Here is a 70973-nt window from a genome sequence, read left to right on the forward strand (position 1 = left end):
TTCCCGCAGCAACATCTTTGGACGTACGTTTTCGTCCCCCACCTGGATTCCAGATTTCCTCAGCTATGGGACAGAGGCAACAGAAAAAAAGGCTTTATGTGCAAGGGATTGGAACAATACAATTACATGAGACAGACACACAAATTAGAGCGTAACCTACCTAAACTGACATTAGTCTCTGTGTGCAGAGTCTCTCCATACTTGTTGCCAGGTGGATCCTGGCTTTGCAACTCTATAGAATCATCAGGCTCCTGGATCCTTTCTCTGGCATCTTTTGTGGACTTGACTATGGTCTGACCACCAGTCTCTTTTCCAGGTGGCTCCTGGCTTTGCAACTCTACAGAATAATCAGGCTCCTGGATCCTTTCTCTGGCATCTTTTGTGGACTTGACTCTGGTCTGACCACCAGTCTCTTTTCCAGGTGGCTCCTGGCTTTGCAACTCTACAGAATAATCAGGCTCCTGGATCCTTTCTCTGGCATCTTTTGTGGACTTTACTCTGGTCTGACCACCAGTCTCTTTTCCAGGTGGCTCCTGGCTTTGCAACTCTACAGAATCATCAGGCTCCTGGATCCTTTCTCTGGCATCTTTTGTGGACTTGACTCTGGTCGGACCACCATGCTCTTTTCCAGGTGGCTCCTGGCTTTGCAGCGCTACAGCATAGTCAGGCTCCTGGATGAATTCTCTGTCCTTGACCGGTCTGTCTTTGCCAGCTTTTGATTTTGGACCCCTCTTTTTCATTTCCAAGAACTCTTTTCCATTAGTGGTACGGTCTTTAGGTTGTTCCTCTGCTGCCGTGCGCTCTTTAGAAGGGATCTTGCGGTCTGTGCCTGCTTCGCCAGACACTTGTCGTTTTTCTGCCTCCTCTGGTTGAGTCTCTTTTGAAAACTTGTCTGCTGATCCTTTGACTTCGGCATTTGAGGTTGTCCCCTGCTTTGGCCTACTCTGTTTTATTCTGGATAGCTGAATAAGAGGGGGGGGCTCCATTATCCAAAACTCGTCTTCCTCAAGAGGAGGTGTTGGAGCCCTTATTGGCAAACATACCTTCATTGGGCTGTGAAGACAAATAAGCAGATTAGGCCACCAAGTGGCGCGTTACGAGCTTGTAGGTCTGCTATTTTTGAAAAATCGTGAAAATGCGGCACAAATCTTTGAATATATATTCTTTCAGAAGACTTTTTTTTCCCTTTTTTTACGTCATGCCTAAATGAGTTTAACTCTCAACTATCAATGTTGATAATTTTCTGAAATTCAGGTGCCTTCTGAAATGTACATAAAACTACAATAGGCGCTTGGCTCGTGTACGGCCCCTGGTACGGCCATTTCAACTCACGGTGCAGGTTTAGACTGTCGAGCCTCTTTAAGCTTCTGCAGGACGGTATGAATGTTTGCTTCCCCACAGGAGCTCTTCTCTACCGGTGGATCTTGAGTCTTCTGTCTTGGACCAGTTTCTTTACTGCAGAGGGACCGTCAACACAAAAATGAGCACCAATATTAATTCCTGAGAAGCAGTACATTTGCTGTACAATTTAGGTATTTGTTACATTACTGGAGTGCTTCCAATGTAGTACTTTTACTTCCACTTTAATACATTGTCAAATATTGTGCTTTTACCCCATTACAATTATTTGAACATTTTAAGTTGCTAGTTACTTTGTGGATTTTCATTATTAATTCCAATTAATAATAAAAAAACATCCTGCAACCAGTTCTGCCTTAACATATACCTCGGCTATTCAGGGGGAAAATCTGTTCTACGAGCCCACAACACATTGTGAGCTTGTAGATCTGCTATTTTCAAAAAAGATTTTCATGCATTTTGAAAACTTCTGTGAAAACAGTGTGAAATGGGACATTCTGCAGTGAGTAATTTTATTACTTTAAGTACAGTTTGATGCCACTACTTTTGTACTTTTAGTCAAGTACATTTTTAATACGGAACTTTTACTTGTAAAAAAAAACTGTATTTTTTACATTGTGGTATAGACTCAGGGTATGCACGTGACATCATAACAGGAAGTTATGCGGGAACGCCTACTGAGTGGCCTATCTGTTTGCGTTAAACTCACTTCGCCACTGACTTTATGCATGCTCTATTACTTTTCCTTAAGTAATAAATGTGAATACTTCATCCACCACTGACGTGTCTGATGACTTAGACTTACTCTGATGCTGCCACATTCTTCGAGGTGGCAGGAGTTTCTTTTAACTTCTCCTGAGCAGTGTTTTGTGGCTTCTCAAGTCTTCCTGCCATTACTGGTGGGTGTCCATTCTCCTGCCTACAATCAAACGTGGACATTACAATTAAGTTAATGACCGTCAATTACAACATTCAGTCTTAAAAACAAATTGACCATTGACCGTACTTCAGTTTAAGGTTGCATTCACACCAGGATGCTTTACTGCGATTAAAACTAATCCTGCTGCGTATTGTCGGAAAGTGCGCTTCCTTTGGCAGGTGTGAAGGCTCATTCGAATCTTGCTGCGAATTAAAAAAGCCGATTCTAGTTCGCCAAAAATAAACTGGGGTTTTGCATCGCTTCCAATCGCATGATCTATAAACTGTATAGCTAACATGGCATATGCATAATAATGTTATATCGGCTCATCAATGGGGCAGATCCACACACACACACACACACACACACACACACACACAACTTCTCCGGCCAATCGCATCAAGTCTACCGAGGTGAATGAGACCTAAAAAAAAAAACATACTGTGGTGCTGCCACTTTCTTCGAGAGGGTAGGAATTTTAGATGAATTCTCTTGAGCAGGGGGTTGAGGCTCCCGACTTGGTGCCGACACTAGTTTGTCTCCATTCTTCTGCCTACAAGCAAACAAGGATAGAATTAGTTCGCATTCAGAATTATTCAAGTAACTAGGCACTTTTTTTTTACAATTTTACAAAAAATGCCACAAATCATGGGAGGGGTCTATATTAGTCTACATTATTAAAAGATAGCAAGGAGGTCTCACTTTGGCTTTTCTCTTCGGATTTCCGCAGGCATTTTGGATTCTTTGAGTGTTTTTGATGCACCTGGACCAGTCTCTTCACTGAAAAGGGATCATCAAAATAAAACTATTCATTCCTGAAAGCAGTTTAGAAAACATGACACAGAAAACGTACAATACACCAACTGCCTTTTAAGGCAGTTGGATTTATTTTCTTGAACAATATTATTTGGCTCCCAAGATACTGCTGACACTACTGGTACGAGTCCATTCCCCTTCCTACAATAATAAAATTGCTATAATTGGAGAGGCCAAGACTTTTTTGTCAGGGGATGGCCAGTGTCAACAACAATATCCCCCAGTGGTCTGGCCACTGGATAGGCTACCTTCCCTATCTTGAATGAACTTACATAATGTATAATACAATTTTTTGCATAATTATTTTAGACCCATATCAAAATAATGGTCAAAATTTAGCAGTTAATTCAATAGACTTTCTGTAACCTTTTCTGACCCGGTTGTGATTGGCTGAAAAGTATCTTATTCTGCGCTGTGATTGGCTGAAAAGTGTGTCATTCTGTGCTGTGATTGGCTGAGCATTGCATAACGGTTGAGAGGGGAGAGAGCAGACCAATACAATATTATGTCGGAACTAAAGCCTGTACCCAGAGAGCGACATTACTAGATGAGGGCTGTGTAGCGGCCTGAGCCTCTAGTTAAGTCAATGACCGTTAATAATCTTCATTCCTGAAAACAAATTGACCATTGCCCACACTCGGGTTTATGTGCTGCCACCTTCGATGGCATACACAAACTTCTTTCTACGTTCTGTGTAGTACATAAGATTTCTATTGCTTATCTAAAGCGATCCACATGCACTGGTCCACTGTCAGCAGTAAGAGTGGTTTGGAGGATCCCATCTTACTGATGACACTGGACCAGACCCTTTGCTGCAGAGGGACCATTGTTAAACAGTAAGATGGGGGGTGCAGACGTTTATCCGACATACCAAAAGTCAAGATATGCGCAAAATCCGCAAATCACCCGTTGCTCCCGACATGCGTTGCGTCCGTGTGCGGTTAGGTTAGTGTTTGGGTAGGGAGTCGGACTCTTGTATTTCGGAACAAATGCCTGCACCCATTAAGATGGCGACAACACATTATTCATTCCTGAAATCAATGACCATATGACATTTGATTTTTTATTTTTTTTTAAACTTACTTTGGTTTTACCAACTTCTTAGAAGGGGCAGGCTTTTCTTTTAAGCCATTAGATTTCTTCTCTGGAACTTTCTTTTGAGGCTCCAGACTTACTACTGACACTGCTGGTACGTGTCCATTCCCTTTCCTACAATCAAACAATTGAATAGTTCCATAGCATGGTTAACAAGTCAACTTTGTTTTCCTTTTAATCATTAACTTATTAAAACATTGTATTAATTGAACATGTTGGCAACAATATGTAATTATGATATAACAGCAAGTGAGAAACAGAAACACTTAATTGTAGGACAGTCAACACAAAACTCAGTGCAACAACTATAGATGAATACACAGCCCTGCAGCCTTGCACTCAATGCCCTCGTACCTTTTTAGAGATATTGTTTTTGCCTTTATTGATAGACTAACAGTAGTTTGACAGGGAGAGAGATGGGAAGACACAGCAAAGGTCGTTGGGATCGGAACTCGAATCTGCGACACATCGTCAGGCTGGATGGGTGCCTGGACCGCTTGGCCGGCCCAGGCCAGTGCCCACATACCTGACTACCTCAAAAAAGTGAGCGACACCCACAGCCACAACACTAGAGGGAGTTTAAAAAGACTTACTGTGGTGGTGCTACCTTCATCAAGGGGGCAAGATTTTTCTTAAAAGCGATCATGTCTGGAGAGGGCTCCACCTCAAATGTATGCATCCTATAAGAAACAAAGGCACTTAAGAAAAACATGGCACAGAAAAAAGGTACACAGACTTCTGTCTACATTCTATGTAGTGCATTTTCCATTAGAATTCGGCTGCTTATCCAAAACAAGTCATCTTCGTGGTGTTAACACAGAACCCTACATACATTAAAAGTTCTTTAAATTCTACAATATCCACAATAATCCTAAAATAAATTACTTAATATTCCTTACAAGTCTGTGGGCTTCTGTAGCACCTGCTCTTCCTCCTCTTCAACGTTAAATGGAATTGGAGAAATTCTTCCCATGTCAAGTTGCACATCGCTCCCAGTATCATCATTATCTATGGGACTCGAGGTCTTAAATGATGCAAGGTTTTTAAATGGGCTGTTTAACACTACATTGAGAGAAGGGGGATAAAAAAAAATAAACACTTAAACAAAATAGAAAAAAGGGACAACAAGCAATTTTCCAAAACAGAATATTTCATAATGACAAAGGCAGTCATGCAATTTGTGATTTTCATACCAATATTCTGATCTGGGATGTTTGATGTTGCTGCTGATTGTAGGACTTTTCCTCTGGGCCGCTAAACAAAGGATTTAAAAAAAATACTTTACAGTTACAGTTGATCCAAGAGAGCCATTCTATTCTATCGATTGCATTCACACCTGCACCGAATCGTAAATCAAGTGCGATTGGAAGCGAAGCGAAACACACGTTTTTTGGTCGGAGTAGAATGCGGTTCTTTGATGCGCATTAGGATTCGAATGATGCTTTACACCTGCCAAACGAAGCGCACTTTCTGACAATGTGCAGCAGGATTTCGTTTTAATCGCAGTAAAGCTTTCTGGTGTGAATGTCACCTAAATCAGCTGCGGGGGATGTCATGTGGCTCACTCTTACTCATCAAGCTAATTCAACTGAGGAGAATACTGTCCGTCTTGACTTTTTAGCCTTTATGAAACAGCATATCTGTTACTGTATGCATAAGTTGTACTTTGTTCAAATAAGTGTTCTTGGCTCTATATTCTGATAAAAATCTGTTAAAAAATCACCAGGGGTCTCCTTGGTACAGTACCTGTGCAGCCCTTGTCTTTTCCGTCTCTTCTACCGGAGAGGGGGGAATTAGGTCTTCATCATCATACGAGGAGTCTGAGTTTTAAATAAAAGCATAAGTCAATGATATCATGGAAAACTTAAAGTATGATAAAAAAAAAGTAACACAATTCTAGTGAATAGTGATACAAATTCATCTCACTTACCAAAGATTTCATCAAGATCTTCCATACTAAGCTTTGCTGCCCTTTGTATATATGGGCTGAGAAGAAAAAGGCATGTCATTTGACTCATTTCTCAATAAGTCAAGTGGCTGAAAGGCAACTTTAATGTACAGAATGCTTTGGGAACGACTATGCGTGTGTTAGCTGTGAGCGACAGACAGAGCAAGTAGGGGAGGGGCTGCACGCAGGGATTCTGAGGGCAGCGCTGCTCCTGTGTACGTTTTGAAATATCTTTGCACCACCGCACGAATATATATTTTGGGGGTCGGGAAAATACAAGACATGTCCTCTGGGTCCTCAATGGTGGCTACTGGCCTGGCTGAAGCCATACGTCTGGTTAGTCTGCTGAGGCTCACATATTCAAATTGAATAGTACTCCCTAGGTCTGCAACAGTTAGACAAATCAATATAAACTATCATTTAAAATAATAAAATATGAAATGAATGAATCCCTATTTTCAATCAATCAATGGGTGAAAATTTGCAAACAAGAAGAATTCACACTTCACAGTAGTGACAATTATAGGCAATCTACAAGCACAAAACACATATTTTGTACACTTGTAGAATGGCCATTTTCTCTCATAAAATAGTGGTTAATCAATGTATTAAAAGGGAAAATGCACTTCTCGGTTCATGGAAAAGGTTAATAGATAGAAAATACAAGCCATAGTATTCCGCAAGTAATGTTGCCATTTTTCTAGCATACCTTTTCTTGTGAAAGACGTAATGGCGGTTCTGAGGCCTCTTCTGCAAATAAACAATAGACATTGGACAGTTAGTACTACAGAACACGTTTTAATGAGTTAATTTGTTTTGGGGAATAATTAGTTAAACAAAAAAACATCATGACTTAAATCCTGATTTAGAAAAGCAGGAGTATTACCAAAGCAGAGTGCATTGCTATAGACCGATTCACAGGGGTGCGGCCATTACTGAGGTGTACCATTAAGTGCAGCAGCACTGATTAGCTACACCTGGTCTACAGAGCACCTGCTCCATGTATTACACCTCAGTAATGGCCGCGCACAGGGCACCCCTCTGTGAATAGGTCTACAGCCAAAGAGAAGGAAAATATAGCTGCAAGCAGCGATAAGGCGGGACCAAGAAAGAAGACAATAAGCAATAAGAACAATATGCACAAACAAGATTTCAAACTTATTTAGCCTAGTGTTTTTGTGCAAAACTAATGCTTGGAATGGAATCAGAATCATGAAAACCCCCTAGTTTGACATGTCACATGCTATTTAAAGCATAATGAAATTTGGAAAATGTAAATGTTGCCATATATATGTCGTCTATGGTGTGGTTAGTGCCGGTATACAAAAATGGTCATAACTTTTTTTTAGCGATGTTTCTGGCAGAGCAGGCCTCTTAAGCGTTATTCATAGTCTAATATTTTCAGTGGTGGGGTTACCATTGAACTAGGAGCCGCGGTGAAGAGCAAACCACCGCTCTCCCCAGCCCTTCCCTCTGTTTTTACTCACCACCACTCAGCGTTATTACAGCTCCGGTGGTCACCTCACCACTGGAGTGGTGGTCACCTCACCACCGAAAATCCAGACTATGAATAGGCCTTTATTCTGTGGACCCTAATGACCCAATGAGTGTCCTCGTCTCCCCAAATGAGTGCAAATGGCTGCGCAACCCTGGCCGCCAGGGGCGCAGTTGCAATGGAGGACAGATCAAGATGGATCACAGATTCCAAGACAGTGGTTTAAAACACTTTTTTATTGACTACAGAAGTCTGGGTTATAAACGCATTGCGGAACGTAATCTGACAGGTGGGGCAGTCAGGTAAGCACCTTCGATTTAGCATTTGTACATGTTCAGAGTATCTACGGAGGCAGGCGATTTCAGGCTCAAAATCATGGGCAATGAGTCTTTAGACTCTCGTAGATTGAAAATGTCAGAATCGATAAATACATCTACGACCATCTACATTACAACATCTACCCATAGCCCTCCTATGAGACACAGACTGAGTAGAAAAAATGGTTCGTAACGTATATTATCATGAAAATTAGTGAGACCAATTATATGAAGATATTGAAAAGTGGTGAAGTGGTCCTTTAACGCTATGGCCAGAGCTAATTAAAACATGGCAACAGTTGAAGACATCAAATGAATATCGGTTGGGTTGCCAATTGCCATTAACACAAGCAAACAATAATTGCCGATTAGCTCCAGCTGTGAAACAATGTCACTGATCAGTTCTAGCCCAAAATGTAGAATCTGGTAGATGTATTACTATTTATTTATAGATTGACATTTTATTGAAAATGTCAGAATCGATAAATACATCTACGAGAGTCTAAATTGTGGGCTAGGTCAGTTCTGTAGTTTCTGTGATTGAAAACAAAAGACAAAATCGAAGTGCCCCCGCCCTAAACGCTGTTATTTATATTTGTAAATTGTAGGCCATTAAATGTTCCTAATAATTGAATATGAAGGATAGGACCCGGTTTTAATTAAATCCTCTTATTGTATTGAACTTGAACTGTTCTTTTCCCACTGCAAAGTATTCAAGTTTCGCTCCCCTTGGCTTTAATTCAACCCAGGTGGTCTTCATTACTCAATTCACACACGATGAAACAATAAACATACACGGCAAACTATGGCGGCTAGTCAAACTGTTGCTGCTTTTATTCGTGTAGGAAAATAATGTGCATGTACTCACGGCAAAAATATTTTTATAATATTATTTTAAATTAACGAAATTAACGCCCCCATTGTGCAAGGAACCTTACCAGAGTAGGGGTAGAGGGACATTTCTGCGGCTCAATTGTCCCTTTATTCGGCAGTTTCATGTTTTCCTCCAAGCTACAAGTAGTACCTTCTTAAAACAAACGCGATTCGTTCATTTACGGTTCTGGCGACGAATCCGACGAGTCAACTAAAAAAGCAACTGCAGGCCAGGCAACTACACACTTCAGCAACTCGTTAAGAATCTGAACATGATGTAAAAAGCACCAAGAAACCAAATAGCTAGAAGCTAGCGATAGTAAACAAACCGTTTGTGTACTAAATCTGAAGAGCCCGCCGCCGACAGGACGGAACCCCGGAACCAGAGCTTTTAAATAGCATAATGGCTTGACTTCTCAACCTTACCGCCACCTACTGGATGACCCCTGCCTAACTCCCTGGTCCAAGTACAGTATCTGTTTGAAGGGAAAATGATATCAAAACAGTTTTGTTAGAATCTAAAACGTATTCTTTATTTAAAATACATTATGTAAAGACAAGGAAAAACATTTTTACATTGTTCATTTGCAAATTAAATAAACCTAGCATTGAAAAAAGTTGAGATTTTAGAATCAAGAATCAAGAGAATCAAGAAAGTTGTACACAAGTGTGGCAAAATGAATAACAGAATAGGCTATGCCTGAATAAATACAAACACTGACATGGTACTTGATAAAAATGTATAGTGATCTAATGGGTAATTCTTCCAATACGCCACACGCTTAGTTGTGTTGTAAGTTGTAACAGTGCTTTACACTTATCTATGCCTTGAGTTGAGGGTTGTTGTTAGATATTGAATATGCTGGGAAACAGCCATAAAATGTTCACAGGTTTAAAAGTATGTTGCTGTCTGATTAGATGATAAGAACCCTCACGTGATTGAAAGTGTCAAAGAAATTCCTTAGTGTAATCAACAAAACAGTTTCAAACAATTGCATAAGAATATATATATATTTATTTATTTTGTTTTGTTTTAATGATCATGATATATTAGGCTAAATAAACATGAGGTAGGCTATTTGTATTGCTATTATGTCTATTAAAAATAGACATATTTAGCGAAATATCTTTTTCTGCTTCTCGGCTATCTCCATCGGTGACATGGATTCGGGGCTGACGTCCTCGTACAGTGGCTGTTTGACGTGCCTCCAAATGACCAATACGATCCTTATGGCAAACAGGAGGCAGGCAAAAGCCAACAACACAACTAGGAGAGAGAAAAATACACCAACCAATACTTTTATAAGGTCTACTCTGTGGACATAAAGATTGACACTGAAATTACAGTAGTTTGGTGGTCCTACAGTATGCCTATAACTACATCAGTGGCTCTCAAAGTGGTGTCTGGGACCCCCAGGGGTCCAGTGCAGGGGTTCCAGGGAGTCCCCACCAAAATCAGCTAATATAGCATCAAAATCTGTTTTAACCACTTTAACCCTACTTTATACTTTGGCTATTCAAATAGCTGATATACAAGCTCCTAACGTGTCACAATGTGAGCTTGTAGATCTGCTATTTTTGGATTAATCAGAAGTATCAGAAATATTCTCTGTATAGTATCCCTGGCATAAAATCTTTTCAAATGGGGATCCACAGCCAAATACGTTTGGTGGTCCATGATATGAAACTGTTTAAGAAACACTGATCTAGGAAGGTACTTCAGAGGTGTAAAATGCTCAATTTAGTTTATCAAATAAAAAAATGTTTCTCAGTGTCTTACCAATGAAAATAGCTGAGCGACTGGGTGATGTAGCATCATAGTTTTTGACCACGTTCCCAGTCAGTGCCCAGATCACCACAGGGTAGATTGTGAGAATGTACCGTACATGTTTTTCAATAACAAAGTTCTCCAGGATAAACCTGCGAGACATTGAACACAGAGAGACAGAGTGTTCTGCTAGACTTTGCAAACATTTTTCCCGTAGAAAAGACTGCTGCATATTTAGTGATTCGTACCGAGCTGAATATCGAACCCCATTTTCGTTTTGTCCCAACCCAACCCTTTGGTGTGGTTTGGGCTTTAGATGAGGTGTAGTCACTCTACTGGCATGGTGGGTTGTGTGTCGTTTTGCCAAGTCGGAGATTGGGGTTCGATTGCCACGTGGTGCGAATCACTACACAAGTACACATACTTACCACACAAGCAACACTACAGACAAAACAGAGAGTGTGATGGTGGCAGCATCCGTCGGAGGCATTTCTACCTCATAGATCAGTACAATGGCAATGTTAATATGGGTTGCAATTGTTGTCCATGTTGTGTACAAAGCCACACCATTCTGAACCTTCAGATATAAGAATATGAAAATGAAATACACTCATATGAACATAATACTGTTGGCAGATAAGGGTTAGATTGTTTACCTTGAAATCGTCTTAACCAAATCATGTGGATGTTTCATTGATCACACACTAACCATGACAGATCAACTAAAATTTACTTGGACAGTACATAAACTAGTTTTACTGTCAGTAAATGTCAATATAAGTGTCATACTAACCAACACACGTATGATCCAGAGTTCAGCTTTGTGGTATTTGTTGAGCCATGCTCCATACACATGCAGCCCATGGCATGAGAAGCCTATCACAGCATAGTTTGAGCAAATGACCAGAAAAAGAAAAACCATTGCGGCAATCTGCACCCTTTAGATGTGACAAAAGAAAAGGACATTTCATTATTTTTGTTGAAAAGATTTTCAGGTTGTATAAACCTGTCACAAATTATGCAATTGTTGACAATACATTTCTAGAAACACAGAGAGCCCCATGTCAGAAATAGAATTTAATTAAATTAATATTACATGTAATAAAAGTGATCCAAGTAAGTCCCTTACCCTCTGTCCCAAACAAACAGCCAGCCACAGTTAAAACACATATTTATGCTCCAGCTCACAAATAATCCATAAGGCAACACTGCGGGACTGCAGTAAACATAACCATTGCCATTCCTAAAGAAAGGAAAAACGATTTATAACATTTAGTGACAGGTGTCCTTTGCTATGCCACATTATAAAAGTTGAGCCTGGAAGTTTAGACAACCATGGGGAAATAAAAATATTTTCCCAATTTCTGCAATTGACACTTTCTGAATTTACCTAACCTTAAGTAGTATTACCCCAAGGAAGTTAGAACAAACGCAACTATTTTGTATAGCATTCTTTTAGTGACCCTTGCAAACATTTACTTTTCTTGACCAAAAAATGATAGTTTTAGTATCTTATATATCAAACGGTAAAAGGTCCTTACTTTCTGCAAATGGTAGAAAGGATGTAGCCATGCATCACAATAAGCCAGGTGTAAATGAGTGCCCAGATTTGAAATGTCCATCCTATAGGAGTGATTGGGGTGTCAAACATAGCGGACACATTGGCTGTGTCGGTCGTAAATATTGGAGCTAGGGGAGAAAACAAAGTATTCAACTACAAAATATGAAGTACATTTTCAAAAACGTACTGAAATTGTCTGAAATGTGAAAAATGCAGATCTACAAACTCACATCGTGACCGTTGTGAGCTTGTAGATAAGCTATGTTCATTATACTATTCCTATATTGCACTGATCAGAGCATGGTCACCACGTTATGGCCATTTGAAATGTTGGACATAGTTGGCTGTAATACTGCTGTAGTGCCACATAGGATTTGAAATAGGACTCAAGTGGTTTGATCATTAGGCTATATATTTGTGTATAATTAGGTAGGTCTATATATGGTGTATTTACAATAATCAATCAAAATACCCAGAAACAAAATAATCCAACTTTTTCAATGTTTAGTATTCAAGGGTAAATTTGAGTTTATAGGTAAAATACAATTTACGACACTTCAAATAAAGAAATAAACTTACAAATTCCAGGTACAGCTAGCGCGTTGATTCCTATGCTAAGGAGGAAGAGAAAAACTGCAACTAGTATAACAGCCAGACGTCCACCATCATGTTTCCCCATTCTGGTGAACTATGGAAAAAAAGGATATAGGACAATGTATTAAATTAATACCTTATTGATTATTACAATATTGAAATATATATTTTGAATGGAAAGAGAGGACACTTCTGGATCTATTACACATGCTTTTGCATTATCTCCCATTCCCAAACATAACATTTAAGTAATGTTGTCTTGGAAGTGTGAAGGTGTTTTTATTTGTGAATGTGAACACTCTGCAGACTGCATGACAATGGTAAGACCATTCCATTCATCCCGAAGCAGAAGTTATAACATAATGTCTTCAGATTTTAGAGTAGAGTATAGAGTAGACCTAATGAATTTCTAAGCTGAAAGAAACTGACAAAGTCAAACAATAACTGTTCCACATCCATACATTAACTCACGCACATGTTAGAGTATGCTTGTTGTCAGAGTATGCTTTCTAGTAATTAAGTGTTCCAAGAAAATATCAGACATACCTTTTTTTTTTACACTTCCTTGGTGTGCGTATAGTGGACAGCAGAGTGAGACCGAATGTATGGGGGGGGGGAGTTACCTATTTTATAGATTATAGTTAGAATAAGTTGTGCAAGAGGAAGGTTTATGGCGTGGTCAACATATCACATGGACCTCTTATCTGGCATGTGTTTCTATCGGGGCATATGTAACTATGGTATAAACGTTTCTCTTGTCAACAGGTTATGAAATATATTTTTATTAGACTATTATAATTATTATTATAAACATTTATTTATTGAAAAACCCGATTGTACAGCCAACTTGCTGTACACCACAATTTAAACGCACAGACCATAAAACTATGTTGAGACCTCAGTCAAGATGAGCAGAGTATAGCCTTCGCTTTCCAGGAGAAACAGGACTCCATTCACAATGTAAACGCACAGACCATAAAACTCTGTTGAGACCTCCCTCAGTCAATATGAGCAGCGTATAGCCTTCGCTTTCCAGGGAAAAACAGGACTGTCAAGTCTTTCTTGAACTATGAATATGCTCCCATATGTCTTACTTTCTCTTCTTATTTAATCTTAATGATATAATACGGTATAACCTAGGAACATAATAAATAGCACATACACCTTTAAAAATCACACCCGTGTGAAGTGAGTGGTGCAACTCTGTGTGGGGGTCCCTGGTGGGGGGGGGGGTAACAGAGTTTCCGTGTGGGGGTCCCTCTACTGTACCCTCTACTGTACTGTCACTGTACTGTTACACCCGAAATCACCATATACAGTTAATATGTGCGTGTGTGTTTGTGTGTGTGTTAGGTTGCGCACATGTGGTGAAAAACAACCCATGCTGCCACCCACCCACACACATAGCTCCGTAAGGGAGTGGTTGCACCACTCAAAAAATACTGTGAGTCTTAGCCCAAATCAGTATAAGCTAGCCGCTACTGCATAGGCATTAATTTTAGCATAGTCGTTTTAATAATAGCCGTATATTATTACCACTATGCTCAAATCATGGCTTTGATAAGTTAAAAATAATCTATCTAAATACTGCTAGCTGGATCAAAAATTTCACTCAGACCTCTGAAGATTTTTCATGTTAATGTCCAGTTGTGTCTCTTGCAGCCTATGTGTGTGTGTGTGTGTGTGTGTGTGTGTGTGTGTGCGTGTGCGTGTGTGTTTTTTGGCAAGAAAGAAATAACATTACAGTGTTTATAGTGTATGACAAATAACAATGTAAACAAAGCAAGCAGTGGAGAAACTGCTTGAAAAAAAAATATCAGTACACAATATGCATTCATATACAGTATATTACACATAATATACATTATGATTACACAGACATTGTCCCAGATGCAGTGAGTTGCCTAGTAACAAACATACACTCAAAAGGCATTTGACTGTAAATGTACAAATTAATGTTGTTGGCGTATGGGTTACTAAAAACACAAGAAGGGAGTTCACAACTCACTTTAACCCCTTTTGGTGTTAGCTATTGAAAAATAGCAGATCTACAAGCTCATAGCGCGCCACGAGCTTGTAGGTCTGCTATTTTTGAAAAAGCGAAGAACGACTGACATAGAAACATAGCTTTTTCAGAAAACTGTAAGGATGTAGAAGACATTTTTAGAATCTGATCTGCAACTTTATTCACAGCAGCAACAGAATGATGTTTCGACCTTAGTTGCAGTACGTTTCAAGTTGGTCGAAATTCATGATTCTGGTGTTTGGCTCAGCCAGAGGATGAGTGTTATTTTTTTTGGCTGAGTGTATTACACTCGTATACATGTAGCCTACAGTTGCAGCGATCGCTGAAAGTAGAAAGTAAAGTAACATCTGAATTTTGACACATCCTTTTTGCTATACTTCATTCTTCCTTCATCAAGATTCATACATTTACCGGTATGTGGGTTATGTGTCCACTGCCATCCAGATTCATCAAATAGATCAAATGATGAATTCCTGTTCTGTTCTTTAACTATATAGAAGTATCTATTTGTACGTTTTGATGAATTGAACATGGTGGACCCTCTTGTAAACAAGTGTAATGCTTAATTGGGTCGTCCACTCACAGTTAACAGTCTTTGTATTGAGCTGTGAGAAATGTACTGTAATTCTGCAAACTGTTAATAAATATTTCAATCAATCAATGCCATACATTCATTTAGAAATATATAATTAATTAGCATGTTAGATCAATGTGGAGAATTTAGTGAAGTTGGAACGTCTGTTCAAAGGGAAAGGGAAAGGGAAGCCAACAATTAAGCATCTCCTCCACTGAAAATATGATCACTAAACTAATAACCTACATCACCCAGTCTTATCTGATAACAACTCCTCCCCCCGCTCATCTGTCACCAGTCTATCTTCCATCATATAATAACTCCAACCTCGCTCACCTAGTTACCTAATCACCTTGATAACTATAGCCACCCAATTTCTCCTGCCCCCCTCTTGGTCAGTGAAGTGTATTTATGCTTTGCCATGTCTACCTGTCAAATTTGTATCCTGCTACACCTCTAGTAAAAGATATGTTTCTGTTTCTTAGCGATCTCCATCGGTAACATGGCCTCAGGACAGGCATCTTTGTACAGTGGTTGCTTGATGTGCTTCGAAATAGATAAGATAATCTTTGAGACAAACAGGATACAAACTGAAGTCAACAGCCCCACTAAAAGAGAGAGAAAGAAAAGTAAATAAAGTATTACAGTACATATCAGTAGACATCCTAATATTCTGTATGTATGTCATTTGATGTCCAAAGGTAGAATGTAGAATATATTTCATGATCTTCTCCTCGTATATCATCACAATGAATTACTGGTGAGGGTCAAGTCTGTAAATACATCTGTATTTGTTTTCACTTCCTCACCTGTGAAGATCTTATTGCGGTTGAGATCTGCAACATCATTTTTCGCGGTCATTATCCCACCGAGTGTCCAGATCGCCACAGGGTAAATGGTGAAGATATACCGCACATGTTTATCAAGGACACTGTTATCCAGCACAAACCTGTAACAAATCAAACCTGATTGATCTAACAGTTATCAATTTGTCAAAAAAGCCATTTGGAGATAGGACTTTTTCTGCTGTTGCACTGCTGTATATTATTGTTATTATTGTTTCTGTACTGCTCTCTCGATCTACCTCATTGTATTGTATTGTATACTTTATTCTACCTCAGCTTCCGTTTATTCTACCTCATTGGTTACATGTTGTTATACTGCGTGTATATGTTGGTGAACGTACAGTATAGATCAAGGGGGGTAGAGTACAGATTCAGAAGTGGCATTCTATTCTTTACCATACTCACCACAACAACAATATTCCGGCCAAAATAGAGAATGAGGTGGTGGCAGCATCCTCCGGAAGCATTTTTGCATCATAGGTCAGTACAACGGTTAGGTTAACCAAAGTTGCAATTGTCGTCCATGTTGTGTACACAGCCAAGCCATTTTGAACCTGTCATTAAGAAGAATGTGCTCAGGTACACAACCACACATCAAAGTACATTTACTACAATTATGAAGGAAGACACAAGATTTACTCACAAACACGCGAAAGAGCCATAGGTCGACATTGTGGTATTCGTTGAGCCACGCTCCATAAGTATGGAGCCCATGACAGGAGAATGCTATCATGATGTAGTTTGTGCAGGCGATCATCAGAAGGAAACACACAGCAGGGATCATTAACCTTTGATTAAAAATATTAAATAAAACACACACATAATTAATTATGTTTTTCTTTGCAATTATAACAGCAAAGAAATGCAATCCAAAACACTATTATCCAAAAAGTAATGAATACACTCAGACCTTTACCCCAGTTCCAATAGCAAATCACACAAAATATTATGTTACATTATTGTCATTATTACAAACTGCTATTGTCATAAACGCACCTCACACTTGATGTTGATGGATGTCAAGTTGATTACATCCTATTGCTTACCAACACAACCAAGATACTATAGAACATTTATATTTAGAATAGATATACATTATAATACATGCCAAAGAAATCATATACAGTATCCAGTGGTTCCCAAACCTTAGCTCATGACCTAAAAGAGAAATTAGACGTTTGCCTGGAACCAAAACTACTGAAAATATCTACAAGCTCCCAGTGTGTCAATTTGTGGCTGCTTTGTGAGCTTGTAGATCTTCTATTTTCACTACTTCAACTTTTTATTTATTTATTTATGAAATACTTTTGAAAAAGTTGGAATCATTTTTAATTGATTAACTTTTGTGATGTTTTTGTTTAGACTTTATAAATGATATATATGTGTGTGTGTGTGTGTGTGTGTGTGTGTGTGTGTGTGTGTGTGTGTGTGTGTGTGTGTGTATTTTAGGAAAGTTTTTTTTTAATATATATATTTACTAGTCGTGACCGATACAAATTGGTCCGCAACGTTTGGGAAACAGTGCAGTACACAGAACAGTGGAAAAGCACCCTCTGTCGAAGAGAAACAGCCATCCTACATTGAAGCCCATGTTCAAACACCAGGTAATAAAGAATCCATGTGACAGAACTGGAGGACTGCAGTAAACATAACCATATGCATTCCTGGAGACAAATAGAGAATAGAGAATATCAGTATATAATATTGCCTCACCACACCATATAAGACAAAAATATATACATTTGTAATTATCAAGGCATGAATAGGGCTGGGCAAATACTGTATATCGAAACTTATATACTGTTTTTATTTCTTATATAATCAATGAATCAACACTATTTTATTTTATAATATACTAAATCTAACCACTTGATCCTATACTATACTTCATTGTACAGTGACGAAAAAAATGGTGAAAATAGCAGATCTACACGTGTATATCTGCTATTTTCACTGAAAGCTTTAAATTCTCTATGTTCTCACTGTGGGGCACCCACTGGCCAAGTGGTCCAGGAGTATGCCACATATAGGCTTTGGCCTGACCGCACGTTGCATGTTCGAGTCCCGTTCATGACGACCTTTTCTCTCTCCCTCTTTCCTGTCAGTCTTAACTTGATACTATGTAAAAAAAAATAACAGCTCACTGTCTGTTTTTAATTAAACCAATTAAGAGATGCAAATTCCTCCATTAAAAGTTAATTATGAAAGGGTTTATTCTGAGAAAATATCTTACAAGCATCAGTTTTCTGACGTACCGAAAGTACAGAGATTTATACACAGAACGTTGGTTTCCGCCACCGTCATTGGTCAACTGTGGTGCCAAACTGTAAGCGTCTCCTAGGGAACTAATGTCATCTCCTTGGAGACCAGGGTCACCAAGCCTTCAATACTGTGAACAATTGTGAGTCTATCCCGCTATCGAACACACACACACACACACACACACACACACACAGGTCGTTTTATAACACAATGGGCTAATCATAATCGAAGCAAAAGTTAGAAATAATCGTGCCCAGCCCTAGGCATGAATATATTGTAAGTGTTTAAATAGCCTATGCATGCAGGTTCTTACTTTCTGAGGCCAGAGAGAAAGTAAAGTAACATTAAAGTGAGCCAGATGTAGATGATAGACCAAATGGAGAAGGTCCACCCTGCAGGTGTGAACTCTGTGACAAATGTATCTGATATGTTCCCAGTGGTTTTCGAAAAGGGATCTAAAGAAACAAATGATACAAATTGCAATTGTAATAATACAATTTACCTTAATAACTTAGGCATTTAGCAGACTAGACCAGACCAGAGCCTAGAGACTAGACCAAGAGCAACTTACAGACTTTACAGTAAGCAAGCACATTACATAGTAATACCTAAAATACATTCAAATTGTAATAAAAAATAATAAGTAAGCCAAGAACCTGACATCTGTCTAACATTAGAATATCTGTACAATGAAACTATGAGTATACACGATAGAGTGCTATGTCTACGTCTAGTAGTTGGTATAGTTAATGTATAGCCAAGAAAAGTATTATCAACAGTAACAAAACTCGTACTTACATATTCCACCTCCTGCCAGTGCGTTGAATGCCACAGTATTGATAAAGAGTAGAACTGACACAACTGTGACTGTCAGACGGCTAATATCGTGTTTTCCCATTGTGGTCCACTACAACAAAAGTCATGAAATTAATACATTATGTGAGTTTACTTATAGCGTTGTAGACATGACCTTTTTATGGACATGAGGTTGTTAAGTGTCAACAAAATAACATGATGAAAATCAACAGACTTACCTTTTAACAGTGCAAGGACAAGAGCAAGAATGGTGTAGACAATGACCTTTTTATCAAATGCATACAGTTAGTTGTGCAAGAGCAAGACTTTATGGGCTTTCAGCATGTCACACCGTGACCTGTCATATATATATATATATATATATCAGCTGGTCATATTAACCTGTTCAATCAACAGATAAACAGCACACAGCAGGAGCATAATGCTGTGCCACCCTGATCCAAGCTTGTCATCATCATAGTGTGTGTAGTACAGTAGTACTGTACATCAATCCATCCATTTGGTAAAGAAGGCTTTCACATCATATAATTGGTTGGATAGTCTGCCATAGTTATCCAGTAAATAGTTGTGAGTCCTAGTCGTTAAGGTTACCACTGTGAGTGAGACCATATCATTAATTACCTGGTAGACTCCAAACTCTACTATCTATCTATCTATCTATCACAGACAGACTTGGAAAATGAAATAATTGTGATAATTTTCATGTCCATTAGGGGGCACTAACATGTAGGTAGGGAGAACCATAGATATGTCTATGGGGAGAATTGGGGACAGTGGGGAGTGGGGAAGCACCATAAGGGAAGCACGTGAAACAGTGAAGCAATTTTGGCACAGCTTATTAGAACAAACCTTAGAGTATAAGGAACAAACCCACTTCCTTGGTCCCCCTCGTCCTCGGGCTGGATGGTATGGTCCAAAACAGGGTCACATGATCCACCCTCGCCACTGAAGTGAAAACTGAAAAATCAGCTGAGAGTTCACTGTCAAACACATTTTACATTCCGTAGTTGTTGTCCGCTGTTGCATACATTGTCACAATGCCTATGTGTGGAGGAATCGGGGATGTAAAGAATGCAGATGAAGATGTTCAAAAGATTTGTGACGATGTGAGTAGATATAAATATTAACAGAATATTTCATTCGAATGACATGGCCAAATGAGGCTAGGCTACAAAGGTTTTGTTTTGACCCAGTGTATTGTTTACATCGTACAGATGAAGTCGCACGTACAGGGGAAAACGGGGAAGACCTACGACGTTTTCCAAGCCAAGACCTACAAGACCCAGCTTGTAGCTGGAACGAACTACTTCATCAAGGTAATGATCAGAATCAGTCAGATATAGTGGTTCGTGTAATTCCAGTGATGGAAAAAGTACTTTTTCTCCCCCTACTAAAAGTATCGATACTGCAATGTAGAAATACTGTCAAAAGTAACCAAATAAACATGTACTTGAGTAAGTAAAAGTACAATCTTTTGAAAATAGCATATTAAAAAAAAAAATCTACAGAGTAACTAGTAATGAGTTTTCAAATAATTGTAGTGGAGTAAAAGTAATTTGCCTATACTTACTTACTTTCTTTAGTTGAGAATATATTGTATTAGTCCTGTCCATTCATGTTGATGTTCCCATTAGGACACCCACAGACTCATGTCTCATCATTTTAAGGCAATTTAATGGCTAATCTTACATTCAATTGCCTTAAAATGATGGAGAAATACCTGGAGCCCAACCACATGGGATCTTTGTTCTATAGGGAGTAGGGACACATTGTTAATATAATTGTCTTGTCCTCTTATCTCTCCTGTAGGTTCATGTTGGTGAAGAAGATCACGTTCATATCCGTGTGTATAAAACTCTCCCGCATGCAGGAGACAAACTGAGTTTACACAGTGTCCAGGAGTCCAAGGCCCACCATGACGACATTGAATATTTTTAAACTCCAGCCTACAAGTCACTTCTCAATTCTCATAATCCTCTATATCTGGATCGTTGTACTACACTATTTTCAGCCATGTTAACTTTGAATCTCATTCCATACAAGGTTTTACTGTCACTTGATAAATGTCATCAAGTGGGATAAACCGGTTTTGTTACTGATTTAATAAAAAAAATAAAAAAGCATGAAAGAAATGTGTCATGTTTCAAAACAAAATGTTTGTTTTTATGGTTGCCTGGGATACAAAAAATGAGTGGGGGCATACTGTACAATGTATCCAGTGTGTCGCTGGGTGTCAACCATTCAAAGTGAAAGATGATGTGTCAGCTAAATCTAAAAGTCTCAGTCATTCATTGTGTATTCATGTGTCCTGCAGTGAATGACTCACTACCACGCCCGTTTGGTGCCTAGGTTGGCCCTATTGCAACGTCATAAAACGGGTAAATTATGATTATCAGCAGCCAAAATGTAACCATATTAATCCCAAAATACATATACCGTTGATCCGTGAACCTGTTTACATGACTCTTTAGCAATGGCTACTCAAATCAAAGGCAGCTGACAGATTAGTCATCAGGCCAGACCTGATGACTCATGCCCCTTTTCTTGTTTAGTGGAAGCTCCAAAACTGGAAATTAGTGGTATTCTCACCAAATCAGCTGACTGAAACAAACAGCAATGTAACTTGTTATTGGAGATTTTATCCACTCACCAGCTTTGGCACATCTCAGCAACTTGATCCGAAATGTCCACTGTAAGCCACATGTATACAAACTAGTGACAAATTAAAGGAAACCCAACAGTGTTTTAGTCAAGTGTTAGGATGCATGAGCTGCCTGAGAGAGTTCTTGTTCGGAGTAGTCAAAAATAGCTGTTTGAAGGCATAAAAAACTATGCTAATGAAATGACAGACGCACTGGACTGCCTCACTGTAGGCATTGTTAACACGCATATAACCAGAACAGTGTCTCTAGATTTTGCACCAGAGTGAACCCTCAAATGTTTGTAATGAGGAGTTTATACACTGCAAGTATCGCAGTCGACGGACTGTTCTTGCTGACAATGTCTGATCACATCCTGCATTTACATTAGTCACTTGAGGAAGAGTTACTCTTCTGTCTTTCCTACCGCACCAATGCTCGAGCATAAGTCATCAAAAGTGCACTTTTGCCCCATTAAAAAAAAATCTGCAACATTAGTCAGTTGAGCACTCTTTGTGGCTGAATCTCTCAGCAATAATAAACCAGGGCTGCAACTATCGATTACTTTCTTTCGGCGATTATTCTACCGGTTACTTTTTTGATAAATCGGATAATCGAGAAGCATATATCAACGAATTGACATGGCGAATGGATAAAAAATTAAAAAAATAATAAACTAAATAGATTAGTATGATTTACCACTTAAACACAATTTTATACTTTGTTATACAATGCTGCACACAAATAGCCAATCCAGTTAGAGAGTATGTTTTGCACACCGTCCGTGTGTGTGTCCGTCTGTCTGTTACCAGCTAATCTCCGGCACCGTTAACCCGGTCGATGCCAGATTTTGCACACACTCCCTGGATGCCAATGATGAACCTCTGCCCCAAATGTTCCAGAACGGCCTGTTATAGCGCCACCAGGGCGACTTTTGAAAAACACATTTTTTGCTATTACTCCGAGTCCTGATCCAGATTGTCCAAATATCCCACAAATTCCATCCTCATTGGCCAACATTGGCTTTCAAAGTTCCGTTTTGAACAAAAAGCCTCAAATCATGAACGCAGCATGCAATTTACTTGAAATCTTTCACACACACTTTCCTACTAGGCTGAGGAACATATCCCAGCCTTTCAATGGCACCATTTTCGCATTGGCCTATTATAGCGCCACGAGGAGGCCACAACCTAACCTGCCCTGGTGGAGACCTGTGCCCCGACGGGCACTTTTTAATCTAGTTTTAGCTGCAGTGCACACTAAAGCCTGTGTAGTTGGGAGATTTTGTTATCCTTACCTTAACTCTTAACATCAGGTGATTATGACTCTCTTGGAAGACAAATCAAGTAAGGTTTAGCATGCGTTTGGATAGTAATGGCAAAATTAAGGAACAACATATATATAATGGCAAACAAAGTGCAAACTCGCCTCATACGAAACTAAAAGCAGTGATGTGGATGAAACTCTACCATGATGCTTGTATTTTCTGTTGGGAATATAATATGGATTTACTTTTAATCAACTTAATACATTTAAACCACAGACAAGAGCCACTGAAAAACACTTCATTATACTTTTCTTTTAAAAATGCAGTCTTTTTTTTATACAATTTCAGAAAGGAAACGCAGAAATGACTGTTCTACAGGAGTGGTCTCACATTAACGCGCTAACACCACACACTGGTCCCAATGGTTTGAGTGTGGGGAAAGGTTACAGTTGGCTGGCTGACAAATGTCCTGGTGTCAGAGCACAGAGGCAAGTCACAGTTTCATGATGATATGTCATGATACAGCCTCCTGATGGAAGCACTTCTTCTTATCAGCCACAACAGACAACAGTTCAATTCACCTTAGGAGGCGTATAGTGGATACGGCACCTTTCACTGAACACCTGGATGAAAATAAATACAAATGCAATCAATGTCTGATCACAAATCAATGTTACCCAGCTAAAATAGCTGAGCTACAACCTCACAACATGTCAAATTGCGATGCGCAGTGAGCTTGTAGATCTGCCATTTTCACTATTGACTACCGGTGTAATGACATGCCCAAAATGGGGACGAACAGGTGGAAATTAGTTATCGCAATCCACGATCCATCTCCTTGTGCACACTGCTACCCAAACGTTTGATTTTGCAACAATGAACAAAGAATCAGAATCTTCTGAGCAGCCTACTGATAATTCTCACCAACTTTCATGACAATCTGACCATTCGGTAGTTATTTTGATAACAGACAAATGGAATGGAGCTAAAACATAATCCCTGTCCAACACTATTGGTGGAGGCAAGAAAATGCTAGTCTATCTATAATGAAGGTATTACATTATTATTACAAGCTTGGTCAAAAGGAAGAATTGTGTCTGATCATAACTACTTACTCTACTAGTCCTTGGCTTGACATTATCCAATGCAGCCTGTAGATCGGGTGGTGTGAAAGTCATTTTGTCCATGCATTGCAAAACAGCTGTTGTTCATTGTGACTCGCCCTATGCTGTTGCATGTAACGTGCCTACTTTGTGTATGTTGACCATACCTCATGAAGACTCACGCGGGTCAAAACGTTGTACCTCTAAATAAAGTGCTTCTGGGAGCTACAGACCAGTGCGCGTCTGTAGGAACTGTCTTCCTTCTTCTAGTCTGTCATTACCGGTTGGTGACAATTACAGGATTGTGCAGGTTTTCCCTCACTTTGATATTAGGGACTTTAAGCAACGACTGTTTTCAGTACGGCGACTGTGACGCAATTGCCGTAGCTGTCAAAATTGTTAAGCAAACAGCCGTCGGCGACGGCGACATTGGTTCCCATGGTGACCACTGACCAGCATGTGTCAAACAAACACTTTTTTCTTTTAAAACACCCCGTCGCGTGTCAGCTAACTTGCCGACATTGCTTAATTATTACATGCGCTGGACATGATCAGCAGTGGAAAGAGGAAGGTGCTGGAGCAATCCGTGTTATTCTAAAACCGTAATAAACATGGTTAATATGACATGGTAGCCTATTAGTGTTATTTCTTCATTCAGAGCATGCCAACACACTACACAGCATAAGAGAGGTGATGGAGCAATCGGTGTAAATGTATGCTTTAATTTCAATAAACATGGTTATGACATGGCGTTGTAGAAGTGTACGTTCTGCCGTAGTAGAAAGGGCTGCGACGGAGAGCAGGTTTATGTATCGAGCACTGATTCATTTCCAGTTGCCGGAGCTGACTGCCGTAGCAGTCGTTGCTTAAAGTCACTAATGAGCAACATGTACAGTATATCTTCAACAGATACTATGCTCTTACCTTCAGGCTCCTGTCATTGACAACTTCTTCAACATTCAGCTCTGACTGCATGAGTTTTAACTGGAGGAACAGATGATATATCACATAATTTGTTACTCCCACCAAAAGCAAAACTATGATATATATAAAATACATTTTATTTTAGGGAAATGTTTTATTTCAGTTAAGTGTAAAGAGACAGGAAACCAAGGAGAGACATGTGAGACAAGACAAGACAAAGTGTATTCAAACCCACATCCTCACTGTGCACTAACTTGGCTGAGCCACCAGACAACCTTTATTCTTTTTTTAATGAAAATGCCAAAATACCCCTCTGTTATGTGATGTGGAATTGGATTAGGTCAATAATTTGTGGAATTTCAGGATTGCTTAAACATGCCATGTAGAGCAATCAAAGGCTTGCGTGAATTGCGCCCCAATCCATAGCTACCAATGAGCCCCAGAAAGTTGTCCTTTCTCTCTACTGTCTTACATCTTAGATGTGTGGTGTTTGGTGCCCTCTAGTGTGAAGACGATGAATTACCTTGGTCTGCTCTTTCCTGAGTTGTTTGTTAAGTGCAAGATTTTCGTTGTCTTTTGCTCTTTTTTCACGCAGCTGCCCCACCACCTCCGATGTTTGGGCTATGCACGTCTTGATAGCTTTGTCTCTGCTCAGATGTGCCTCCATCATCTGCAAGGTACATGGAAAACAATCCTTATCCACTTGAGCGTCCTAGTTCCCTAGTATACTCTGGGGTGAACATTTGGCAAAATTAGCAGATCAACAAGGTTGTGATGAGCTTGTAAAACGACTAAGATATTTAGTGTAGGGTGAATAGGGAGTATAGAGCGTCGCAGTCCCGCCCCCTACCAGGGCCCAGGAATTGATTCCCTGTTTTCCTCTGACTTTTCAAAAAGTATTTATTTAAAGACCTTTTAAGCGTCGTACAACGCCAACTCGAGTTGTGACAAATCATGACAACAAACAAAACAAATTGGGCCGAACAAATAATTAGAAAGAAGAAAAAACGGCAGGTCAAAACACATTTTTTGTTGTTTTTCTTCTTTGTAATTATTTGTTTGGTCCAAAATATTGTCATGAGTTGTCACAACTCGAGTTGGCTTTGTCCGCGGCGAAACCGTCTTTAAATAAATACTTTTTAAAAATGTCTATGGGAAAAATGCATTGGGAATCAATTTCCTGGGCCTGGCATCATCATGAAAGGGAGCGGGACTGCGAAGCTCTATAGTATGTGGGTAACCAGAATGCAAAACATACTCGCCTACAGCGGTTCTTGTATTCTTGTGTTTGTTTAACTGAGGTTAAGGTTAGGAATAAGGTTAGGTTTAGGCATAGTTTTACTGAGGTTACATTTAGGAATAAGGTTAGGATCAGTGGCGTATGCAGGAATGACATTTTAGGGAAGGCAAAAATACCCCCTGCCGCCACAGGCCACCCACGGCCACGGGGGGACAAAAACACTTAAAAACTGACAAACATTATTATTAAGATAATATGCAAGTAAAATCAATGTATGTATTTTAGTAGGCCTATGCAGCATTACAGATAAGGCAAACATGACATCCTGCTGGAGGCGACGATGGAGGGCTCGTCTGAGGTGTCCTGCCTCCCACGACACAACAGCATTATAAACATCCTGCATGTACACGGTCGGACAATCAGAGACAGTAACTAGGACGCGCAGCTAGCCAGTCTCGGTTATAGCTCTATGGTCTCGGTGCGGGAGGTGGTACAATGGGAAGTCAAGGAAGTGAGGAAGAGAGAATTTCAGAGCAGCCAAAACTTAAAAAAAAAGATTAAAAATACTTAACGGCATCGGCGCTTAATGCCATTTCATACACATTGCAGCGGTCTCCTATAGCCGTTTTATGCATCTTTGAAACATCTCACCAACACTCAAGCGGAGCGCAGCACGGCGTGAATGGAGGCTATGTATGTACATCTGTCTCCCATGGAGAGTGGAAGAACTACTCAGGGACCCTACCGTTGGCCAAACTTCAGAAACGGTAAGGATCCCAAAAGGGGCTACATATTATGCTGGAAGGCAGCAGCAACAACATAAGAACTCAGACATAATATACAACATCCTAGAAGACAAATCAATCCTTTTTTTTTAAATATATATTCTTTATCCCACAATTTTGTAACCCATTTTTCACCCCTGTGTCAATCATCTACTGTGATCCTGGGCTCTACACACCCTCCACCAACCTAGTCCCCATGTATGGTGGACAAGGGGAGAGCAACGGACTTGAACTCATGCTTCCTTCATGCCTGAGTGTCCAAGTTGCTCCTTTACACCTGACAAGGGGGAGTTTCCCTGGTTGGACGTAGCGCATGGAAGGGAACACGTTATTCCTGGCCAGGGGGAGGCAGTTTAGTGACCAGGATTACTGCATGTTTTTTGTGAGGGTACCTACGCTAGGGGACACGGGGAGAACATGCAAACTTTACTCCACACAGAAAGGCCCTTTCGCCAACCGCGCCTTCGGGTATGGGCACTGATGACGCGGAGGAGGAAACACGCCGCCAGGACCCACAGCGTCCCGAGCGGGAATCGAACCCAGGACCTTGGCTTCTAGCTGTGAGGCGACAGCACTACCAACTGTGCCACCATGCCCCTTTAGACAAATCAATCCTGATGACATAAATCATACATACCGATTCATAGAGTTGTTTGCATGTCTGCATGGCATCCACTTTGCCCGAGAAGGAGACTGTGGGCACTGTGGTGTTAAGGGTATAGACAATGCGGTCATCTATGGTACGCATCACCTTCAAGACCTCCTTATGGAAGCATAGATGGACAGAATGACAATCAGCATACAAATTGAACCAGTTATGAAACCTACAAAAGGTCATCATTAATGACTGCCAACTGCCAAGACTCAAGTCAAACTAATCTTTCAAAGAGTAAACTCAGGTTACGAGAAGCTTTCTTTCTTGTGTGAAAAATAAGATAAATGTCCCTCCATAAAACATGTACAGGTGTAGATTTAATTTGAACCCATTTAGAACTGATGCCGATTCTAAAAACGCCTTCTAAATCCTGACCTAAGTTTTCTGAAAACCTTCAAATAATTATTCAAAAATGACAACAAAAGAATACTGTACATAGCAACAAGTTCAACTACCCCAAAGGGGGTTCCAGTCCTAAACGGTAGTTAGAAAATAATGGGGAGCCTGCAATGTTCCTTTTTACAATTTTCACAGCTGGAACCACCCGAGCTAGTGCCATACATTTATAGTGGAATAACAGATTTTAAACATGATGAGACGACTAAAGTATGAGAAACTGTTTTATGATACTGAGTTTAGTGAGTTATGCAATACTTTTTGAAACTCTTAATTCTGTCACGTGTCATGGTGGTCGTTGGGGAAGGTAACAACCATTCCCTAGCAAAACATAAGACCTTATACAACCTCGTACATTGAACTCGATGGGTGTGAGACAGAAGGGGTCACTCATTCAGTTCATTGCCCTCAACAAGTCAAGAATGGATTACATTTCCAATACAATCCCGTCATGTTTCGAATCGGATGAGTGTCATCTCAATGAACATTTACACCGATGGAAACGAAAATATACTGCGACGCAATTTACCTGAAACATTGAAAAGTCCTCACAGTTTAAAGTTCCACCGGGCGCCGCCATACTGGACTGCGAGCCGAGGTCCTCTCTCTGCGAAAGTTGTTCGACATGATGCATGATGCCGATTTTCATTCATCGGAACATAATTCAAGTTAAGATGACGTATTTATATTTAAAACCCTAATATAAACATTACACATACATTAAATTGTTGAATTAATTAATACAAAAACAGAGCAATAATAGCTAAAAAAATAAACAAATTAATGAATATGATAATATCATACAATTTCCTATAATACGCAGCAAGCTAACAGTATGGGGGTTGATAGTTGAGGTAAAAATAGCAATGTCTTCATGCATTTTGATCAGGCACATGGTTCGGCATGGCTGCCTTGCTTTATCCCAGGGGGTCCTGTTCGTTATGTATTATGGTAAGTGCCCTCTATGGGTAAGTGTCGGAAGCACAGCAGCAGCAGCAGCTTGACTTTCAACAGAACACACATAACGCCGGTCTGATCCTCTCCAGTGGTTCCAACTTCCACACGGCTTGGTTTCATGGCATCGTAATAAACTACTTGGCTGAGATTATAACCTCCACAAACATGAATTTCTTCAAATCTCGGAATGTCATTGGCAACTTGATGGGTTCGTATTGTGTAGTTCTTTATTTTCAGCGTTCTGTTTTGGTATGTGGCATGGGGGGCTTGGCACAGTGTTTACACTTGACTAGCAGCTACTATACTGTACACGATGTGCCAACTGTATCTTTAATAGCAGCGTGCCCATCTTGGGCACATGGTTTTGTTTGGAATCATGGATAATGTAATGGTACACTGCCAGTGCCAAATAAATACACCAATACAAATAGACCTGACCTGATTGTTGTTCTCTAGTGGATTATTCTTTCACTCTCTAGAAGACTGGCGTTCATAGTTTTAATTTTGGGAGGATGTGGCTAGAAACTGTTGCCTGTTCTCGCCACTTCCTTAAATGTAGTGTTTATCTATCTATCTATCTATCTATCTATCTATCTATCTAACAAATCAAACTTTATTTATAAAGCACATTTAAAAACGACTGTCATCGACCAAAGTGCTGTACAAGTCAAGAAAAAAGAAAAAACATATAGCAACAGCAATACAATCAAATAAAAACAATACACAAATGTCAAGTGGGTATTATGAATATAATAGGCACTAAGGTAAGAGGTGCTCAAAATAAAAGGTTGGAAATTAAACTGGGTTGTGATTAAAAGCTAGGTCGAAAAAAATGGGTTTTAAGCAGAGACTTAAAAGTATCTATCTATCTATCTATCTATCTATCTATCTATGTCTGTCGAATTTCAACTATTGTTTTTTGGCATCTGCGAACGTTTACACTACTTACACAAATATTCTCTTGTTCTTTTTTTCACAGGTCAATGGCGCAAACAGGTTGTGGAGACAGGAGGAATCCGTAGAAATTTGTGCAATAAACCCACCGAGGCTAAACCAGAGCCCCCACCTGCTGTCCCGGCACACGGTACGAACACTTACTGGATGAGGGATGAAACCTTCCTTGACTTTAATAATTATTCTTCGCATCCAATCACAGAAATTACACTTGGTGGTCAAGACACTGTTTTACTTTGTACAGTAATATAACATAGATTTGTATTTGAAAGACATTGGGCATAACACTTTTTTATTTTATTTATCTAGTTTATTCCTAATAAAGTTTTTTTATTTTGCTTTAAGCAAATTGGGTACTCAAAAAAAGCGTATTATGTATTATTATAATTTATATTGCAGAGGATTTCCCCCCCTCCTCAACCTATCTTTTGTACGTCAGACCGTGCTATACTGTATAGCTTTACAAACTGGGGTAAAGTTCTTCTGTATATCCCCCAAGGATAAGGAACACAGGAAGTGGAGTCGCAGTGCAGTGACTGAACTGATGGCTTAGTAGAGCCTATCAAATTAAACATATCTTCAATCAGTTTGGTTAGGAATTTGTATGTAATTGTTTGTTTGTACTGGATTTGTATATTCATCAATTGTTTTTTGTTTTTTTTACATTTTTATTCCAGCACCCCACTCGGGGTTCAAGCTCCCAGGCTATAAACCATCAAATTACGATAGGAAGATGTTACTTTGGTCTGGACGCTTCAAGACAGTAGACCAGATCCCAGAGTTTGTGTCGTAAGTAGCTACTTCCTGTTTACACCAGACCTCCCATGAGCACTTGCATCTGATTGGCTCTTTACAAATTGTATTAAGTCACATCATAGGCACAGAGCTAGGTAATTGAATGGCGTATCTGGGCCTGGGGGCAGCTGGTGTTTGAGACAATATTTCAAACGAGTTCTGTTTGGATATGGAGGTAATTATCCTGGTTCCTGAAATTAGGGAAAAGATGACAGAACTAATGTTGTCTAGATGAAAACAACTGATTATCATATCACTCATATTATCGACAGACCACACACTGCCACCTCCAATAATCTCAATGACTCTTGAATGAAGCCTAAAGCATACAGATATGGCACTTGGCTTTTCGTTGATTCTGAATTAACACTCATATATTGTTGCTGTCGGGTAGATACATATCTCTTTTTATGTTTATGCATAAATTAATGCCCTACCAATCTACAAGCTCACAACGCGGCTCATTGTGAGATTGTACTATCTTTTACCTGAATGTAGTTACCGGTAAGTGTTTCTGTGGGTTTTGATAAATATTGAACTAGGGATGCACGAATCACGATATATATATATATATATATATATATATATATATATATATATATTTTTTTTTTTAAACGATACCGATATCGATAACTTCATTCTTCTCAAGACCGATACTAATAACTGATAATGAAAATATAATATAGATTCATACATAAAAAAAGACATACTAGTGAGTGGCCTAAGCAAATACAGTATCATACCTATGGCACGCTGGGTGCTTTATCAGCAGATACAATCAGCAGATGAAACAAATAATGGGTGCAGTACTTAGATTAGAGTTTAGACAGTACTTGGTTTAGACCAGTCAACCTCCCACCTTAACCCATGTCTAACCAATGACTAGTCTAAACTAAGTATGCACCCCTATGAAAATATATAAAATAAATAATATATATATACAATATATTATTGGAGCTATTGATAATGTTATCGGGACAATAATTATGTTATAATGCCTGATATCGGGCCAATAATTATTGTGCATCCCTATATTGAACCAATGAAAATAATTAATAAGAGCTTGTGGCTACTAACTGGATCCATTGGAACACAGGTCCTTTTTTGCCATTTCCTGAAAAGCTGTGAAAACATAAAAGGTTTCCACCCAACAGTGACGAAATGTAAAACTGCTAGCAGAATAAGCTATTCATATTCATAATATTGAAACGTATTAGTATTTGTTACCATGGGAATCATATGTATACCCTGAAGAAGGCAACCTGCTTGCCGAAACGTTGGTGTAATAAAGTTTCTAGCATCGTGAATACTGTGATGATTTTTAATGTATTTGAGAAGATATTGACTTTTGTTTGTACATGGGCAGGTTTGAAATGATTGATGCTGCTAGAAACAAAGTTCGAGTGAAAGCCTGCTATGCGATGATGGTGGCCACATTAGCAGGTTGTCTGATAATGGTGGTCCTGGGCAAACAGGTGAGTGTCAACCATAGACATTAGACAATGCATTTTGTGTGTGCACAATGTCATTGATTAATTGATTGATTGAATACTTTATCGGCAGAGATATAATCAGTACAGGGTACAGTCAAACAGAAATGTAATCAGTACAGGGTACAGTCAAACACACTTCCAAAGGGATCACCGAAAAAAAGTCCTTGCGGTCTTGGTTGGGGAACAAAGAAGGGGATTATAAGGTGATGGGGGTAGTCACTAGACTAAGGGGGGGGGGGGTAATCATTTCCTCTCCCTTTGGCATGCTGAAAGGTGGATTTTCAGGCCTGTTTTAAAGGACGCATTATTTGAGGGATGTCAGGGCGTTCCACACTTGGGTGGCAGTGCTATAGAAGGAGAATTTGCCCATTTCACTCAATGTTTTGAATACAGAGATATTCTCGGGTCATTTCATTAGGGCTATGCTCATAATATCAATATTATGTTTTATCGAATTGATATATACTAAAAAACACTATTTCCCCCTCTAGACCAAATATCTTTTCTGAAAATGCAAGCGTATTTATACGAGCGTGGTCCCGTGAAATTGTCACGCACGTGCTCATTTCGTGCTTTTTTTTTTACGCTTGCGTTGTCGTGCCCCATAATTTAACACCTGTGGGGGTTTTGAACTGACATGTTAGACAGCGCTCCCCACTACCATCATAACACCAAATGAGAATGGTGTTCCATTTCATCCCTCTAGCAGTTCCAGAAACTTGTACAATTATACCAAGGTGCACTAAAACAGTGTGATTGTAAAATATGTAGCACTAATGCAACATTGATTGTGCAAGACACTCTAGTCTAGAGCATCCATTTCATTCAGGTGCTCATCTCACCTCAAATGTGTCATCCTTTGGTCCAGGCTGCAGGCAGGCACGAGTCTCTCACAGGCCAGAACATGGAGAGGAAAGCCAAGTGGAGAGAGGATTATCAGAGACAGAAAGAGGCTGATGCTGCTGCAACAGCTACTCTGGCTGAGAAGTCTCAATAACCGGCACTGCCATTCAACATACCCCCACAAAGCAGGACCCTCAGTCCCTCTTCCTCTGTGCATCAGCCAGGTTCATCCGATCTCACCCTATGTGGGCATGTAGAAGCACCAGAACATAGATCACTTTTTGCACAATAGTGCTCCTACAGACCTACAACCTTGAGATCAGCATAGATCAATTTTTGCACAATAGTGCTCCTACAGACCTACAACCTTGAGATCAGCATTGAATACAGTTAATATAATTAACATGGATAATTTAATAAATCAGCAATTTTGAGGATTTGTGTTAAAACGTTTGTATACTGAAAGGAGTAAACCCTGGACGGTCTTTGCAAACATCCCTCAACATGTGTCAATCTGTTCAAATGTTGAGGCCTTTGGTTACGAGGAGAATATTATGGGTATTAAACAATCATGGCCTTTTTTTACTTCCAAGTTTTTAGTACACAATTGATAAATTAGCGGGAAGCTGCTGACCATTTGGTTGCTCTATGAATGTCTGTGCCCCCGATGAGAGCACCGCGTTCCTCATGCAGATCAGCTACTTTTGCCCTTTGATAACTTTGATTTGTCCTAATGTTGATGCTAAATAACACTTAAAATCACTGCTAGACCGGGTGGGGTGCTTCAGCTCTGAGCAGATACACATGGACACACATGCAACTCGAGGACGCACGCACAGGAGCTCGTTATTAAGTAGCAGACCCGGAGAAAAGTATGAGGATTGGCTTTGTGCATTTTGTTGCCCCCCCCCCCCCCCCCCCCCTCGGCATTTTGCCCTAGCGGCGGTACTGATAATTAAAAAAAAAACACTTGTTTTATTTTCTGGCAGACTTTTACATCCTTTTCACCAGCTGCAGTTCTATAGGTCCAACTACCAGTAACCGGTCAGTGTCATGCCATACGATACCTCTTTCTCAGGATGTCCTATACAAATGCCTCGAGTGTCTCTCTGACGGCCCGTCCCCTTCTCAGCTGTGTAAGAAACAGATATCCACAGTGTACCATGTTTTCATATGAGAACGATAAGAAGTTAATCAGAACTTAGCGATCCTGTTCACTTTTTGTCTTCTCATTTGGCCTCATTGCTGTAACATTGTGCATCTACTGTATGTAACTACACGTTGTAATAAACAGTAATGTAATCACAAAAACATAGACTAATAAAATGATTACTTGAATTACAATATGTCGATCTTTTATGATAACACACCTGTGTTCAGTGATGTGAACTGTAGAGCTGTTGTAATATTTAATACACTACAAATACTTTCAACCCGGCATCCCACTTTTGAGTTATGTCACCAGTGAAAACTTTGCCTGTAGACCATATTCACACGGCAATCCTGCCATTATCTGCCTGGGTGCCTCATATAGACCAGACCATGCTCCTAGCGAGCATGAGGACACTGGTCACGTTTTAAGTGCCTGGACCCCATCACGGGGTCTTATCTTGCATGGCTCTCCTCTCTCCCCCCTCGGTTTCATGTCTCTACACAGATCTGTCTCAAATTAGACAGAAAAAGCCAAAAAGAAACTAGCCAATGGATTTGTAACTGAAATGACTGTGCTTTTCACAAATAAAGCCAAACATAAACCTCTCAATTAGCCAATGTATTTGCAACTGTGCTTATGGCTCTAACCACAATAAAGCATTTCACAAATAGTAGGTCATGAAACAGCATTTATGCAAATGGCATAACAGAGGACAGTTACACAAACTCAATACAACAGCAGTATTGAACATGAGCTGGTCATCTCGAGCAGAGATGTTTTGACAAAAGAAAGAAATGTAAAGAGGACTTGGTAAACAATAATTCAGCATTGTTAACTTATGTAATCACCAGTATTTTCAAGTTTAATCTGGATTTAAATTTCCTTTATATTACCCGGCTGGATTTCTGAATACGGATTATGGCACCATCAGAAAAATGAGATTCTGCCTCCCCAAATAAAAAGTATCTTTCAATATTTTTACAACACTCTAGGGTAGACCTTCCCCCCAAAATAGGTTTGTGGCATTGATTTAGAAAGATCAAACAAAAAAAATCAATTACATTGGGAAGACATATTTTGTTCCTTGCTAAAAAGCCAATTCCAAGAGATATAATTTACTTGTCAGGGTAACGTTCTTAGAGTTTTATGAGGCATCATGATCTGCTGATTAGTCCGTCGTGAACAGTTTTCAGTCCTCAATATGCTGGACCCCATCATGGGGCGGGTAAACAGTAAGCTGCATTGTCGTCCTTGCCATACCAACAGGAGACTAAGGATGTAGAAAACACCCCTTTACGCCTCACTTCCTGAGGAGGGAAGAGCTGTCCCATTAAACACAAAATGAATCATTCAAAAATGGCGAGCGTTAAAACTACTGTATGAGCTGGCGTCGGTCCCGAACTAAAGTGCTGCAAATAAAATGGAATTATGGTAGGATCTAGGATTATAATAAAATTCCTACGGGTCTGCTGTCGGACAGGCTCCAGGGTTAAGTCTTATTTGTCTCGTCTACGTCTGTCCATTAAGTCTCAGTGCGAGGGAAGACTCCAATTCCCATGGTTCCGAGGGGTTTCTTATGGATGGAGGGCTGTATGAGGATGGACAGAGTCCCCCTGTCCTCCCTCTCTGGAGGAAGGAATGCATGATATGGTATCCAGGGAGGGTGCACACGCAGCCCGGTAATTCACATAACACGAGCTCCACCCCTCACCAATGCTGTCGCGCTCCTGTTTCGTTGATCCCTGGCTGGAGAGAGGAGGTAGTGTAAGGTACCTCTGAGTCACATATTAAGTGCCTTCAGTAGAAGTCAGTTCAGCCCTTAAGGGTAGGACTGGCCACGCCACGCCATTGACCACAGTCGTGTGGTCAGTCCAACGGTCAGTCCAGTGTTTAGGATTGACCATTATTCTCTGGGGATGTGAGTGTGTGTATGCGCCTGCGCGCGTTTGTGAGTGAGAGCGAGAGGGGGGATTGGGTAATATCACATCCACAGTTGTCTGTCTTGAGAGTCACTAATGCAGTTCCATCAGACAAGCAGCACGGTTCAACAAACTCCCATTTGCTCGCAAGAGACGGGATCGTCAAATCGTTACGGGGAATGTAGATGATGGGAAGCGAGCATTTTGACGTGGGATAAGTTCAAGAGGAAAGTCCATAAACGTAGAGGGCTCAGCGCGAGTCAGGAAAAGGGAAGTGAATCCTTCACAAACTAAGACTGCATGACTTGAACCTGCATTGCACACACACGCACACAGATGTGCTCCGGTAATATTACACGTTTTTATAATCATGATAAAGATGATTAAATCGATCTCTCTTGAGATGGGATGGGGAGGGGGAGGGTTCGAAGCAGGGTTTTTTTCCCACCCGTGGTTGTGGGTAGAGAGAAAGAGGAGGGCAAAGGAGAATGGTTTCAGTGGGGATGAAGGTGGCGCATGGAGGGGAGAGTTGACATTATAGCTGAAAGCCCTCCATCGGGCCCTCACACTGCTGGAAGAGGAACTGCTGCTGCGTCAAGTCGACAGCTGGAGCCAGGGATGGGTCCTCGTCCTCAGGGCTGAAGTAGCGCTCGATCAGGTCAAATGCCTTCTGATAGATCTCCTGGTTCTCGTGACTCTGGAGGAACTCCAGCTTGTCCAGGCCTGCGGAGAAAGTTGGACCGATAAGCGTTAAAAAAAGCTCTGCAACAAAATTAGGCATTAGAGTTGCCGTTTTGAGTAAGTGAACTGCAAGCCGGTGACCTTTGTAACACAACTATGACAACGTAAAACTATGACAACTTTAAACCTACCATAGGCCTCCTCTATGAGAGCACAGTAGGGGTTAATACCGCCACCCCTCTTGGCCTCCAGCTCTCCCAGTCGCAGGATGTTCTCCAGACCGTTCAGTGCCACCTGTACGATCTTAGAGTCCATCAGTGTCAGCAGGTCACACAGTGGCTTTATACAGCCCAGTTCCACCAGACATCTGCAGGGGGGCAGCACGCACGCACACGCACACACACTCGGATGTCAGAACCAATTTCAGGGGTTATGGTTTGGGTCTATCATTTAGAACCTGTGAATAGCTCCATGTGTATACTAGAACTATAGCCTATAATTTATTATCTATAATATGTTCATTTCTGACTCCCTTATTACTAAGTGATGTTTATGTAACCCCCCCCACCCCCCTAAATAAAAATTGTCAAGATCCTGACAGCGCCCTTGCCAGTAAGGGTCCATTTGTAAGATCCCTCAGTCATTCCGGTTAGTCTTCTATCCTTTCACAAAGTAAACTGCATTAGGAAGGACTGAATGGGACTCAAGTTTCAATTTAAATACTGTATCCTACAGCTAGTGCTGTGACCAATACATCAGTGACCATTTACTGTACAGAAGTATAAATAAATTATTAACCAATCCACAAATTTGTTTTACCCATCCCGAGATTCAAACGGCAGGTGAATGCAATTAACCACCATGGTTAGGATAAGATAAGATTCTTCCATGGTTGGTGACAAATTCTATAGGTTATTTTATGGATCTGTCAAGAGAGGCACGCTCTGATCATAGTTTGCATCTCACCTGATCTGCTCTGTGGAGCCTCCGGACGTGGCGTTGGTGATGGCCCAGGCCGCCTCCTTCCGTGTGCGAAACTCCGCCACTTGCAGAATATTAATGAGAGGAGGCAACAGTCCTGCATCCATTACCATCTAACGACACAGAGAGAGAAACCGTAAGCAAAGATAAACCATATCATGTGCACAGTAGACACTCTTCAGGTTAACTGCAACACGCCTGCACACGCACCTGTATCTGTGCCCGGTTCCCTGCAGTGATGTTTGAGATGGTCCAGCAGGCTTCCTTCTTGATCGACTCCTTGGGGCTGCTGAGGAGGTGGAGCAGGGACTGCAGGGCCGAGCAGTTCAGAATCACCTGGAAAATACAACAAAAACACAGAAACGCACACCCAAAGTCAAAACTAGTTCAGTTGCAGTCTGGATAAAGCCGGCCGAGCCGGCCGACCGTTTCGGTGGCAGAACTGTTATCTGGAATTGAGTCATTCTTTGTATTTCTTGCCAATGCTAACAGGGTACTTTCCTGTTTAACTTGACTTCTCCTTGAATGCAATTACACAGTTGGATTTACAATGTTCTGTGCTTTACAGCACAGAACAAGCACCAATTAGTTTACTACTTAAACCTTCTATACTTAGTAAACGAATACTTAGTTGACCTGAGTGGTGCGCTCTGTCTTCCCCTCTAGACCAAATACCTCAAACAGCCAATCCCATTGCTATTTGCTACCCACACATACATACAGTACAACCTACCTTCCTCTTAACCCAAATGTTAGGGCACTTTGAAATATGGGAATCAAATAGATCTGTCCGTCCGTCCCCAAACATTACCTGTGTCTGTAGGTCATCTCCTGTGACTATATTTCCAACGGCCCGCAATGCCGGGGACACCACTTTATAATCTGAGTGCCTGGAACAACACACAGAATTCCAATGATTAGTGTGAAAATGTAAAAGTTAAGACACACATGAACACAACTCACCGACTGTAGACGACTGTTAAGATGATAAAAGTACACCACAACAGTCTCTCTGCAACAGTGAGGGAAAGTCGTCAGATTTCCCACAGCTGTTTGTGTTATAACACATGCAGGATTGCAGGTTAATAATTAATATGGTCTAATACACATTACATCTTGTAAAACAGTGTTGTCAGTCAGTCAGTCACTATATTGGACACTAAGAGGGTGTTTCAAATTATAAATCGACAGTAAAAGATGCATACAAAGTGGCTGCATCTTGGATTTTCTTTCTCCTTTTGAGTGGTGATGCAAATAATACAACAGGGCTGGCTGTAGTAAACATGCATATGGTGCTGCAGTATATTCTGCTAGTATCTTATTCACAATTTATGTACTGAAATTGCTGCAGAATGACTGAAAGGTCAAGTTTAACAGTTTTTTAATACAAGCTCAGTGTCAGCAGGTGGCGTAGGTCTGCACTTTCACTCCCTACAGTAGAATAGGCGATGACAAGCCCAATACATGCTCCTTCCGGCATCAAACTTTTCCCCCGGAAAGGGAGGTGATATTAACTACATTTATGTCATTCCAAATTTCTAAACTCCTGATGGCCGGTCTCAGACCTAATGCACCCACAGATCATGTCCTGACGCTCCAATTTCTTTTTTGAAACAGTAAGCTTTTTAGACGTCCTAAGGACATGCATAATTGGCCTTTAGTGCGATCTTGTGGCCTTACAACAGTAGCTCCACCAGCCTGCGGCAGACTCCAGAGTCGATGACGGCCTGGATTTTGTCATTGGGTCCATCAGACAGGTAGGAAAGTGCCCAGCAAGCGTCGGCCAGGATGTCTGTGTCATTGACAAACAGCAGCCAAGCCAGGACACTGAGACACGGCGACACCTGGAGGGAACACAGGTAAAAACGTGGGGATTTAAACAATATTACACGAGAGGGAGTGGTTTAACGTCGTTAATGCACGCCTGCGATGCTACAGCAAGCAACGCAGAAGTGCATTCATGACTTTAAACCACCCCCTGGTTAATTATACAATTAAACAGTTACCCTTAAAACTAAGAAAAAGAAGAAAAAAAAATGTAATGACGACCACAAATGTCCCAAGAAACTAGCTAGCCTAACCACCGAGTTTCCTGCGCTCTGGGAGAACAGAGCAGCTGAATTCTTTGTTTTGATTAGGTGTGGAGTGGTGCTTGTTTGAACCACGGCTAGAAGGCTGCTTCAACCAATCAGATTGCTTCCTCGAAACAACCTGTTGTATAATGGCGCTTATGGCACAAGCATCAATTCTGTTACACTGTATTCACACCAAGAGAGGTCATCCGCTTCTGCTCCAATTTCTAAAAAAAGGCGGAGGCAGCAAAACATGGTGCGACAAAGTACCGTTCAACCTCTGCTGCCACTTTATGAGAGACAAACTGGTAGCCATTCAGATGCTTGCTGTGGACTGATGTAAACTAGGCTTAAACACAAAAGGTAATGTGGATGTTTTAGATGTTTTTTAAACACCCATTTAGCAGAAATGTCTCTGCTGATGCGAATTGGGTGGTATTGCACTCAAATCAGCTGACTGTCATCTCTATTTACAACAACAAACAGCCTGTGACCTTGAGTTATGGTGGGCAATGTGGTATGCACAACACATGCACAGTTAATGTATCTGGTCCAATTACCTTGGTGAAATCTGGAGGCGGGTTCTTCCCTCTGCACAGGTTTGAGAGAGCCCAAACTGCGTTCCTCATCATTGTCAGACGATTCTGCCTGGCCAGCAACCTTAGAGAGGAACGGCGCTCTTTCAGTTAAAGAGCAAAGTCACTGCTTTATCAGTATGAGAATCAGTGAAATATGCTGAGCTGCCACTCACTGCACCAGGGAGGGTAGGATGTTGCAGTCCACTACATAGTCTCTGCATTCTGTGCTATCGCCTGCTATGTTCCCAAGGGCCCACACCGCCTGGTGGAGATAGTCATGGAAGATTCAAACGGTGATCACAATGGGTACAGGCATGAGTTCCGAGTCCGACATGCTAACAGTCCGACAGTCATTAGTGCGATACCCTACCCCAAACCCTAACCGCAAGCACGACGCAACACATGTCAACGGGTGATTTGCACATGTCAGACTTTTGGTGTGTCGGATAGATCACAGATCACAATTAGTCACACATACTTTGTCATACGACAAATAGCAAAAATACCTTATAAACAAGCAACTTATCATGATAAAAGTGAAACAATTTAACACACATACATACAGTACACAAGTGTGATGTCAGAGTGAAAGCACTGGGGTCAATTATAATACCTGTTCCTGGACGTCTTCAAAGTCGGAGCAGAGCATTTCTATGAAAATGGGCACAGCTCCTGCCTGGATGACCACACGAGTCTGGTGAGACGTACCCGATGCAATGTTTGTCAGCACCCATGCAGCCTCAAACTGAAAAGAACAAATACACGTTTCACTTTATTGTGGGTTGACACCTTTGTTTGCAAAAACGACCACAGTGGAAAGACATTCTTGACTTTATTGTTTTATCCTGGATTATTTTTTAACATGATACGATTTGTATAATAAAATAAAAATCAACCTTCAATTGACCTTGTTGTGAAGTTGAAACCCAGTGCAGAGGCGCTGATCTAGGTGTTGCTCTAGTGCCAGAGCACCCTTGGTAACTTCAAAGCACCCTTGACTGGTGACTAGCTGAAGTAGCTTAATGTAGCCAAAACACTCTCGAAGCGATCGACAACAGGAGGTATGATTAATTCTAACGCGACTAGCGACGGGACCGCGGTGGGCCGTCTAACACATAATCTTTGCTTAGAATTGGACGGAATGATTTAGATCAAGAGTTATTCACCTTTTAAGATTTTCGATCTGATCGGCTAAAATGGGGGGGGGGGGGACAATTACGATGACGTCTCAACCGGAAATGACATTGAATGTTGCCCAACAGACGCTCCCAGCCTGCGGAGCAATGTGATCGGTTTTGTTATCCATAAATCTCCGTTTATGCCACTCGGGGTGTTAGGACAAAAGTCCTGCACACTGCCACAATACCAGATGAAGTGTACTGTACCTGTAATGTGCAATTTTCTCTCCTCTTCAGGAACTCCACAAAGCGATCTACCACCCCAGGAGTGGCAATGACCTCATCTATAGGGGGGTTGGGTTCTGTGTGACACCAGGCAGAGCAGTGTGTGAATGCAGACTCGGTCAGAACACACAGACAACAAGGTATCTAATGAGGATAAGCACGTTGAAAGATGAGGCTGTGGCTGGTAGCCTTACCTTTAGACAGGAGCTTCCTGAAGCGCTGGGTGCCGACCAGCTGCTGCTCAGGAGAGTCGGAGAAGATCATCTGAGTCATATCCTCAGAGATGGCCGCGCCCTGTGAACAGAGTGGTTTGACATTAGGGCTGCTGATTATTTTCTTGATCAAGAAGCTTCAAGCTTAAATTCTCTTTATTGTTAATGGCAATTGTTTGTGTTAGGGTAGAGATGACGTAACATTTCCCTTCATTGTCAATGGCGTTTTTAAAACAAACATTTAACTAAAAACAAACATTAAACCTGTATATAGGAGCCCCTCAAAAATATATTTATTATATTTTAAACATAATAAATATCAATAATCCAATTAATATTTGTTCAATAATATTTTTTTTAAACCCCCCTGCATGTGAAGCTGAAGTGACAAGCAACTGACATTTGAGTTTCTCCAGAGGCACTTGAACATAGGATGGAAGACAGTCAATTGTGTAATTAAAACTAAACAATGATTGTGTTTATATGATACTAGAATTTCGTGCGCGCTTCGCGCGCACTCATCCCAGAGCTACTTCGCCACGCACTATGGGAAGAAATAAATGGCGGGAGTTGACTCCACATGTAGTAACGGATGGGTTATTGGAAATGTAGCATTGTTTTGTCTTGAATATTTCCACAGCCTAATTACTAAAGGATTGTGACTGTGGGACAGACATACAGTCTGACATACAATAGGCTACACGTGTGCACAGTGAATAAACAATGACCTATATGCCCAGAGTTCTTAAATTAACATAGTTGGATTTTAACAGAAAGACAATGCCATAAATCAGTCAAAGTAAGTGACAGACTCAACAGTAGCACACAGCATGCAAGGCAGCGATGCATGCATGCAAACATGTTTGTCCAGCTGAGATTTAGTGTCTCCATCTCTCTGTGGAAGAGGTTGCACATGACCTGTACGGCCACACTGAGGCGCTCCAACACAAACACAGACACAAAACAACACCACGCTGTTTGTCCAGTTGACCCAAATCAACACCAATACCTAGCCTGTTTGTCCAAAACACAGTATCTGCTGGCCACGTTTCTACTTCGCCACAACCTAATGTTAGTAACAAATGTAGGGGAGAGCCGCCAAGGTTGTAACGCTTCACGGTTGTAACATGGACGTTATATCTTGATTGGTCAACGCCACCATGACGCCATCGCGTCAGTATGTGTACAGCAACGTACTCTACGTGGCCAGGAGTTTGAAGTTTGAAGTGTTTACCTTCAAAATGCGTATAATTTTACACCTGGAGTATATGTGTGCTACAATTTTTGTCTTTGGTGTTGGTGAATAAAAATCCACATGGATGTGTTCATGCTTATGTTCTTCATTAGTTTGCATCGTGTTTAGACGGAATTCACGTTCATTCTGGTCTGTAAGCAACTGCAAAGAAAACTTGCAAAAGCGGGTCATTTGTAACATGTGTTAGAAATGGTCCGCTTCCATTCAATGCGATATGTAATATTTACATATTTGACATATTGGCCAATATTCTATGTTCTGAAATTGTATTGTATTGTGTAGTGTATTCTAAAAGTAGTTTAGGGTTGTATAACATTGTACAACTCAATCAATCAAACAAACGTTTGTTTAATCAATGTATTGCCCCATTGAAAAAAAAGAAAAGGCCAAACTGGTACACCCGATACTATTTAATATTTCCCTTATGTTTGATACATTTTCTTATCACATCCATGGTATGAAAACAATGCTAAGGAGTTGCTTCAATGAAATATAATTGCTTTAAGCTGAAAACGGGTTATTAGTTATTATGTGTAGTGTAGTGTAGTCAACATGTTAAGGCTCGTACACAGTGGCCGGTATTTGCTGCGATTATGCTTTCGGGGAGCATTTTTGGCGCTGGCCGAGAAAAACCCCTGATCTGACGTTAAGTGCCCAAATGGTAGATCAGGATCTACAAAGGCTTTGCAGGTAGACCACATGACATGGCACTAAAAATATATTTAATTTTAATATAAAAAACGATTTTTGCATCTGCCGCTTTAGATGACCTGAGATGACTTGATTGATTGACATCAAAAAGGGCCTGTCAGCTCAAACACACAATGCAATACTTGCTTACAATCATCAGTAGCAAAGTGAAATACCAACAAAAATAAAAGCCTACGATTTGCATTTTTCCCCCTCTATTTCCCATTCCATGTGCGTTTATATGAAAGGCCCCTCAATTACATTTTGTCACTATTTGCAGCAATGGGATGATAGTTTTATTTGGTGGGTATGTTGAGCTGGTGGTTTTGAAAGTAGCTCTCGAGTCCATAAAACAAACTAACATAGGCTACTTCTCTATAAGCAGAATCATGAATAGGCCTATTTAATTTATACAAAAGGAGAAGAGAGAGAGAGAGAGAGCAATGTGTTTGTGTCTCAAACTTTGTCTAATATTGTTTTAGAGCAGTGGTTCTCAAACATTGTCATGGCAAGAGCAAAGGACCCCCAATATTTTTTCAATCTACAAAAATAATCCCAAAATCGCTGATAAATAAAATTACATTACTTACTAATCGCTTATTTGGCAACACTGGCCAGAAACAAACAGTGTTGCTTTTTGTTTCAGCTCCGTGGCTGGGAGATGGGAACTTTCTGTTGCAGTTAAATCAATATAAAAGTACCACACAACTGAAAAGTTTCGCGACTGTGACCGCAAGTTAGAGACGTGTGTGGCTATAATGACGCCCAGCTGTTATGTAATCGCGCATCTATAAATTCTAAGCGTGTGAGCCGGGACTGTGTGTGTGTGTGTGTGTGTGTGTGTGTGTGTGTGTGTGTGTATATACATTCCGTCGGTAATTCCCTGTAGGCTTCACGTGAATAATGTTGTGTGCGCGCGTGCGGAGAAATAGTTATTTAATGAATCGCATGTTGGTGTGTGTGTGTGTGGGGGGGGGGGCCTTACAGGCGTGCATGTGCGTGTGTGTGCGTGCAGGCGTATGTATACATTAGGGCTGTCACGATTCGCCTAGTCCACGATTCAATTCAATTTTCGATTTGCAGCTCACGATTCGATTGGATGTTCGATTCGCTATCACGATTCGCCTAGTCCACGATTCAATTCAATTTTCGATTTGAAGCTCACGATTTGCTTCGATGTTCGATTAAATTTTTGCAATCTATTTTTTTAAAACCTTCTTTTTCAGCATTGAGGGCTATATTCATTATAATTTAGGCCAATATCTTGGTTTGTAAAGAAAAACACTTGTTTCCCAATAAGTCACATTTATTTTCTATAAACTAGAATTTCGCCCCCCTTCGGGGGGCTCAATCCTAGTGTCGTTGCAGCGCAATATGGGAAGAAGGAAATTGCGGGAATTGACAGACTCCACTTCATGTTTCAGCTGTGGTTTTAAACTCAGTAGTGTGCCCTGCACACAGCGCACACTCGCAATTGCAGCTGGAGGGCGACGCGACACACACACACACACACACACACACACACACACACACACACACACACACAGAGCGATGTGTGGATAAATCACTGAGATTTGGGAAATGTGTTCAGAAGTACAACGATTAAGCACGCACAGGCAAATGTCAGAAGCATCTGTTTCGGTTTCCAAACAGGAAGTTGTAAATGTGCTTATTAGACGGAGGCAGCGTGATGCTGGCATCTATTGTGATGCCAGCATCACCACATTTCACATAGAAATATAAGCACCCATTTACTCGCTTAGCGGAGACTGTGGGGTGGTAGAGGACATCTCCCCGGACGCGTGGGTATGTCCAGATAGTTGCCTCGCGGAGGCCTCTTTGTCCAGTGTCCATTCTGGGTCTGGAAACGGCACTTTTTTGAGTGTTGACCCCAATAGAAGGTCTGCTGCTCTGAATTTTACACCTCTCCCGCTTAGCGGAGACTGTGGGGTGGTAGAGGACATCTCCCCGGACGCGTGGGTATGTCCAGATAGTTGCCTCGCGGAGCCGTCTTTTGTCCAGTGTCCAGTCTGGGTCCGGAAACGGTAATTTATTTTGCATTGACCCCAGTAGAAGCTCTGCTGCTCTGAATTTTACACCTCTCTCGCTTAGCGGAGACTGTGGGGTGGTAGAGGACATCTCCCCGGACGCGTGGGTATGTCCAGATAGTTGCCTCGCGGAGGCCTCTTTGTCCAGTGTCCATTCTGGGTCTGGAAACGGCACTTTTTTGAGTGTTGACCCCAATAGAAGGTCTGCTGCTCTGAATTTTACACCTCTCCCGCTTAGCGGAGACTGTGGGGTGGTAGAGGACATCTCCCCGGACGCGTGGGTATGTCCAGATAGTTGCCTCGCGGAGGCCTCTTTGTCCAGTGTCCATTCTGGGTCCGGAAACGGTACATTTTTTTGCATTGACCCCAGTAGAAGCTCTGCTGCTGTGAATTTTACACCTCTCCCGCTTAGCGGAGACTGTGGGGTGGTAGAGGACATCTTCCCAAACGCGTGGGTATGTCCAGATAGTTGCCTGGCGGAGCCGTCTTTTGTCCAGTGTCCACTTTATAAAGTCCATGCACTCCAGTGAATAGCATTTATCCATTTAGATAACTTTTTTATGTTATTTAATTACTTATTTTTACACAGAAACATAATGTGTGTCTTTACAATAACTGTAATGTAATAATAATACTAATAATGTAATGTAAAAATTATTTAATTAACGAATTAAATAATCTTATTTTATTCTGAAAGCAACCGGATGTCTTAAATCTGCTAGCTGTCAGACCGGAAGTTCTAAATTTGCTCATAAGACGGAGCCTTAGACGGAGCCAACTCGCAGGCAGTGCGAGAGGCTGGTTACAGGATTCTATAGGTCAGCCGTTTTGGTGTGACACACACGGCTTCCACATTTAGCTTCATACTGGGTGAAAGTGTCCTTCCAAAAATTATTATTTCGCTCGAAATTCTTATTCACAATGACATCGAGTTGAGGTGTTTGTGTTTTAGGGTAATTGTTGCATAAGCGCTATTTCGCACTATTTCTCCCTCCCCTCCCCTGTGTCTGAAGCAGCTAGCATGGAAGCTATATGGATTATGGAAGCTTTCCCTCCGATTGCACACAACCATGCCGTTATCCACGCGTCCATCCGATTGCTTTTAATGTAAATGTCCCATCCACTGAGCAATAGCGATATAAGCGCCTTATTCATTCATTCGATTCATTTGGGTGTGGGGCTGTGCAGTGCTGTGGGCAGCCTTTCTGACGGAGGCTCGGAGCTGCTGCTGCTGACGCTGTTCGAGTCGCATGGAGCAGTATAGAGTAGGCGTGGCGCAGCATTAGAAGGGCGCAGCAAATGCACGACATTGAGGGGTAGAAACCATCCCGGTCGCGTGGTTCATCTAACGCGTGTGTCACTGTGAAGGACTGGCCCCAATAAGTGAACGTAGTTGGCGTAGTAGACGCCAACATGACGATTCTGACGTAGGCTGGTGATGTTGAGCAACAATGGCGTGGTTGACAAAAGTAATATTTATTCAGTAATTAAGACATTTCTTTCAATGAAATGTAGCCTATATGTATTCTGGGAGTGTGCCGAATTTATTTTGCATATAGAGATGTGTGGTGAAAGTGTGGTTGGGTCGGAGAAAGCTGTTGGATAAACGGCCATGTGCTTATGTACCCCTGTCTATTAGGGTAGCAGGATTATTATGATTATTATTATTAGTATTGTTATTGTGATTATTACATGGATTATTGTTGTGATGTGAGCTTGTGGCTGACTCACTATCTAGAAAATAAAAACATGGCACTTCATTTAAAATAGGTTACAGACCCCTGTTATATGCGCTTGTTTTGGGATTCTTTTTAAAGACCTATTTACTTGTTTCTATGAGACATGGCAACGCCAACAGCGCAGCGAAAGGCATCCACGTCTTTCTCTTGTGAAATGCTGAGATTAGAAACGACCATAATTATTTCATTTCTCAACCTTAAAAAAAAAATAAAGACATCTCCATAATCCTTGGGAAGTGTGTGTAGCAAAAGTAGTCGGCATTGTCATGGTTGAAAGTATTCATGCAACACTGACGCTGTAAGCTGTGTGATGCTAACGCGCTAACACCGTTAGCATGGTCTGTGTTGGTCAAAGGAAAAAGGATAGATATGAAACTACTGGCCAAAGTGTCATACAAAACACAACACCTAAAATCGGAATGTGATGGTGACCTATTGAGCACAAACAGACAATCATGATTTGCTTGCTGGACCTATAATTAATTTATGTGCATTACATTTCCACCTCGCACATATAAATCAAAAGCAAGATGGATGCTAACGCGCTAACACCGTTAGCATGTTCTGTGTTGGTCGGAAAAAGGATAGATATGAAACTACTGGCCCAAATAAATGTCATAGAAAACACAACACCTAAAATCGGAATGTGATGGTGACCTATTGAGCACAAACAGACAATCATGATTTGCTTGCTGGACCTATAATTAATTTATGTGCATTCCATTTCAACCTCGCACATATAAATCAAGCCACAGTGCAGTCAGAGAGTAGTTCACAGGTCACACACAGGAGCAGTGAAAGGGGGAGGGGCCTTCGGATGGCAGTGTAGAGTAGGCACGACATTGAGGGGTAGAAACCATCCCGGTCGCGTGGTTGATCTAACGCGTGTGTCACTGTGAAGGACTGGCCCCATTAAGTGAACGTAGTTGGCGTAGTAGACGCCAACATGACGATTCTGACGTAGGCTGTTGAGGTTGAGCAAGAATAGCGTGTTTCAGAAAAGTAATATTTAAACAGTAAAGAAGACATTTTTGGCGAATGCAATGTAGTCTATGTCTTTTGTGGGAGTGTGCAGGTTTTATTTTGCATAGAGAGATGTGTGGTGGAAGTGTGGCTTGGTCGGAGATAGAGCACGAATGAACGGCCAGGTGCTCATGTACCCCTGTCTATTAGGGTAGCAGGATAACAAATCAGAATGAGAATAATAAAAGGTTTAACAACTTTGGGTTTTATGCCCTAACATTTTTTAAATGTTTCTTTAAGATGAGATGACTTGTAATATTCTTGTTAAGCTCTAAGTAAGTAAAAGAAAAAAAAAAAAAGACAAATAGTATATAGACCCATCTGTTGTTAGTTCAAGTATTAAATACTAATTTAAGTGTTCAATTTCACTTATACACTACCTGGTTATAAATAGCTGCAGTAGGCTACACCATTTGATGCAGTATTTTATACTATTTCTATTTAGTGTACATTTAGTGGATGTGGCTTACATCCGGTCTAAAGCCCACCCACTGTATGCGCTGATTTCCATACACAATCCGTATCCTCCCCTCACCGGATGTTGAATTAACAGTACTAACGGCCATATATTTGACGATCTTTTACACAAAACGATTTTAACGGGCAACGTTTCACATGTATTATTAGTTTTATACATTTTAGGAGTGAAAACATGTGTGACCTGCATGGCATTACATTTTAGGAGTGAAAACATGTGTGACCTGCATGGCATTTTGTAACGTGGTTCTGCTGTTCTGCAACTCTCATTAAATATTGAAAGCCAGCGTTTTCCACCACTGATAGTGGTCGCATGTCTGCAGCTATGCAGACCGCAACTCTGTGCGTTAATTGTTTTGCACGGGGCGAATTAGCTGAGAGCTTTTCTCTATAAGAATATAGTTGGCTGTGTTGTTGTCTTTGTACCATCGTCGTTGGACAGATCGATTTCTTTGTGATGTCTGCTAAGATGCTGGCCCATATTTGACGTGTTGCCTTTGGGCACTTATTTCCGTGTATCATCGTCGTCGCTGTCTACAACAGCACTGGCCATGGTGAAACGCAACAGCCGTCTCGTTCTCTCACTTGTCAACTCCTCTCTGTGTGTGTGTGTGTGTGTGTGTGTGTGTGTGTGTGTGACTGACTGTGTGTGTGTGTGGCACTGCTCCGATACAGCTGGATTTTCGTCTTTTTTTTCTCTCCATGCATTCGCATGGGCGGAATGGGCCGGCCGCTCGCGGAAGTAAATTGGCTGTGTGGCGAAAATAGGCAAAGTGATCGGTGTAAGGGTGATATTTGGGCACAATCCGATGAATGCCAAAGAACAATGTTGATGTAACTAAGGGAATCGTCGAGTCATTTATTTTGTAAATAAAGAGATTTAGATGGAATAAGCGAAATAGCGATCGTATAATCTCTCCTGTTCCTTCTGTCTCTCATCAATGTCCTGCGCGAGAGCAGATTCTGTGCTGCGCGAGATGACATAGTCAAGCTAGTGTGGGGGCGGGGCTGGTAAGAGAGGGCAGTGTTGCCAGGTTTGCGAATTGTAAGCGAGTTGCAGTGTATGCAAGTAGCGTGGTTAAAGTCCTTGTTTCTCGCGTGTTGTGGCAACAGCCAAGGGCGCAGCAAATACGACATTGAGGGGTAGAAACCATCCCGGGCGCGTGGTTCATGTAACATGTGTGTCACTGTGAAAGACTGGCCCCGTTAAGTGAACGTAGTTGGCGTAGTAGACGCCAACATGACGATTTTGGTAGACGCCAACATGACGATTGTGACGTAGGCTGTTGACGTTGAGCAATAACAGCGTGTTTCATAAAAGTAATATTTGTAGAGTAAATGAGACACTTGAACGGCGAAAAAATAGCCTATGTCAGTTCGGGGAGCGTGGCGAATTTATTTTGCATATAGAGATGTGTGGTAAAAGTGTGGTTCGGTCGGAGATAGAGCACAAAGAATGAGTATGGGTACCACTTCTCACTTGTATAAATAGATGCTTACATTCATTTTAAGCATGTTAAAATAAAATAAAATATGTTTTCTTAAGTCTCAGTCTAAGGAGTTCTCCTTTATTTTTATACAGCGAGTCTTTTTCTGTCAGTTTTCCACCATCAAAAAATAAGAAATTAAATCCAAGCTTTTGTTTCATAATCGATTATTCCTTAAAAATCACACCTGTGTGAACCGAGTGGTGCAAATACAGACATACTGACATCATATCGACATCGGGTTATCGGCCATAACAGTAATGAATTATATCGGATATATATATTGGCCAGAAATGTCATATCGCCCATCTCAAGTTAATAGGCTAAGTCCTCTTTAAAATCAATCTAATCCTTACCGTGAGTGGATCCATATTGTTGGCCTGGGACTCCAGATAGCCGCTATCAGCCATTCCATCATCCTCCAGGGCTCCATCCTCATCCACTGTAGCAACATTCCTCCGTTTGAAGAGCTGCGACAGCAGAGAACAGTTTAGTTGATTTACAGCGATTTGCAGCTTCAGAGCCTATTTCAAGGTTGCTCCGTGCCATTTTGGAAGTAGTTAGAAGTAGCTAGATGTAGCCAAAACACCCCAGAGGGGATCAACAACAACAGGAAGTATGATTACTTCTAACGCCGACGGGACCGCGATGGGCCGTCAAAAACACAATCTTTGGTTAGAATTGGAAGCATTGATTTAGATCAAGAGTTATTCATGTTTTAAGATTTTTCCTCCCAAATTGTACAATGAATGCTAAAACAATAACAAAAAAGCCCTTGTTTCCTAAGGGCTTGTTTCCATTGTGGTCCTATGTATTCAAGACATTTAAAGACATAATAAAATAAAATGTATCATCAAACTGTAAACACTAGTAGCAAATGCAATAAATGTATGGATGCATGAATGTCATTATAATGGCTAACATGTCATTAGAAAAGTTAGTGTTAATTAAATACCTCCGACGTGGCTTACCTGCTCATCCTTCTTCTGTTTGCGTAGCTGTAGACCTTCCTCTTCCCTCCTCCTCCTCATCTCGTCTGTGTTGAGCGACTTGTTCTTGTAGCTCTTGAGTCGTGCATTGTCCTTACTCTGGCTCATTGTGTAGCCTAGTAAAACGGAAGTGCGTAGCAGTCAAACTCAATGAAATGTGGGCGACATTAGCTTAAAGATGGAGTGCCGTGATTAGTTTTCATGTGTTTATGAGGTAAGAGTACTTCATTAGACCCCTTGGTGTGGTTGTTAGGGGAAAAGATGTTTTCCCTTTGTATTTAGGGTTTCTTCCTTGGCGGTTGAAACCTTGACAGTCAAACGTGCCAATGAAAAATAAAACAGTGATATAGTGACGTCACAATATCACCCCCTCCCATAACCCCTCCCCCTTTATCATACAACAACAGCTGTGGGTGCAGCTTCAGTTCAGGTGAAATCACGGCACTCCATCTTTAAAATATACAGGTTGGTAAGACTGGCTAGTGTGGACCTGAATGAGAATCCCTGGTCAGGACAGTTTCTACATCAGCAAAAAGAACATAGTCATATACAGAATGCAGATAGATAAGATATATCAGTGTGCATGGCATTGATCAACCCAGGCTAAAGCAGTGGTTCTCAAATGGGGATGGGACGATATGAAAATTACACTTCACAATTACTGTGGCAAATATAATTGTGATTAACGTACGATATTATCACAATAATCAAAATATGCTTAAAACTTAAAATGACACTTTTTTTAAACACTTGAACCATCTCGAATACTGGGGGGGAAATAGCAGATCTACAAGTTGCAACGCGTTGTCGTGAGCTTGTAGATCTGCTGTTTTTGCCAATTTGATTTGTGTAGAATGAAATAAGAGTGCACCAAATGTGCTCCTCCTCACAGGTCCGATTTGTCGAGTATAGAGTTTAAGTGGTAGTAAATGCAAGTGTATAATGGAGAACAATTTCCCGATAAATTAAAATCTCTGTGACAAAATTGTGGGTATAATAAATATGATCGTCCCATTCCTATTCTCAAAGTCGGGTCTGGGGGTCTTTGAGGAAGTCCGGAGTCGCCACCAAAAGTTAATATAGCAAAAATACAACCCATCTAAAAGCCAATCTAAAAAGTACAACACTGAAGTACAACACTGAGCTTGTAAAATCTTGAATTATTTTGTATAAATAAATCTCTTTAGGGGGCTCCTGGCAGAAAATCTTTTTAGGGTCTGACTGTGGCCAAATTACCAAATATATATGAAGTTGGGGACTTTGAAAATCCCTGGGCAAAAGTACAAACCTTACACCACATTTATTATTAACTTAAGAAATGTGCCATATGTAGCATGCACCAAAGACTCACAATCCTAGCAACAGAGAGCATCACCCACTTAAGAACTTGTCTCATTCCAATATACAATCTAAAATACTATGGATACAGTTCAGCGATAATCATAACATGTTGGGTTTCAGTTTCATCAGTTGTGAGTGAGTCCTCAGTCCTCACACACACTTAGCCAAGACTAATAGATTGATGAATAAACTGATGACAAAACCAAACCAATCTGATATCCCCAGAGTCCCCGAATTGGACCACGAAATATGATCATATCAACTAAATAAAGAAATGTGACCATATTATCTTGGCGATTAATCAACATCTTACTTAAATAATTTAAGTTAGGTAATACTTGAGATACAATAACCAGGCATTCATCATTTGACATTATCAGTTGTTGACAAGGGGGGCATCTGAGGATAGCTATAGCTACGTAAGCTAACGTTAGCTTGGTATTACTCTCGTTTATAAAAGCGGTGACCTTCAGTGATTCTCAAGCTATCAACAACACGAGGAAATTCAAATTATGAATTAGTAATGATTATGAATAAATAATCTCCCCACAGCATGCACGTTTTAGAGAAGGCTACCACTGCTAGCATGCTAGCTAATGTTAGTAAAGCCGCTGATATGTCTTGTTGTTTAGCTAGAGCTAGCACCTTGACAGTGAGAGATCTAACCTATTAATGTTGGCTCAAATCACAGCGTCAAACCCTTATGAGAGGTCGCTAAATGTCTGCTGGCACTGAAAGGCTAACCAACCCCTGCATTGAACCAGAGCGCTACCAAACTACGCGACAAAGCAGTGTATTTGTATGAATATCTGACCTGTCAGATCGGGCTCTCTAATCCCCTTATTCGCTACTAGGCCACAGTTTCTGCCGGTATGGATCTGCGCATGCGTGACGTAATCTTTCCGCCGTGTGAATAGAAAGAGCGAGGGTGCGGTGCCGGTGCTCATTCACTCACATTTATTTATCATTTATTTATTCACTAGCAATTTGTAACAAACCAAATCGCTTTTGGAGCGTGTTTTATTACATTTTAAATTGTGGAGACTGGCTTAAGTCGCTTTATTGCTTGCAAGTTGCTTCACGGTTTCATAATATTCACAAAGAGTGATTCCCTTAGTGCCCCCTAATGGACGTGTCAATTATCACAGTAGAATGAGTATATTATTCAATTTTACAAGTATGGTAAATCTGTCTGTGTCTGTCTGTCTGTGATGTCTGTCTGTCTGTCTGTCTGTCACACACACACACACACACACACACACACACACACACACACACACACACAGTCACGCGCACACACACACACACACACACACACACACACACACACTCTCTATCTCTCGTTACTGTATTATCTAATTTCTAACCAATACCTACTTGCCACTAGCTCTGGTCCATAGCCAATGCTTCTATGATTCTGCCCTGCATTAGAAGCATTGGCTATATGGACCAGAGCTATAACTTGCCACACAGTCCAAGTAATAATAGTCCACTGCTTTAAGCAGAGTTAGCCTAAGAGATAAGGCTTATCTACTACACCAGGTTGTTAATAATAAGGCCAGTCCGACTCCGCACCAATGATTCACGCAACTCCTTAGTTGCAACATATGAAACTTGCAACCATGGCAGTTGCAAGGAGTTGCACTGGTGTGGACTGTTTTTAAGGAGTTGCGTCAAGTTGCTTTGCATTTGTACAAAGATCAAATGACATTGATTCCGGTCGTGCACAAAAGTTACGACCTTGATGAATCATTACTGACCTTGATCATCAATGAGATTAATCTCAGTCTCCTCCATAGAGTATAAAGAAGGAGGATCTCCTCCCCTCTGACACTTTCAAAATGCTGTCCTGTGTGTCAAGTCGTGTTTGTCAGACTTTTGTGAGCCGCCGGTTCATCTATGGTTCTCTTGTTTTACGGAATGTCTCATCATCAGCATCAAAGCCTGGCCAGGCTGGCCAGCCAATTGACAACGGTAAAGATCATGTAGTTTTATCACCTGTTTTGGCTTGGATTGTAGCCTACTTGAATAGTAACCTCGCTTCACCAGGCTTTCCACCTCGGAGGAAAGCCTGGTGACGCGAGGTATACCTGAATAGCATTGATTGATTGATTGATTGATGGGTCCACCGTTTTAAATTCATCATAACATTTATTAGAGATGTACAAATATACACTTCTATATAGCAAAAAACAGGATATCATCATAAAGGAGGTAAAAAGGGGGGGAAAGGGGTGGGTGGGGGATTCAGATGTTACAGGCCAGGGGCCAGTTTTGAAGGAGTCAAGGGATTCACATCATGTCTTAATGACAGTTGGTAGGGCATTCCATATTTTGGTGGTATAGGAGCTAAATGAATTTAATCCCTTGTTTGTGCCGAATCTGGGTTGCACATGGTTTGTTGAACTCCCTCTGGTGTTGTGGGTGTGGACTTCATTAAGTAAGCCTCATCGATGCTTTTTAGCAACATTTATATTTTAATTAATTACTTAATAAAAAAAGAAATCTGGGGTTTTTTCACCTAAACATCATCATTGATGTTCATTGTTTAGTATTGCAATGCTGTAGGTCCGTGGGTGTTGATCGAATCTTGTGGATTCAAGGCTAACTATATCTGAAGGCCAGCCTATAACCTACTTGTTATAACATTGAATTAGGTTTGGCCTACCAGACTACCAGTTACCAGCATTGACAGTAGGCCTATACTCACAGTTAACAGTCTTTGTATTGAGTTGTGTTTGAATTGTACTGTAATTGTCAATGTTTGCATGCTCTTGGCATATACCTAAAATCGAATGAATTTCATTCACTGCAGCCGTCTTTACCCTGCTAGTGCTATGACAAGGCTTATTAGAAATGCCATGGTCCCTTTCCTTTAATTAAAATGGTCCATATTGTTGAAGCCTCATGCATCTCTTTTGTTGATGGAAAGGTCCAGTTTAATAGTTAAACCGGTTCAACTTTAACCTCTCAGGACAATCGTCACACCATCAGCAAGCTATTTGTGTTTAGTGTAGACACAAACGGCACAGTGTCATTTTTAAACTAAGTTGTATAAAAGCAATTTAGTTTCCGATGGGCTCCTTTTTTATTTCAGATTGTAATAACTTTGCCTTTATTGCTCTTATTTATTGTTTTAACTGTTTTATTATCCATTCTGTGATATTCTGCATGGTGCCATTCCTGTTAATGGCAGCCGCTGCGTGAAGCTAACATCGCTTTTATGTGCTTCATAGAGAAAGGTTATATTATTATCATTATTCTGTATTATTTGTATTATTATGTAACCTCATGTTTTTTGTCCATATCAGATTCAGAGGTGACCTATGAGCAACTGAAAACCATGTTGGCAGACGATAATATTCAGCTGTTTGATGTCCGGAATCTTGATGAATTCCTGAATGGACATATTCCAGATGCCATTAACATCCCATGTAAGTTTCAAGACGTCTGAACCTGTTTTCTTTGCTTATAATGTGACCAGTTACTCTGTCAGATCTTGCACTTGTAAGTCGCTCAGGATAGGAGCATCTGTTCAAATTAGATCATTGCATCTATAGATTCAATGATCTAATTTGAACAGATACAGGGCATACAATGAAGGGCATACAATGAAGGGCATACAAATATATTTGTATATATATTATATATATTTTCTTTTTGTTTCGGAATCAGAATGAACTTTATTGTAACATCACATGTTTTACCAGTAAAAACAGTGGGTGAAATTTGTTTTTGTGCAAGCTCCATTGTTTTTGTTATTTCCATTAAAGAAAGGGAAGAAAAAGAGGCGCAAGGGGGAAGAGAGATCAATAAAAAACATTGTAAGACATTGTTTACTTTGTATGCTTCTATTTTTCAGTGGGTAACCTGGAGGAATCTTTGAAACTGTCCTCAGAGAACTTTGAGCAGCTGTTTGAGGTGAAAGTTCCCACGAAACATGATGACAACATAGTGTTCCACTGCCAACGAGGGCACAGGAGTATGAAAGCCCTGGATATTGCTCGTCAGCTAGGTTTTAGTAGGTAAAGAAGACTTGATTAATCTATTAATCAATCTAACAATAATAATATTGTTGTTGTTGTAATACAGAGGTTCTCAAACGTTTTCATAATGACCCCCAAATTGAGATGTATTTGTTTTGTTTTTTAAATAGCAGATGTACAAGTTCACAAATCGTTGAGCTTGTAGATATAGGCTATTTCCAAATAGTCAATGGGATAACGTGTTTAAACTGATATTTATGCTTTGTTAACTCATTTTGCTGGGGACCCCCTGGGATCGCACTGCGAGGCGTTGTAAGCTTTAATTATAGATCAGCAATTTTCACAATATTTGTCAATTTGGCCAATTTTGTATTAAAAAGGTCTTAAAAGTTAGTACAATTTTACTTTACAAATATGGTTTGAAAACCATTGCAACAGCAACCTTTCACGATTCACAGAATGGCTGGCATAATGGTGAGCCTGGCAGCTAGCAACACCTCTGTGTTTTCAACCAGCTCCCTCTGAATGCTGTTAAAGTTATCAATACAATCTTAAAATCTATATTCTTAACCTGATGACCACTGCAAGTCATTCGCTTGTGATGGTATGACCCTGTGTAGAGAATGGAGATACTTTGCAGAATAAATCACTCATTTCCAATCCAGAGGACATGTATTGACCAAAGAGCAAATAAATGAGCTGGGCTACAGTCCAACTAAAGTGGATTTCAATCAAATTAGCAAGTCTATTGAACGTTGCAAACTGCACAGACAGTTTCTAATGCACCGTCTGACCGGTGACAGGACAAGCGCCCAAGTCAATGTGACACAAAAGACATGAATGCTGGACACAGGGCACATGAGAACCATTCAACCATTAAAATGATCCATCAGATGAAATCAAGATTCATGATTATATTCATGAGGCGTTGCTGTAGCCTATAATCACACATTACATTTTGGTTTGACCAGAAGTAATTAATATTCGACTTTCAGGTACTTTTGATGTAAAAATACTAATACTAATAACATGTGTTTTTCATTTTCAATTTCTACATTATGACTGGTTATGTCTAAAAGTGTGAAATATATTTCATTATTCATTTCATTATATCTTTAAACTGGATTATGTGGTACTTTCAATGACTTTCAATTAGGAAAAGAGCAATATTTTATATGTTATTGCCTTTGAGAAATTAATTTAAACATATTCCCTGCTCTCTGTCTATTATTCCATTATCTCTCGTTTCTCAGGGCAAGACATTACAAAGGAGGGTACGTTGAGTGGGCAGCCCGTGAAGGAAAGTGAATCTGCTCCCTCGATCCAGAGGACTGAAATCTGATAATATCATATGATCTAAAATTACTGCACCAATTTAATAGTAAAAATAAAGATCAGACAATTTATTGAATATTATTATTGCGAAATAATAAGCAACAGGCTATATGTATTTGTTCAGCTACTACATATTGAATGTTTAAAAATGCAGAAGTAGACCGTTCTTCCGGGTGCTTCAAAACGCCACTGAGCAAAGAGATGTAGAGATTTTCAAAAATAGCAGATATATACAGCTCACAACGCATCACATCACGGGAGTGTGTAAATTGGCTATTTTCTTTTTTAAATATCAGAATTATAAAATAGGATTAAAAGTGGTTAAACTGATTTTGATGCTATACCACTCATTTAGCTAGGGACCCACCCAGTGTTGTTTTTGGCAGCAACATTTGATTTTAGTCTTTTGAATAGTTTTAATTTAGTTTTAGTCACATTTTAGTCACCTGGAATGTCTTAGTGTATACTTATATACGACTTATATTTAGTCGACTAAATCTAGTTGATTTAGTCGAACAAAATGTATTTTGGCGGGCCTTGATGCTGTCACTTGCTGAAAATAACTGATCTACAAGCTCACAACACATAGCAGTGCGCAACGCGTTGAGCTTGTAGATATTTGTAGCTTCTAGCTATTTTAAGCGTTTTAAGTGTAAAATGACTTATACTGGATCTCTTGTCCACTAGTCACTTCCTAACATTTTAGTCTAGTTTTGTTTTGTTGACTAAATTGTCTGTATATTTTAGTCTTAGTTTTAGTCATCATAGCTTAGTTTTCATAATTTTAGTTTCCATTTAGTTTTCGGCAGTGGAAAAAGATAGTCAACAAACATTTTTCATCTTAGTTTTAGTCGATGAAAACAACACTGGACCCCCCCTCAAGGACCCCTGGGGGTACCCGCCGCCAGACACCCCTTGTAGAGTGCTGCTTTCTGTAGGCAGAAATCTGTCTAGGGCTGCATTGCAAGCATCAAGGCAATAGATGGCAGCACATTTTAAGCAGAGCTTCTGCACCCCAGCCCTGATTAGGTTCACATTTTCAACACTGTTCTTGTTGGGGTCATCTTAGGGCTGACCTCTACGGCTGACATTTACTCCAGCATTAGTGTAGGATAACTGCACTGATTACTGAACAACATGCCAATAGCGTAAGGGGTCAGCCCAAGGTCGCATCCTTCATTTAGTGATCCTCTGAGGAAAACTTGACAGAAAAAGACTTGCTCACGACCGAAATGTTTGCTACTTTTAATTGCACTTTGAGCACAGAGCACTTAATGAGCATGTTAAAAGTGCTCGGTCTAAGGAGTTTTCTGTCAAGTTTTCCTCTGTTTTTGGAGACCACCGCTCTAGTCAAGTTTGAAAAAAAGAAAGGCGCAACAGATTCTCTGAGAACATGCATGTAATGCAATGAAGATACAGACGCCCTATATTTAATTAATTAAGAAATTGGAGGTTCTCACATGGAAATAACTGAAATAACAACATTAAACCTTTTTTTTTGTTTATTTAGAATATCTGTTTTGTGACAAATTACATCTCTTCAAGCCTGTCAAATGATACATGACGTGTGAGTGTGAGTGAGTGAGTGAGTGAGTGAGTGAGTGTGTGAGTGAATCAATACCAGGCATGCAGTGCCCAGGCCCATGGAGATCCTTGTCTACCAGTGGCCCTTGCAGGGCAGCCTTGGACTACAAGGCTCAAAACTAAAATAATCGCCTCAAGGATAATTGGCCGCTATAATTTCATTATCTGGTTTTCTTGTGACTTGTCCTGCACACCACTGATGTTCAACACACAGTTCTATAATGCAGCCCATCATTTCCTTCATCTGCAATTGGAATTGAGAGACTCAATTTACAGCAGTGCTGCACACGAAATTATGCAATGATTCAACTTTTTATTATAGCCTACTTTTTTTTATAGCCTACTTTATAAAAAAAAACGATCCACATAATATCTGAAACTGAAATTATCTGAAGTTCAGTTCTGCAGAACTATAGCCCATGCTGCCAGGCATAATAGAATGGAATAGCCTCCGATCACATTTCCTATTGTCCTCAAGGACGCTGGGAGGTATTCGCATTTAACACACAGTGACACAAAATCATTAGCTTTACTCGTTTAGAAATGGCTCGCTGAAGCCATTTGTCGGATGCTGTGGGGTTTATTGAACACATTTCACCACCTCCCCATTGCTCATTGCTGCTTTGTGAATTTGAAGGACTGCTTTGCTTTGAGGTGCTTTCATTTCTGAAAGATAAACAGCCTAGCCCTATACAGTGTAAGTGTAACTATGGTAACATTGTGCAGGTCATATCCTAAACAATTAAGGCCAACTCCACTGGGCCACATTTAAACTTAAAAATAACGATTTTGGTCTGGATGTTTTGAGAATTCGAGTAGCCTATATCCTTATGGCGTAAGGCGTGTTGCAAACGTGCCACATAGTGATTTGTATTTATAGCCCTATCTCTTTACTGTCAGGCTTTTATTGACAGGTATAACATTAGGAGCCAAATGGGATTACTTTACAGAACATAACGGTGTCGTAGGACGTAGCCTATATGTTATTCTTTACATTTTCACAAGGATCCGGACTTGAGGAGCGCAGCGCTGAGTGAGCGCTTATTCATTTCCAACAGAACATGGTCTCAGCCAAGTCTCTCATCCGTGGAAACTAATATCTATTTGTTAGTTAGACGGAGTTTACTTTTCTCCTTCACGCGACGACCGAGCCCAATATATACATTGTTGAATGTATATTACATTCTTCAAAAGACTTCGCAACGGGAAGCATGTAGCCTACTTTGCGCCCCTCTCCACCGCAGCTCTAAACAACAGGAAAAGGTAAACGACATCCATAAAAGAGGAAAATGACTTTCCTATAGGACTAATTCACGAAATCAGCGGAGAGTGAGTTCAGTTGCCTACACCCTACAGAGCTGCTCGATCCATGCATTCGGTGCGCTTTTCCTGTGCGCACAGAGGATGAGCGCGCCTCCGCTGTCTGTTTGCAAAAAAACGGACAACTTTGAAATAGAAATGGATACATAACATAACGCACCTGCTATATAGCTGCGATGGCACCTCATGAATTCCTCAGTGGATAAGAGTAACAGGTATGGAACTTCATTATTATCACCGAATTGTTCTGCATGAGTAGAAAAGATATAGAAAGCATAATAATAATATTAAACATCTAGAATGATATTTTTGGTAAAATAATAATTAATCCCACGTGTCTTTAATTGGCTGATATATGGATGACTAAATTTAGCCTACATTCTTGATTAGCCTTATGGGCTATACTACATCCTATATCCTGCAGCATGATTAAGTTGTCGAACTGGAAATTGAGATTCTTGGCAAAATTCTTTACAGACAAACAGACAGGAAAACAGCAACCTGCGTTTAACCCTTGTGTCACAGTCACAAGCACATGAGACTTTTGTATTATTGATTGTAGAATTTGTAGTGTATAGGTCTTGTATTTCTATGTGTGTTTATTTGCCAAAATAGTAGGCTATACTGCGGTCAAAAGTACAGACTATTGCCCACCTTTCCTGTATATTCATGTGGCTCGACTTTTGGGGGAAATTGTTTGATGCACTGGCTGGTGAACTGTTGGAGGGGATACTACTGAAGCACATGCTAGTTTGATTGGGTTCCGGAGTAGTCACTCCTAGAAGTCCTGGTTGTGATGGCTGTCATGGCCCCGATATCATAGTCCTGGTCATCTATGGACTATCCTATGCCACTCCAGTCCCATTGTCCCAATCACCTGTTTCTGTCTTGACAGTGGCTCAGAGGGGGGTTAAACCCCTTTCCCTGCCATTTGGACCCACTTTACAATGCCCTGTTTCTGCAGTATTGATATTCTGTGAATTCAATTCTTATTTTAAACTTGGTCTATTAACATCTCAGGTATAGTGACTGGGCATAAATTATGCTTTTAAATCTTTTAGCAAATTCCACATAAACAAAACAGCCACCATGCAATGTATACCAATGTTTCTCAAACCTTTTCATGTTAATGACCCCCCAAATATGTATTTGGCTGTGCCAGGATGGAACCCCCATAAAAAGTGTGTTATGTTTTAAAAATAACAAAAAAAAGATCTCCAAACTCATTCTCACAATGAGTCACATAGGCCTATAGTTGTGAGCGTGTAGACTAGATTGGTATTTTCTTTTAATATTCTACATATACACCGTGTAGGTTAAAGTGGTAAAACAATTTCGATGCTAGATTTTAGCTGGGGACCCCCTTGGACCTCAAGGACCCCTGGGGGCCCCAGACCCCATTTTGAGATCTACTGATGCACAGCCACACTGTAACCCTTCCCATTCACCCACCTTTATTATTACAATATCAGCTTCTCAAGAACTGGTGCCATTGTCACATTGAAAGTATGGCAAGTACAGTACAGTATATGTGCGCGTGTGCACGTGCGTGAGCGTGCCACTACTTGCGGAGGTGGTTACTAATGCTCTAGTCTCTCAGAACACACTGAGTCACATGTGTAAACCCTCCAGAGTACGTAGACAGACACAGACAGACAGACAAAAGAATCATCAGGGTGACTTAGATGAGTGACAAAAATAATTCAGACATTCGCCCAGAAGTGCTTCTTTCTCTGCAGCGAACAAAGTTAATTACATTATCACTTTGAACCAAAGCCCAGTGCCATTCCTGTAAAGGTTCCAATAAAGGTCAATTTCTATTATGTTCAGCAAGAGATGGTCGATGCTGATATGGTGAACACATACAGTTCTCTCATGGTGGTTTAGCAAGTGTTTGATAGCCAGCAGTGGAAGAAGTATAAGATTTTGGACTTGAGTAAAAGTAGAAATACCATATAGTGTAAAAGTCTTACTTTACGTCAAAGTACAAACAAAATACTTAAAGTGCAACTGTAAAATTACTCATGCTGCAGAATGCCTATCTCAGAACCATTATCATTTTATAGTGGACTATAAATTATTGATCATTTATAACCACTTAACAATACAATTATCTTATTTATGAACTGAAATTAATTTAATTTCACTCGACCTCTAAGCCAGTGGGATTCAAATATTCAGGAGCCATACCACTCTTTCCCATTAAAATGTCTGTCCTGCCATTAATCTCAGAAAGTGTGCATGCGAGCGTGTGTGCATGGCATGCATCCTCCTGTTCATTAGATACAATTCCCACCACCTTTCTCAAAGAGGTTTTAGACAGTGGCTACGTTTACATGAGCAGTTAAATCCCCTTTTCATTCCGAATAGAAGTTCAATCCTATTAAACGTTGTTATGTAAACACCTACAAAAACTTACATCCGAATGAAAACGCTCGATGCGATCTAAAAACCATTCCGATGTCACTGGCCGGATTACTCCGATTTTCAATGCGATTGAAAGAAATTTGACTCATGTATACACTGCTTCGGATGTAAATTCATTCTGGTCTTTCTGAGCATGCTCCAAGGCGCTCATATCCAAGGCGCGCCGTCGGCGCCGAGGAGTTTGCACATAGAGCGCGTTATTTCGTTCCTTTTTTCAGATCCGAAATCCACAAAAAACGTGGAGCAGCAGCAGATGAGATACCCCTGATCTGTGTGTGTGTGTGTGTGTGTGTGTGTGTGTGTGTGTGTTCAACGGTCTCTCTCTCTCTCTCAAAAATAACGAGCGACCCGATACAATAATAATCATCAGTGTTGCGTTGCGTGCCCTGGCCGTGCTGTAGATACAAAGTATAGTAGTAGGCCTACAAATAAACAAGTAATAAACAAATAAACCTTTTATGTGTCCAACAGATGGCGTAGTTTCACGTGAATTAACATGTATCATGTCTTCTATCACTTCTCCATATAAACACTCATTCGGAATGACCATTTCCCATGTAAACTCGCGGCAAAAAACATTACATCGGATGTATTTTATTCGGAAGTATTTATTCGGAATGATCACCCTTCATGTAAACGTAGCCAGTGTGATTGGAGATATCCTAAAAATTGCTCTCTACAATCACGTCTTTCCAGACTCACTGAAGCCGAGTGTGAGACCCTGTGTTGGGTAACTATCGACCTATTTCTAATCTGCCCTTTCTGGGCAAGGTTTTAGAAAAAATGATCTTTCGTCAATTGGATGAAACAGAACAATAAGGTACATAACAAATCTGGCTTTAGCAAAGGTCACAGTACAGAAACACACTGGTAAAAGTAATTAATGATTTCAGGGTGTCTGCTGACAAGAGAAATGTATCCGTTCTCTTACTTCTTGATCTAACGGCTGCATTTTACACGATTGATCATTCAATTTTAACTGGAGTACTGGATAAGTTTGTCTGGTATGGCCCTGTCCTGGTTTTCCTCCTACCTAACAAGCAGAAGTAATTTTGTCAATCTAGCTGAGTTTGACTCAGACAAACACGACATCGGTTCTGGTATTAGACTGGCTCATGGGCTAGTCACATCACCATGGTACAGTAACATCGGTCAGAATATACAGACAAGGAGAGTTCCGTTTAAGCCTTTATTTTCCTTTGCACAGATAAGCATTTGATTGAGCAAGGAGGTGGTGAGGCTTCACAGTTATGGTTTTTAGATGGGTTGGGTAGGCCTACCACTACATATATTAGGAGTACACAAACATGGGAAATACAAACATTCAATATTATCTAATATAAGTTATTAAGTTACAGATTTATTGCATTTCAAGGGATACTAAAGTGACTAAGTGCACTGCACATTACACACATTCTCTACAGTTTCTCGGAAAACAGATTAGGATTACATTTCACAAATAACCAATAAAATGCAACATACAAAATTACAAATCATCATGAACAAACTGAACTCACTTCAGTGACACATAACCAAGGCCTGAGGCTCCAGGACAGAGGGCTCTCAGGTAGAGTTGTTGCTGCTGCTGCCAAACAATGACTGCATGGACACTGGACAGGCACTCAGGCAGTATATATAGCTGGCCACTGCTTGAGGAGTGAGTGAGAGCAGGTGTGATTACTGATTGAGAGGGAGTGACAGCACGTGAGGTGGGTGGGTCTTTTCTACAGCCGCCCCCAAATACTGCAAGGATTTGCAACTCCGAAGAGTCATACTAGGAAGCGTGATTTGGGGGTCCTTAGGAATTTCAGGCAGGGAAACTGGGTGGACATGGGCATTGTGCCGGCGGCTGAGGTCTGAGCTTGGTGAGAGCAAAGGCAGAGAGGGGTCCCGCCGCCCCATGAAGAACGAATTCAGGCTCACGGGTTCAGGGTGTGCAATACTGGGGACATCCGGCTTCTTCTGTTCACTTTAATCCAGTCTGTGACTACTGCTTGTTTAGGACTTTGGAATTTTCACTGGTTTATATGGTGGTTTGTGGATCCACAATAGGCACTAAGGGGACACAGGGGGCATTTGAGTTTCAAAATGCTCACCAGTGCAGTCAGCTCCATGGAATATGGTCGTGGAATGATTAGGTACGTGTGGTCTCTGTGGTCGAGGGGGGTTTAAGCCTGGGCAGTCACTTCGAGGTTGGCAACGGGACACCATTTGCAGCCACTCAGAAAGGTGTGCAAGGTTGTAAGAGGCCTCTATCTGGGTTCTATACATATGGCGCTTGAAGCGGCTAATTTGTTCATGTGGGAGTTTCTCCAAGAGCCGATCCACATACTACTCAAAGGGGGGTGGGTAGGCCTACCACTACATATTAGGAGTACACAAACATTGGAAATACAAACATTCAATATTATCCAATATAAGTTACTGATTTAATGCATTTCAAGGGATTCTAAAGTGACTAAGTGCACTGCGCATTACACACATTCTCTACAGTTTCTCGGAAAACAGATTAAGATTACATTTCACAAATAACCAATAAAATGCAACATACAAAATTACAAATCATCATGAACAAACTGAACTCACTTCAGTGACACACCAAGGCCCGAGGCTCCAGGACAGAGGGCTCTCAGGTAGAGTTGTTGCTGCTGATGCTGCTGCTGCCAAACAATGACTGCATGGAAAGGCAGTATATATAGCTGGCCACTGCTTGAGGAGTGAGAGAGAGCAGGTGTGATTACTGATTGAGAGAGAGTGACAGCACGTGAGGTGGGTGGGTCCACATGGAATAGGCCAGAGGGAGGGTTGTTGTTGCTCACTAGGATGACTCTTTTCTACACATATACATACGTTACCTGTTAGCTATCCAATATGTTTCAGTGCCGGGTGGATCAAAGGTAAAAACATGTATGTAATCTGAAACCTACCTTTATTATGTCACCATCGAAAGCCAGTTATATCCCGCCATTGATACATATCTTCATTATGTCACTCTCAAAATCAATACCACGGCATACGCATAAAACAACCCAAGTGACCACAGTATACTACTTTTCAACTTACGAATTACATATACGTATACGTTACCTGTTAGCTAACCAATATGTTTCAGTGTCGGGTGGATTCAAGTTAATGCCTCTATGAAACCAATATTTCACAGAGAGGCTGAGATTTGAAAGTTCGTAGCGGTCGACAGTACTTGCGCGCTCTGCTTGTGCAGTGTGCACTAGGGCCTACTTGTGTGCAACGCGCATGTACAGTAGGCACTCGACAGAGTGCAGTTCTAGTTATTATTATTATTATTATGTGTTTGTGTACGAAGAGAGGTAAGGCAAGAGATGAGGAAGGGATTGTCCTATTATGTTAGTACACGCAGTAATGTTTGTTTGGGGGAAAGGGGTTATGATGGGAAGACAAAGATCCTTCTCTGCTCCTCTCTGACAGGTCTCATCTCCCATGTCAGCGGGACGTCCACATGGCGATTTTTAGCAGCGCTGAGCGACTCTGGAATGAATCCGACCGCCTCGCAGGAGATGAAGGGAACGGGAGCCTGGAGGAAGCTGGGAGTCAGGAGGACAGGGAGCGGAACTACTACGCCATGCTGTACTCCCTACTCATCCTGGCCATCATCTTTGGGAATGTGTTGGTGTGTCTGGCTGTGCTGAGGGAGCGCTCCCTACAAACCACCACCAACTACCTGGTGGTCAGCCTGGCTGTGGCTGACCTCCTGGTGGCCTCGCTGGTCATGCCTTGGGCTGTCTACTTGGAGGTGAGGGCTTCACGGCCTGCTTTCTCAAAGTTTCTCAGTAGGCTTGGGTCCACAATGTGACACATTAAAGTGACACTGTAACTTTTCTAAAATTAGTATAATGTAATTTTGTCCAATCTGATATACAGTATGTGCATTTGACATGACATCAGTGCATGTTGATGTCACTTCATATTATGTGCATTAACTGCATTTGAATCCATATTAGACCACGTTAAATTGTCGTAAACTGCTTTGGCCTCGGTTCCTGGCAATATAACTTGCACGGATTGGTGTTGGTGACCATACCAGCCCTAGAACTGATAACAGTTATCACCTGTTCTTTTATCAAAAGTGTGGCGTAAAACAGCCCCTGATTCATGGTAGGCCTACTGACTAACTGCTGTAGACATACTGACAGACTTATAATTATTAACACACACTACTGGACGCGTTTTCAGAAAAACGCGTCCAGTGTGCAGGGACCTTTACTGTGTTATAAATCAATATAACTCCCGTTCCCTGCCGGTGTTTACACTAACTTTGAAGAATCACGGTGTCACAAATTAATTGTAACTCCAATTCATGAAAACCACCTGAAATAGTCCCATCGTTTGTGTTTGAAAGACAATGGGAAAAAAGACGGGATTAGCGTGTTCCGAAGTCAAACTGTTAATTTACATGAAATAATTGATTTGGCCAAAAAGTGTTGACAACGTGCAGCCAACTGCAAGTCAGTTCGTTACATTTGTTTTAATTTGAGCCAGACAGTCAATTTACAACATTATTGGTATTCCAGTCTTCTACGGACTACTCACTATTCAAGACACTTTTAGGACAGTGTGACTTGCAAAATGAATTGAAACTTAGTTAAGAAGTTAAGAACAGGCCCAGGCGGTGGCGTAACCATCTGGGCACCCGACTGGTAATCCAGTCGCAGTGTGCCGCGGGTTCGAGTACGACTCCCGAGCCCGACACGGCCTTTACTGCATGTCATCCCCCCATCTCTCTCCCGTTTCCTGTCAGCCTACTGTCTGTGTCTGTAACAAACGTTTTTTTGTTGAACCAATGGTACAGAATTGCAAATACACCAGAGATATTCTTTGACTGTGTGTATGTGCATACACACACTCATGCACGCACACACGCACACAGTCACACACTGTTCACCCACACTGAATGCCAGTTGAACAAGACAAAGGTCCAATTTCCCGCACCAAACCCAAGCCAATCTCACACAGACCCTGCCACTCAGGTGTGTGTGTGTGTGTGTGTGTGTGTGTGTGTGTGTGAGACAAGTAAGGGGACTCAAGGGAGTGTGGAATATAAAGAGGGCAGGTGGCAGGTGGCACAGTCTTTTGGCACACGTGCATGCAAGTGATCCCTCTGTATGTGCTGGTGTGTTGGTTCAAAGAGAGAGAGAGAGGAGTTCTGTGTGTGTGGTTTGATGCGTCTGTATATCCTCCTGTCCAGGTAGTTGGTGGTGCCTGGCTCTTCAGTCGGCTCTACTGTAACATATTTGTCACGCTGGATGTGATGATGTGTACCGCTAGTATCCTCAACCTGTGCGCCATTAGCATTGACAGGTGAGTGGGTATATATTCTGCGTGTGTGTGTGTGTGTGTGTGTGTGTGTGTGTGTGTGTGTGTGTGTGTGTGTGTGTGTGTGTGTGTGTGTGTTTTGTGTGTGAAAGTCTGATGTTGTTTGTCAGAATTGGAACAGCCTCCACCAAATAAAAATCCACACATCAGTTGTGGTGTTATTTTTTGCTAGTCAGGGCAGCCTAGTGATGGTCGGATATCTATGAAATAGTGACTAATTCATAAATATCCGACCATCTGTTCTTGGACCCAAATGTTAATCATATATGTCTTCAAGCAGCTAAATGACAATCGAATCAAGGTATGTCTAGGGGCCGAGTTGGTTTGGCACCGAGTTGGAGAGACACGTAAACATGTGGATTTGTTTAAATAAAATGTTCCTTTTCCTGATGATCAAAATGACAAATAACAAAAAGTCAGGCCCAAAACAAATGAGGTGCAACTTATACAAACTAAACAGAACTCAACTGCATATAGCACTACCTAACATATAGTCCATACAGTCCACTCTTAAGTTACACAAAGGGGAATACACTAAGAGATAGCATTTAAGAAACAATAACTACAAACCAATACAACACTAATATTAACTATACAGTAATTAAATTACAATGCAACTGACACATCACAAAATAAAAACGTCAAAAAACGAATCATTTCAAACTAATAAATAATAATAAAAATACATCCAATTTATATAGAGCTTTTCTTGGTAGGAAGAAAGAAACAACTTCATTAAGAGAAAATTTGTTAAAAGGTTAAAAACAAACAAAGAATAAATAAAAAATTAAAAGGCAGATAGGGGGATTAGAATTAGGCGGGGAATGCAAGTCTGAAAAGGTGGATTTTGAGGGAGGCTTTGAAAAGGGCTTTAATGCGATGTAATAAATGTAATAAACCCCTGAACATGGTGCAGACCAATTTCCTCATCCCAATAAGCAGAAGCAGCTGGTCCCTTGCCCAGCCAATCCCCTCCAGCAGCTCCCCAAAGAACCGGCGACTCAATTTGAGTCACCGGTTCTTTGGGGAGCTGCTGGAGGGGATTGGCAAGTTAAACGCACATTAAATAACTTCTGGTGAAGCAACTTCAATGCTGAAAAGCAATCTCAACTACATTAATAAACAGGGGAAAAGTACCATCACAAGGTATTAGTAACATACAAACAAACAAACTAGACTGATTCCAGTACCCTCTTCATTACATATGTATAGGCAAAGGAATTAATAAGTAATTATCTCTTGGCTGTCTGAGTCCCTCTAGTTATACCATATTTATACCATTCTCCCATGACATTTCCAGTGCTTGTGTCCCCTGTATGAAGTTGTCATGTGTCAAGGCCATTTCTCTTCCGCTGTGTTAAGTTTTCAATCTTGACAGGTGTCTGCTTGTGAAATTGTCTAGGTCTGGATTCTGAATCAGAGAGACATGGAGAGAACATGTGGCATAGGGTGTATACCAGGGGTGCCCAAAAGGTAGATCTACCAGTAGATCACAAAGGCTGTGCAGGTAGATCACATGACATGCCCCTAAAGAATATTTAATATATATTTAATTGAAATATAAAGAATAGATATAGATATTTTTGGCATCTACCACTTGAATTA

At 40.7% G+C, this 70973-nt stretch overlaps 7 protein-coding genes across 8 annotated transcripts in view; 4 read left to right on the forward strand and 3 right to left on the reverse strand.

Annotated features, from left to right (window-relative positions):
- The window catches only part of LOC308336063 (uncharacterized protein), an 11465-nt gene extending 2301 nt beyond the window's left edge, over positions 1-9164 (reverse strand). Inside the window, exons 1-14 of the mRNA XM_080793308.1 lie at positions 8888-9164; positions 6847-6887; positions 6120-6175; positions 5936-6009; positions 5383-5443; positions 5089-5251; positions 4783-4869; positions 4178-4303; positions 2981-3058; positions 2721-2831; positions 2165-2278; positions 1333-1455; positions 161-1053; positions 1-63 (exon numbers count right to left, since the gene is read on the reverse strand). The exon at positions 1-63 is cut by the window's left edge and continues 468 nt beyond it. Of these exons, the coding sequence (XP_080649434.1) occupies positions 1-63; positions 161-1053; positions 1333-1455; positions 2165-2278; positions 2721-2831; positions 2981-3058; positions 4178-4303; positions 4783-4869; positions 5089-5251; positions 5383-5443; positions 5936-6009; positions 6120-6175; positions 6847-6887; positions 8888-8947 (2050 nt within the window). The 5' untranslated portion in view covers positions 8948-9164. The remainder of the gene's footprint in view (positions 64-160; positions 1054-1332; positions 1456-2164; positions 2279-2720; positions 2832-2980; positions 3059-4177; positions 4304-4782; positions 4870-5088; positions 5252-5382; positions 5444-5935; positions 6010-6119; positions 6176-6846; positions 6888-8887) is intronic.
- Positions 9165-20207: 11043 nt separating this feature from the next.
- LOC308336365 (cystatin-B-like) lies at positions 20208-21360 on the forward strand. The gene is made up of 3 exons (XM_080793724.1): positions 20208-20374; positions 20483-20584; positions 21078-21360. The coding sequence occupies exons 1-3, from the start codon at positions 20306-20308 to the stop codon at positions 21204-21206; spliced, it is 300 nt and encodes a 99-aa protein (XP_080649850.1). The 5' UTR covers positions 20208-20305; the 3' UTR covers positions 21207-21360.
- Positions 21361-23111: 1751 nt separating this feature from the next.
- mix23 (mitochondrial matrix import factor 23) lies at positions 23112-28886 on the reverse strand. Its single transcript, XM_080793415.1, has 5 exons — positions 28807-28886; positions 27864-27989; positions 25725-25871; positions 25202-25261; positions 23112-23797 (listed from the first exon to the last, which is right to left on the reverse strand). Exons 1-5 carry the CDS (start codon positions 28855-28857, stop codon positions 23747-23749), a joined length of 435 nt encoding a protein of 144 aa, XP_080649541.1. The 5' UTR covers positions 28858-28886; the 3' UTR covers positions 23112-23746.
- Positions 28887-29270: 384 nt separating this feature from the next.
- On the forward strand, positions 29271-34657 carry fam162a (family with sequence similarity 162 member A). Its single transcript, XM_080794026.1, has 5 exons — positions 29271-29442; positions 30214-30318; positions 30866-30977; positions 32350-32458; positions 33345-34657. Exons 1-5 carry the CDS (start codon positions 29400-29402, stop codon positions 33471-33473), a joined length of 498 nt encoding a protein of 165 aa, XP_080650152.1. The 5' UTR covers positions 29271-29399; the 3' UTR covers positions 33474-34657.
- Positions 34658-34913: 256 nt separating this feature from the next.
- On the reverse strand, positions 34914-54226 carry kpna1 (karyopherin alpha 1 (importin alpha 5)). Of its 2 annotated transcripts, none has more exons than XM_080793999.1 (14): positions 54182-54226; positions 52009-52142; positions 51394-51507; positions 42301-42400; positions 42089-42183; positions 41317-41448; positions 40877-40965; positions 40686-40785; positions 39734-39897; positions 38865-38943; positions 38264-38389; positions 38039-38166; positions 37264-37439; positions 34914-37114 (listed from the first exon to the last, which is right to left on the reverse strand). In XM_080793999.1, exons 2-14 carry the CDS (start codon positions 52132-52134, stop codon positions 36927-36929), a joined length of 1617 nt encoding a protein of 538 aa, XP_080650125.1. In that variant the 5' UTR covers positions 52135-52142; positions 54182-54226; the 3' UTR covers positions 34914-36926. The 2 variants fall into 2 exon arrangements, with proteins under 2 accessions (XP_080650125.1, XP_080650126.1); XM_080794000.1 differs by lacking the exon at positions 54182-54226 and adding an exon at positions 54034-54158.
- A 763-nt stretch (positions 54227-54989) lies between these two features.
- On the forward strand, positions 54990-57396 carry LOC308336064 (thiosulfate:glutathione sulfurtransferase; the record flags this gene model as incomplete). The annotated part of the gene is made up of 3 exons (XM_080793309.1): positions 54990-55014; positions 56679-56801; positions 57230-57396. 3 exons carry the CDS (start codon positions 54990-54992, stop codon positions 57394-57396), a joined length of 315 nt encoding a protein of 104 aa, XP_080649435.1.
- A 10098-nt stretch (positions 57397-67494) lies between these two features.
- drd3 (dopamine receptor D3) overlaps positions 67495-70973 on the forward strand; it is a gene marked incomplete at its 5' end in the record, with an annotated part of 17504 nt that continues 14025 nt past the window's right edge. The window contains 2 exons of the mRNA XM_080793482.1: positions 67495-67788; positions 69241-69353. Of these exons, the coding sequence (XP_080649608.1) occupies positions 67495-67788; positions 69241-69353 (407 nt within the window). The remainder of the gene's footprint in view (positions 67789-69240; positions 69354-70973) is intronic.

Source organism: Protomyctophum bolini, assembly GCF_963924005.1.
Source record: "Protomyctophum bolini genome assembly, chromosome: 21".
Classification (NCBI taxonomy): Eukaryota; Metazoa; Chordata; class Actinopteri; order Myctophiformes; family Myctophidae; genus Protomyctophum; species Protomyctophum bolini.

What these genes read in the sequence shown, in the direction of transcription:
- LOC308336365 (XM_080793724.1), top strand. Translation starts at nt 20,306, where the DNA reads ATGCCTATGTGTGGAGGAATCGGGGATGTAAAGAATGCAGATGAAGAT. An exon ending in TTCAAAAGATTTGTGACGAT is followed by an intron (nt 20,375 to 20,482) that starts GTGAGTAGATAT and finishes TACATCGTACAG; the next exon opens with ATGAAGTCGCACGTACAGGG. An exon ending in GAACGAACTACTTCATCAAG is followed by an intron (nt 20,585 to 21,077) that starts GTAATGATCAGA and finishes TCTCTCCTGTAG; the next exon opens with GTTCATGTTGGTGAAGAAGA.
- fam162a (XM_080794026.1), top strand. Translation starts at nt 29,400, where the DNA reads ATGAATTTCTTCAAATCTCGGAATGTCATTGGCAACTTGATGG. An exon ending in CAGATCCCAGAGTTTGTGTC is followed by an intron (nt 30,978 to 32,349) that starts GTAAGTAGCTAC and finishes GTACATGGGCAG; the next exon opens with GTTTGAAATGATTGATGCTG. An exon ending in TGGTGGTCCTGGGCAAACAG is followed by an intron (nt 32,459 to 33,344) that starts GTGAGTGTCAAC and finishes CCTTTGGTCCAG; the next exon opens with GCTGCAGGCAGGCACGAGTC.
- kpna1 (XM_080793999.1), bottom strand. Translation starts at nt 52,134, where the DNA reads ATGAGCCAGAGTAAGGACAATGCACGACTCAAGAGCTACAAGAACAAG. An exon ending in ACAATATGGATCCACTCACG is followed by an intron (nt 42,401 to 51,393) that starts GTAAGGATTAGA and finishes CTCTGTTCACAG; the next exon opens with GGCGCGGCCATCTCTGAGGA. An exon ending in TTGAAGACGTCCAGGAACAG is followed by an intron (nt 40,966 to 41,316) that starts GTATTATAATTG and finishes TATCTCCACCAG; the next exon opens with GCGGTGTGGGCCCTTGGGAA.
- mix23 (XM_080793415.1), bottom strand. Translation starts at nt 28,857, where the DNA reads ATGGCGGCGCCCGGTGGAACTTTAAACTGTGAGGACTTTTCAATGTTT. An exon ending in AGGACTTTTCAATGTTTCAG is followed by an intron (nt 27,990 to 28,806) that starts GTAAATTGCGTC and finishes TGCTTCCATAAG; the next exon opens with GAGGTCTTGAAGGTGATGCG. An exon ending in TCAGGAAAGAGCAGACCAAG is followed by an intron (nt 25,262 to 25,724) that starts GTAATTCATCGT and finishes CTGTTCCTCCAG; the next exon opens with TTAAAACTCATGCAGTCAGA.